Source organism: Coenobita brevimanus, chromosome 110 (assembly GCF_032717465.1).
Source record: "Coenobita brevimanus isolate Jiangsu-jjx chromosome 110, ASM3271746v2, whole genome shotgun sequence".
Lineage (NCBI taxonomy): Eukaryota > Metazoa > Arthropoda > Malacostraca > Decapoda > Coenobitidae > Coenobita > Coenobita brevimanus.
The window spans coordinates 3,844,904-3,916,992 of NC_137063.1; the positions used below are offsets into that span (position 1 = coordinate 3,844,904).

The 72,089-nt window shown below is 40.6% G+C and overlaps 1 protein-coding gene across 1 annotated transcript; it reads left to right on the plus strand.

Moving 5' to 3' along the window:
• Positions 1 to 9,169: 9,169 nt before the first annotated feature.
• Positions 9,170 to 52,734, plus strand: Hsc70-5 (Heat shock protein 70 cognate 5). The gene is made up of 14 exons (XM_080286153.1): positions 9,170 to 9,305; positions 13,085 to 13,143; positions 19,434 to 19,579; positions 25,862 to 25,985; positions 26,505 to 26,706; positions 29,217 to 29,323; positions 30,725 to 30,887; positions 32,078 to 32,233; positions 35,792 to 35,938; positions 36,190 to 36,417; positions 37,938 to 38,160; positions 46,429 to 46,616; positions 51,631 to 51,771; positions 52,183 to 52,734. Exons 1-14 carry the CDS (start codon positions 9,225 to 9,227, stop codon positions 52,261 to 52,263), a joined length of 2,046 nt encoding a protein of 681 aa, XP_080142279.1. The 5' UTR covers positions 9,170 to 9,224; the 3' UTR covers positions 52,264 to 52,734.
• Positions 52,735 to 72,089: the final 19,355 nt, after the last annotated feature.

Genomic DNA, 72,089 nt, shown 5'->3' on the forward strand with positions numbered 1-72,089 from the left:
TGGCGGCGGGATGGTCTCCTACTCCTAAAAGTACAGCCCATAACATTCAAGAGCTTAGTAGGGAACTTACATTTGCTGACGTAATAATGCACGTAAATTAACAATACACAATAACAATAATGACAAGAAGCAATTCCTAAGGTAAAAGAGAAAGAACAAAAAACATGCCAAAGTCTCCAGAACGCTCTTCACATCTCAAGATATTAAAGTACCCTAATCCTACAGGCAATATTATATATATATAATTTATATATATATATATATATATATATATATATATATATATATATATATATATATATATGGCGTTCACCATCCCCTCACTCGATGTAGAGCTGCTTTGGATGTCTGCCCTTTCCTCTTCCATCCTTCCTCTTCTGTCTTTCCTTTACCCTTTCCTTTTTCTTCTGCCTACGGATGACTTTACACTCCCGCTTCTGTCTTTCTTTCCTTCATTCTTTCCTCTTCCTTCTGACCATGGGTAACTCTACACTGAGTGACAAGCCAAATGGTTTCTGTACACCAGGAAATCATTTACTAGGCTTTTTTTTTTTTTTTTTTTTATGCTTCCGATTTCCGGGCAAAGGCGTCAGGGTCTATATCTCGGGGGCAGTAGCCTATCCCAAGGCCCAGTAGTCCTCCTACACCTCCACATGTCACCACTTCGGCGCTAACACCCACCGTCCATATTGAATACATGCTAGGGCTGTCTCATACAGGACTGGTGTATTGGTATTAGCGGGGGTAATTTTACATGTCGGCGGGTCATCTGGTAGATCAGGAAAGTCTGCTTTTTATGAGATTCAAATCCTTAAACTGTTCCCTGCCCCAGCCGAGATTCGAACCTGGGTCCATCAGGACTGTAGGCCGCCTCTCTACCGATTCAGCCACCGCCACATAACGAAATTATGGCGCCTAGTGGTTTAGTGGGTAATTAAGGTGCTCCAATCGGATTGAGCCTGTGTAGGCTTATATCCAAGGGATGGTTGGGGTTTATTGCTCACGTAATGCCACTCAGGGATAGTGAGGCTGGTCACTCGTCTTAAATGTCAGGACCAACTTGCCTAGCCCCGGGTTCCTACGCTCATGGGGCGACATAGGTCTGGATGATGGATTATATATATATATATATATATATATATATATATATATATATATATATATATATATATATAAAGAGAGAGAGAGAGAGAGAGAGAGAGAGAGAGAGAGAGAGAGAGAGATGACCTAGACTTTGGATCACTAGCAGTATTAACAAAATGCTGATGAAACAAAAATAGAATGTATCATTAACTCAACTGACGACTGTGTTGAACTTCAAAAAGACCAGTATATTGTCCACATGGTCTAAGGCAGGGTTTCTCAAACAGTTTCATTTCATACCCCACTTGTGGGGATGTTAACATTCTCGTGGCCCCGTTCAGTTTTCTATCAAGCCCCTCAAAAATAATGATGAAAAAAACTTCTTTGGTGCTCTCCATTTATTTTAATGCTTACAACAATCAATCAGAATGCATATTTTGTTACATATCAATGGGATGGATGACACTGCTTTCAGTCAGTCGACTGATTCAAGGCTGAGCCACTGATAACGCACATCTCATATCTGGGTCCACATCCAACCGGTTTCGACTTTTACTCTTCATGTGTAGAAGGGTGGAGAAACCAGATTCACATAAATATGTTGTGGAAAATGGCAAGAGGATTCTAAGTGAGATTTCACAGACACACTCTGATTTACTACTTACACTAGCCCTCCATGGCCCCACTAAATCCTGCCGTGGCCCCCTTTGGGTCCATATCTCCCAGTCTGAGAACCAATGGTCTAAGGTTTGGCATAAGGAATTTAACATGGAAAAATCTGAAGTACTTAACGTGGACAAGACCGTCGTAGATATTATATGCAACTTTGCGAGAAGTCTAGAAGTCATAATCAGTAAAGACCTTAACCCAAGGCAAAAGTTTATAAATGCGAGAAATAAAGCAAATAGATTCACAGGGTTTATTTCGCGAAGGGTGAGCGACGGGACATCTAAAGTATTATTCCAACTTAATCTAGCATTAGTAGGGCCACATTTAGACTACGCACTGCAGTTTTGGTGTCCGTGCCATCGAGTGGACAAAAACTCATTAGAAATATACAGAGAAGTGTGACACAAATTATACATGATGTTCGGAACCTTTCATATGAAGACAAACTGAAAGGACTAAATTTGCACTCACCAGAAAGGCGTAGAGTAAGGACAGACGTCATTGAGGTGTTCAAGAGGATGGAGTAAATAAGGGAGATATTAGCAAGGTATTTTAAGTGAGCATACAGGACAGAACAAGTAATGGTTTCAGACTAGATAAATTCCGTTTTAGTAAGGAGATAATGTACGCAGAAATTGATTTGACAATAGAGTAGTGGACGAATGAAATAAGCTGCTGCCCTTTCCGTTAAGGTTCAAGCAAAGTTATGATAAACATATGACAAGAAATGGTTGGATATATATATATATATATATATATATATATATATATATATATATATATATATATATATATATATATATATATATAAGAAGTAATTCTACTAAAGGTACTAATTCAGTCTTTTTCCTTTTCATGTTTCACTATGATAAGTCTCTTTTCACTTTCCTATAGAATGTCCACGCATTTTTTTTTTTTTTTTTTTTTTTTTTTTTACTGTATGGTGTTCATTCTCACTTTTTCCTGCCCGTTTCGAGTGGAGTGTTTGGTGGGCGGGGGAACCTTCTTCTTTACTAGTTTAGTCACGCTCATAGGAGCTGCCTGGCATGGTCAACTAGCCTACTGGATATATATCTCATCTCATCAGCCGTTTGTGTGTCCACTGCAGGACCGGCCTATCCCAACCGAAGCGGGGACGATACAGCCAATATATCTCTACCAAGTGGCTTAGGCTGTCTAGTCGAGATTGTATGTAGGGTGAGAAGTGCTTGTAAGTGTAATTGTAGTGTTGGAGTGGCTTTGGATGTGTATGTAGTCTGTGAACCAAGTATCATCGGCCCGCGCATGCCGACTGGGTGCAATCATACTTTACAGTATGCGACACTGGTTCAACCACAGCACCCCTTGTGTCCGTCATTGCAGTACGTGGCCTGAAGAACGCTCCCAAAAGTTTATTATCCTGGCGGGACGCGAACCCTCGTTCTTCAGTGAACGAAAACGCACACTTTACCACTGAGGCCCCGTATATATATATATATATATATATATATATATATATATATATATATATATATATATATATATATATATATATATATATATATATATATGCTCACACACATACCAGGCTTTAGCCTACTTTATACAGCATAAAGGGAAGGATCCAGAAGGTTAATGTATTTTACATATGGAACTTGATACTATGGTGCATATACTGTAAAATGCATTTACGCCATATTTAGGTATCGTGTCTTTTGTGAATGTAGGGAAGAATAAAGTTATGGTCTATGAGGGAAGTAAAGTCAGTAAATGTACAGTGACGTTGGATGGTGAGGAAATGGAAAATGGGAGTGCGTTTAAGTACTTGGGTAGTGTGATGAGTAAGGATGGAAGTTTAGAGGGTGAAGTGCTTGAAAGGGTACAACAAAGAAGAAAGGTTGCTGGTTCCTTGATAGCAGTGATAAGAAACAAGGAAGTGAAAAGTTACTACATGACAGTATTGTAATACCAACTCTAACGTATGGAAGTGAGGCTTGGATCTTGTTGGAGGGACACAAGTCAAGAATGAGAGCAGTGGAAATGAGTTTTTTGAGAGAAGCATGTGCAGTCACATGGAGAGACAGACTGACAAATGATGAAGTGAAGGAGCGCTGTGGGGCGGACGTGGATGTGATAGAAAGCGTTAGGAGAAACACACTGAGGAGGTTTGGCCATGTGGAGATGGAGAGTGAGAGACTGACGTGGAGAGTGTATGTGAGTGAGGTGGAGGGGGGGGAGAGGGAGGGGGAGGCTAAGGATGAGATGGAGGGATGGCGTGGAGAGGTACTGCATATGAGAGAGGGGTGTGTGTGCTGGGAGCGGGGCATGCAGAGAAATGGCGGGGGACAGGGCGACATGGAGACGATTTGTTTGTGGCCAACCCTTACGAGATTAAGGCGTCTGGCAATAGATAGATAGATAGACAGATAGTCTTTCGTGTCTGTGAATTTACATTTGGCGAACGAACATGAACAAACATTGGTGAGTGTGAGGCTATTACTTCGGTGAAACTGCAGGAGAGCTCTCATGCATAGAACTTACAATTGCTAGCACAACTTTAACCTAACCTAATTCAGCCAAACTTAACTTAATTTACCCAACCTACCTTAACGATTTGGAGACGAAAGAATTTTGGTTCCTAATCGACCTTGCCCTCTGTAGGACGCCATCGCCGACGTCAACAAACCTAAATTCGTGCCCTTGAGAAACATTACATTTTCGCAGAATTTGGGTGCCATGAATGAATTGTATAATCTTTAATAACATAATGATTTTTCCGCAGATTCTGGGTGTTATAACTGAATTTACGATCATGAAAGACAGTCCCTGTCATAAAATTTTTACCATTCATTAAGTGAGAACTCTCCTACAGTTCGACCTCTACTTCCGTGAAGGAGGTCCCATGAGCAGATACTCACAGGAGTGTACAGTATTTTGCGATCATCGGCTGGAGTTACTCTTGGCGAACGAACTTGGGCAACCACCAACGAACGCAGTAGTGGACATGCTCGTCCAATTTGTCGAGCATGATCATACTCACAGACGGCAGTAGGCCCGTCGTTAGGCCTGTGGCACCAGTACCAGTAGCCTACTCAGACTGGGTTCTTGGCGGCGGTCAGGGTGGCTAAGTAATTTTGCCTTGTAAATGAAACTTTGCTCCGTAGTCACCCAGGCTCTGTCCAATTTCTTGTCAAACCTGATGTCATTTCAGTGTCTTTTACTTTATATGGACACCGAATGTGGTTTGTGTATTCCAGATGTGGCCTCACTAGTACTGCATGTAATGACTTAAACATTGCTTCATCTGAAGTACTAAAAGCTCTCATTGTCAGTCCCACCAGCCCATTAGCTTTCTTCAGTTTCTCTGCCGGGTGTTCCTCAAAATTCAGGCTACTATCACCACTCTCAAGTCTTTTTCTGAGAGAATTTCCTTCATTTCTTCTGCACTTCACAAAGGGCTTATTTATTTTTTTTTTTAATTCTTTCCTACATTCGTTCTTACTATTCTCATACAGTTGCACTTCTTGGGATGAAACTACAATTGCCACTTCTCTCAAGTCTTTTTTCGAGTGAATTTCCTTCATTACCTCGCCCGGACGGACTCCGACGAGGTATTGTTTTTGGTCGAGTTTCTTTGTTTGTTAGCAAAAAAAAAAAAAAAAAAAAAAAAAAAGAAAAAAAAAAAGCAGGATGAAATTACATGAAACTTTCAGGATATGTGGGCACTGGTCCCCAAAGAAAGTTATTAAATTTTGGAGGTAATCGAGTGATCTTCAAAGGTCAAAATCACGGTCACGGATTTTCAGAGGGCTATAACATGAAAACGGTTGAAGATATAGATATTTACTATTAGGAACACATTAAGGTGCTTTGGCCATGTGGAGAGGATGGAGAGTGAGAGACTGACGAGGAGAGTTTATGTGAGTGAAGTGAAGGGGGGGGGAGAGAGAGGGAGAGGCCAAGGATGAGATGACGGGATGGAGTGGAGAGGTAAATGAGAGAGGGGGGTGTGAGCTGGGACCAGGGCACGTGAAATGGCGGGGGACAGAGCGACATGGAGGCGATTTGTTTGTGGCCACCCCTTACGGGATTAAGGCTTCTGGCAATAGATAGAAACAGACTATTAGGAACATACGAGAACTCGTAATATGGACTTTCATTTGGCACCAAGACCTTTGACCTTGAATGGCCTTGAAATGTCAAACTCAAGGTCACGGATATTCAGGGGGTTATAACTTGAAACTCGCTGAAGACAGACATATTTACTATTACCAAGATATAAGAAGTCTCATAAGGGCTTTCATTTGGCAGTATGACCTTTGACCTTGAGTGACCATGAAATGTCAAACAAGATCATGGATTTTCAGAGGGCATAACTTGAAAACATTTGCGCCATTACCTTAGACTTTAGGTCATTAACTTCCAGGGTTCCTGTGTGAGGGATATTGCTGGAAGGGTACTAAGCATACTGCCCTCTTCCTACCGGCTCATAGTCGCTAAGCTCATAGGTCCCTACCCCTGGGTTCCCTCCTTCATGAACTTTTGAAAATGCCCAGTTCCGTCCTATATTGAGGACGCTGGACGCAAATGGGTTAATTGTGCACTGACACTAAATGGCAGAAGCGAGTTAGTATTTAACGGCAGTAAAATAACTGCTGTCAGGCGAGGTTTGTTGTGCCTGGCACCATTTGTTTCTTCGGTCACTTCATAAGCCCCTCACCCTTTTTTTTTTTTTTTTTTTTCTACATTCGTTCTTCCTATTCTCATAAAATTGCACTTCTTAGGCTGAGTCTTCAATGGCCACCTTTCAAACCATTTTCGAGCTTCGTTCAAGTCCTCTTGCAGTTGACCACATCAGTCACTAATTTCATCAGTTCTCTTGAACTCTTTCGTATCAGCTGCACAGAGGAATCTATCACTATTACCGATAACATTGGGTAAGTCTGTCTATCTATCTGTCTATAGCCCGACGCCCTTATCCCGCAAAGGGTGGCCGTTGGGTAAGTCATTACTGTAAATTACAAACAACAGGGGGCCAAGAACCGAACCCTGTGGTATGCCATTCGTCACCTCTTGCCGTGTTGATGCCACTTCATTAACATCACATCAAACCTGAACTAGCTTTTATGAATGTTCGAATGAGCGTCGGTACACCACCTTTCCCCCAAAAAAACACGGATGACAGTCATTGCAGCACACTTACGCAACTGCCTTCTCTTCTCTTGACATTCTGTGAGTGATTGCAGTAGGGATATTACATGAACGAATGCTCAAGGAACATGCACGGATGCCCACGTGACGTAAGGCAATGATCACGGGACATTGAATGACTGCTCACAGGAGCATAGGCCATCATATATGCGAACGTTCGCGAATGCTAGTTCAGCTCTGTTTGTCTACGTTCGCTTGCCAAGGGTAAATCAAGGACTACAAGGTGTAAATCATTGACCTCTTATGGAGTGACACTCCCCTCTCTCATATACCTCTCCACTCCATCCCTCCATCTCATCCTTGGCCTCCCCCTCCCTCTACCCCCTTGCACCTCACTCACATACACTCTCCTCGTTAGTCTCTCACTCTCCATCATCTCCACATGGCCAAACCACCTCAATGTGTTTCTCCTAACGCTTCCTATCACATCCACATCCACACCACAACGATCCTCCTCCTCATTTGCCAATCTGCCTCTCCATGTGACTCCACATGCTCCTTTCAAATAACTAATTTCCACTGCTCTCACTCATGACTTCTGTCCCTCCAACAAGGCCCAAGCTTCACTTCCATACGTTAGAGTTGGTATCACAATACTGTCATGTAGTAACTTTCTCGCTTCCATGCTCACTTTCCTGTTTCTTATCACTGCTTTCAAGGAACCAGCAACCTTTCTTCTTTGTTGTACCTTTCAAGCACTTCACCCTCTAAACTTCCATCCTGACTCATCACACTACCCAAGTACTTAAACGCACTCACATTTTCATGTTCACAAATTAATAAAACTGGTATCACAGTGCTACAGTAGTATTAGGGTACATCACATTAAGAAAATTATCACATAGGAAGCTATTGGTACTAAAGTAAGAAAGCAGCTGGTTAGGTTTGTTGTATTTAAAAATCAATAAGAAATAATTATGGAAGTATGTTAATGTATATGAAGATATGTGTAAGTACTGTAGTGTTTCCTGTACACCAGGAAACCATTTATTACGCTGGGTGGTAACCATATAACCAAATTATGGCGCATGGTTGTTTAGTGGGTGGTTAAGGAGCTCCAATCGGACTGAGCCGGTGCAGGTTCATATCCAAGGGATGGTTGGGATTTATTGTTCAAGTAATGCCACTCAGGGGTTCGTGAAACTGGTCACTCGTCTTAAGCGTCAGGACCAACTTGCCTAGCCCTGGACTCCTACGCTCCTCATGGGGTAACATAGGACTGGATGATGGCTGGGTGGAGTACTGTTAATAGCTATTAGATAATGACCATTTTCTACTCTATATCATGTGCTTATATACTTAATGATGACGAAATACATCATTTTCATATTTGTGCTCCTTCAATTGACTTCAGTTTTGCCTTTAATATCATAATTACATAGACATTAGGCTAAGGCGGTCATAAAGAAACCGGAAAAAAAAAAAATATTCTCTGCACTTCAGCAACTTATGACATTGTTTTATTCTGTAGCATATAGTTAGCAGAGCTAGGCAGAATAAAATCACTATATATATATATATATATATATATATATATATATATATATATATATATATATATATATATATATATAAAATGAGAAGTGATATATATATATATATATATATATATATATATATATATATAAAAATTGAGAAGTGAATGCGTAGAAACAGCAGGGAAACAGACAGCAAGCAAAGAACATTATCATGGTGAGCGGCGAGTGCAGGTGTTTCAATATGGCCGCCGTAAGTCACACGCTCGCTGTGGAAGTATCCCCTCCATGTCATAGAGCTCAGTGGAGTAAATCCACTCTCAGACAAAACAGTTGGTAAAAGCAATGTATTCAGTAACAGACAAAGTGTTTAATTTGTAGCCTTCACATTTACTGTACCAAAAGTGGTACTCCACTGTAACCCTAGAACCCATCTTCTTTACAGCCTTCCTTACATCACCTTATTTGCTCAGTCGATTGTCATTATAGTTGGTTTTAAAAATTCAATACATCACTGTTTCACTTATTAGCTTGCTAGGATGAGGCAAATTACTTTATATCTTGAGCAAGTGTAATTACATCATATAATTTAAAATGGATCGTGGATGTAAATATATATTATTTTTATTCAAATTTTAAATTATTGGCCTTTATAAGGCGCAATAAATATTTAAACTGCTTGCTGGTACACTGTTTGGTAAGGAACCACACGCCATGGGAAGGTTCTGGAGAAGGACGCTTGTTCACTTGCATCAGCCACACACGTGGGGTCAGCTGCTTCAACAAACGTCCTCACAGGTTGACAAGATGATGTCTAAGGCGAGATTATTGGCTACCAATTTGTGCGCACTGCACTCAAAGACTCATGGAGCTCGACTCCTCCAACAGGTAAGAAATGTTAGGGTTTGTAAATGGTAATTATCAGCAAAATTGTTTAACCATTGAGTGGAGGCGGCAGACGACACCATGGCGCCGGCAGCAGACGATGTTTGATAACTCCCTGTTTACTTCTTGTGTGGAGGTTATTTAGCAGCACTCTTTGGTCTAGGTGGAAAAGTACTGACATTGTGTATTGTGAAAAATAAAGTATAGGTTTGATTTAAGGTGCGAGATTCCTGGTTGTGTAGTGACCTTCAGGGAAACAAGGGAATTTGTTACATAATTATGTTACGAAAATTATTTATACCCCACGTGAGTAGATCTTCTAAACTTGGTCTTCAAATGGATCTTTCACAGGATGATTAAAACAGGTTGGAGTTGGGGTAGGGGTACGTTTTTAAAGCAACAGTGCCTTACCAACTCAAATGTTATTTCTCCAGTTTGTTTTCTGTATTTTTCCATGTTCATGGGAGTAAGCAGTTGTGTTCTGTTGACTTTTTTTTTTTCCCCTTTTTTCCCTTTTTCCCCCCTATACTTAACAAGTGTTTGTAATGGTGGACTTGCTCAGATGTTGGTTAAGTTAGGTTAAAATGTAAGGTTAGGAAGAGGTACTAAAAGGTGACTGGGACACAAGTTGGAAGTGTCTGCCATTACACTAGAATAACAGTTGATAGAGGAAGGAATATGTAAAAAAAATGTTCTATCTCTCTATTGCCAGACGCCATTATCCCGTAAGGGGTGGCCATTTGACTCTTGAGTTATTTGTTTTACAGGGAGGGGCACTAACCCTCCACCAACCCACTTGACACGTAGGGAGCACGAATGGTTTGGTTATGTGGTTACCACCCAGCGTTGTAAATGGTTTCTTGGCTTACAGGAAACCATTTGGCTTGTCATTCAATGTAAAGCCACCTGTAATGGAAAGAAAAGCAATAAGAAGTGACAGGAAAGATGGGAGAAATAGGAAGAGAGGAGGTCAGACACAGAAAAAGAATGATAAAGGCTAAGGAAGAAGTAGGCAGCACTACATGAAGTGAGTGGATGTTGGTCGCCACCACCTACCACTTAAGGTTAATGTGAAATATTAATTTACTGCCCCTCCCCTACATATATAATAGACTATCAGGAAGATCTGATTGGTTGCTGAATTAATTTTCGGTAAATCACCGGCCGATCCAGGAAATCTGACAGCCATGTTGTGGTCTGTGGACCACCTTATTTTGATTCTGTTCCACTATAAACTTGTTTTCGGAAATGTATATTTAACATGAAAATCCTATAATTAATTACCTCCGATCTTCCTTCAATTTCAAACTTACATGGAGCTCTTTCCCGCTGCCATGAGCAGCTCTTGGTTGTGACATCATGTGACTATGTATTCCCCGGACCTTACAGCCAGTGAGATTAAAATTGGCCAAAATGCAGGCCAATCTAATTGCTGACACAGTTTGCATATCTTCAAATATTTGTTTGTTCAGTCAGTTGCACGATGGCTTCCTCTTGTAGTGGGTGTGTTCTGACGGAATACGAGGCCATCACTCGTTTTTTGGGGATTAGCATTTCGGTAGTTCACATCACTGGATTTTGAAACAAAAAATATTTTTTCTGGTTGATTTTAGTGTGATTTGAATGATTTTGAGCTTCATTTTTGTCTGAAATCACCCATTTTGGAGATAGGCCTACCCAAGACTATCTCCAAAACAAGTGAATTCCGACAAATGAAGGAAGAAAACACTCAAATCACGCTAAAACAACTAAAAAACCACATTTCTAACCTAACGTAGTGTAACCTAACCTAACCAGAAAACCGCATTTCTAACCTAACGTAGTGTAACCTAACCTAACCTTACCATAAATGTCATCATCAGAGGATGCAATATCCCCAGCGGCCTCTTCCTGGTGTGAGGGTCCTGGATGAGGGACTCTGATGATAACATTTAAGGTAAGGTAATTAGTTTGTTAGAAATATGATTACTGGTTGTTTAGTGTGATTTGAATATTTTTTCCTTCATTTTTTATTGTAATTGACTTGTTCTGGAGATAGTCTTGGGTAGGCCGATCTCCAAAATGGGTGATTTCCGACAGATATGAAACTCAAACTGATTCAGATCACACTAAAATAGACCAGAAAAAATATTTTTTGTTTCGACATTGAGTGATGTGATTTACCAAAAATTGATCAGGTGTTGCTCAAAGTAGGAGGCATCTGTTTACCGAAATTGGACAGCGTTTACAAAACCATGACACCAGATTCCTAAGATATAATAATTTGAGTAAGTTTGTTGCAGAATTCTATCGGATAAACTGCAGGAAATCTGACGTTGACAACTGAAAAATTTGATAGATTATCTTTCATAATTGTAAATTCATTTATGACACCCAGATTCTGTAGCAATACCATTCATGTTACTAAAGATTGTGTACTGGTAATTCATTTTTGACATCTAAATTCTGCGAAAATAACATGTTACTCAAGCACAAAGTTAGGTTTGTTGACATTCACAGTGGCATCCTGCAGAGTGAAATGGGTTGATTTGGACCTGAAACTCATTTGTCCCCAAAGCATTCACATTAGTTAGGTTAGGTTTGGTTGGATTAGGTCAGGTTAGGTAGAGTTGAGTTAGGTTAGGTTAGGTAATACATTGTTAGGTTAAACATACCGGTAAGTAGAGAGGATAACTGCAGTAGACCAGTTGGCCCATGCTAGGCAGCTCCTAAAAGAGTAGGCTAACTGAACTACTAAAATGAGAAGGATAGCAAAGAAGAAACTTCTCCCCCACACTCCAGCCAAAGCTGGCAAGAAAAAGAAGGAACACCATGCAGTATAGAAAAACTGGTGTTGACATTTTATAGGAAAGTAAGAAAGGGGAAATAGACACTATCATAGTGTAACCTTAGAGACAGGAAGGCTTTACATCATCCATGGACTGAGGTAATGCTTAATCCCTCACTTCCTATGTTGTTGATACAGACTAGGTTAGGTTAGTAGGGACAGACAATTAGTGATGGATTGACTATGAACCTGAATACCTAAAAATCCGACGTGGTTGTTGACAGCATGCCGTGGTTTGCATATAAAACAGGTGGGTTTATAGTTGTCATACTTAGGCATTTCTGAAACTTTTTAAAATATGACAGTGGTAAATGTTATAGTTTGTTGAGATAAATATATAGCTGTAGATTTTATTCATGGGAACTCTCCTGCAGTTTCACCCAACTTTCTTCTGCAATTAAATTATATGTTGTGTGTAATATGCTGTGAGTGTCTTTGTTTCGTCCATTCAGAGTGATGAGTTTTGTTTTGGTGGTTCATTATGGTCGTAGGCAGTATGCATTTGTTATGCATTACGGTTCTGCTTCAGCCAATCGGAGGGCTGGAACTGGGTCTGTTGTGTGTTTTCAATGTTACCAGTCAATTTGCCCTTGAGTCCTTTTGCTCACATTTTGAGTTCATTTGCCCACATGTAGGAATGGCTTCACTCAAGTTTTTTATGCTCAAAGTGTGTTCTTTACCAGATAAGTACAGTATCTGCAAATGTTAGAACTTGTAAAAGTGTACAGTACCGAATAATAAACAGTTAAATGATGTTTTGTCATACATCATCTGGTCATATATTAGCAACCAACTGAGCAGGCATTCAAGTGTTGGTATGATTACGTCTCACCTTCACGTACCTGTCCCAGAGAACAGTTATTTTGGACTGCAATTTCCTATGTTTTTTTTGCTGGATCCTTTGCAGCTTTTTTCAGATACCAGCTGTATGTACCACACTGTATTCTTTTTGCAGACATCTGCACAGGGCATCTTGGCCAGGAGGGATGACTTCAGGATGCAGACCAGATACAAGTATGTATCAAGTGATTTTTATACTAATGGCTGGGTGTACTCTCATAATCTGTACATCTTACCTGTATCATTTGACAGACTTCTGAATTTTATTTTTTTCATTTACTTTGGTCACCTGATTTTTTTTTTTCTTTCTTTCTTTTTTTAATCAGTATACACTGGAATCTCAACATTAGACACCATTTGGTGCTGTGAAAATCTTGCAAAATTTGTCATCTAAATTTAAATGGACTTCTTATGGAGAAAACGAGTTGGTGCTAAGAGTGATCGATAACAAATAAAAGCATTCTTCTGTTTAATTTTTGTCTTTTCATTGTTAACATAAAACAATCCAGACAAAATAATTGTAAGATACCATTTCCACTACCTCACCTCCAATATGCAGTAACGTATTACCAGATGAATAATTACTTGCCATTGGATGATTAACAACAACATCATAAAGAAGTCATGTGCAGATGCTAAAAATAATATTGAAGCTGGAATTAGCTGATCACCTGCATGCAGGCAGCTCCCAGCTGCCACTTTCGTCCGTGTCCTATCAACGATTTGTGTGTTTGTATCTGCTTGTTGTAATTTTTAGTTGTCATGCATTATCTTTTATTTCCTGCTCTTGTCACCTAGCATAGTTATTTTCTGTGAAATTTGGTTAGGTAATTGATTTTTTGTTCATGCCCTTGTGAAAGTAGTCATGATCCACTAGGTTATTTTCATTTGTCCTGTTTCATGTCCAGTGGCAAATAAATACATTTTATTGTAAATTAATGAATGCATGGAATGCATATAACTGATACTTGCACAACTGTTCAGTTGATGCCTTTATTTACACTCTTTTTCAATGTTATATTGCCTGTAAATAATGCAGCATGCAATATGATGCTGCTGTTCACGTGTTCTGGTGCAGGCTAGATTGGGACTGATGCGTCTTACTTCCTAACTGAAAGGGTACACAGTGCACACGGCTGTTAACTTCACATTCATTCACTCAGTGTCTATTTTTTCAAATTCATCGTCATCTGGAACTCCAGACAGCCCGAGTTTGCCCAGTTCAGTTGGCCATGCTCCCATTCACTGATCATTCAAGCCCCTGGAATCCTGGCTCTATCTGTTATGCCAAAAACTTTCATCACATTCTGTAGCTTCACATAAATGTATCCGACAGTCAGTCTGAACACTGTCACTTTAAAAAGGGGTGCCAAATCCTTGCTTCTTACAACATTCATCCAGCCAGCTCGATCTCTTGTCAGTTTCTTAGCCTGACCAACTTCCATACCTCTCGTCCTCACAAACTCATTCACCATATCCCTCCACCTTCTTCTTGGCCTACCTCACCTCCCTCCTTTAAATTTGCTCAGATACACCTTTTTCAACACTATTGTCATCCATTCTCCCCACATGACTAAACCTTCTCAGTACATTCTCTTTGATTCTGGTGTCCACAGACTTCCTCACTCCGCATCTTCCATGAATCACATTATTCTGTATCCTATCCACTCTCTGTACCCCACACACATTCCTCAGCAGTCCCTTCTGCCCAATTCAGCTGGCCATGCTCCCATTCACTCACAGTTCAAGCCCCTGGAATCCTGGCCCTATCTGATACGCCAAAAACTTTCACCACATTCTGTAGCTTCACATAAATGTATCTGATAGTCAATCCGAACACTGACACGTTGAAAAGGGTGCCAAATCCTTGGTCATGCGCTTCTTATAACATTCATCCAGCCAGCTTGATCTCTTGTCAGTTTCCTAGCCTGACCGACTTCCATACCTCTCTTCCTCACAAACACATTCACCATATCCCTCCACCATCTTCTTGGCCTACCTCACCTCCTCCCTCCTTTAAATTTGCTCGGATATACCTTTTTCAACACTATTGTCATCCATTCTCCCCATATGACCAAACCATCTCAGTACACTGTCATTGATTCTGTTGTCCACAGACTTCCTCACTCTGCTTCTTCCATGAATCACATTATTCTGTATCTTATCCACACTGTGTACCCCATACACATTCCTCAGCAGTCCCATCTTCACTGCTCTTACTCGACTTTTCATTTTCGTGTCACACCGTAGTCTCACATCAGTGTGTTAAAGTTGGCACTAACACTCCTTCATGCAAGCCTCGCACAGCAGCAACACGCAAGCCTCTGCTCCTTTTCAAGACCTTCATATCACAGGCCACTTTTCTTCTCTGTCATTCTACTCCACTTCTTTAGCACATTTTCCTCTCTTTTTTATCACTACCCAGGTATTTGAACGCTCTAACCAATTCCAGTCTCTCTCCATTTCACATTATTCGGCTTGGGGGTTGGGTGAATGACGCCGAATAATTGAGAGATTACTGTATAACCAGTTTAGCACAAATAATGACCATGATCTTTCCATCAATTGATCTTTTACTACAACCCCTCTTTGTTTTGATTGGCGGCTGTAATTTTTTGGTTCTGTGTAGCCAGACTGTGTTTGCGGACAGAAACCAGGTAACCCTAGATGCTTTTAGAATCCCAAACTCCAGCCTCGACCCGTTGAAAATTGCAACCTGGTATATATTATGATGTGGTCAAAAATCGATATCTTAAGTTAATCACACTAAATTTATGATTCAGCAGTACTGTATTTTCATTTCCATAAATTTTCTTGACACATCTTGTCATTATGCTTGTGTGTCAGCAGTGCACTCAAACCTCGAGTACCGCGTGCAATAGGGACTGGACAAGGACCGTGGTACTCAAATCCGCGTCACTTAGACAATATGTTTACATGTATAATGGTACAGTGTGTTCTGGCAGCTTTCCATAACTCCCACTTTTACCCCTTCATACAACCTAACCCCATGTAAATTACCCCCACTTGCACCCACCATCAGGTAAAACAGTGAGATATAACTATTGTAATTGAAAACATCAATGGTATTAAAAATAGCATTAACAAAAACAGAAGTTGAGCTGGGTACCCTTTCGTTGATACGTAGCTCCACGGTATTTTCCTCCTGCCCCTCACCCCCAGTGTTGCTGTCAAAGTTTCGCCTTGTATCATGTGGCCTTCAGGAGAGACCTTAGGCCGTATGGTTAGACAAAAATTTATGGGTCTGACAGTTTTAGGGGACGAAATAGAACGAAAATTTATGCCACCCAGAAAAAATTATGTTCATCCTTGTGTTCTCGTGAGTTAGTATTCCATTTCACATTCTTTGGACAGACTAAGCATATGGCTGAACTGCTCAGTCAGTCCGAAATGTGTTGGGATAATAGATACCAAATGAAGAATGTGAAACGGAATGCTAACTCAGGAGAACACATGGATGAAAGTGCTTTTTTTTTTTTTTTTGGTTTGCAAACATTCTTGTTGCATTTCATCCCCTAAAACTGCCAGAACCATAAATTTTAGTCTAACCATACGGCCTAACGTCTCTCCCGAAGGCCACGTGATACGAGAAAGCAAAACTTTGACAACATTATCGGTGGGGGATGGGGGATGAGTGCCGGGAAGCTACGTATCAACACGGGTACTCATCTCGACTTGTTTGTTAATGCTATTTCTAATACCACTGATCCTCTTAATTACAATAATTATATCCCCTTCACTGTTTTACCTGATGGTGCGTATAAGTGGGGTAATTTATGTGGGGTAAAGTGGTAAGGAGGAGTAAAAATGAGAATTTCTCTGATGCTCCACATAGCACCCTATAGGCCTAAGCCTCTCAGCTTCAGGACAAATATAAATTTTCACAGCTACAAGGTTCACATCACTTCCTATGCATGATCTTTTATCTTCTCCTGGTCCTTCCAAATCGTTATGATGGTGCTTTCATATACGCCATACTTTTTTGCCATTTTAGTAAACGTACGCTTTACTTAAAGCAGTAGAAGGACCTTACCAATTAAATTCATATTCCTCCAGTTTGTTTTCGGTGTTTTTCTGACTATTTTCAGGGTGATAAATTACCACCGTGCTGAAAAACTTCCCACTTTTTATCATCACGTTCCTTAAGCTGTACCTATGATTGTCGACGTACTCAAAAGTGGTTTTCGTCTTCCAATTTCCCAACTGGATGCTAGGTTAGATTAGGTTAAATTATTAGGTTTAGTTAAGCTAGGTTAGGTCAAGTGTAGTTAAACACTTAGGACAGGCCCTTTCGCCGTAACCCTGATGAGTCAAATGAGTTGACTCAGTGGAACACAGCTAAAAACAACGGGGAAACAGATTTAGTGTGAAACGTTTTCTTACCACCCAGAAGTAATCCGAAAATTATAAGACTGCTGTATCAGGAAGAAGAGCGAAGAATGTGGAACTGAACGCTACCTTACGAGAGAATATGGATGGAAGTAATTTTTTTTTTTCTGATTAGCAAACATTTTCGTTCAATTTTGTCCCCTAAAACTGCGAAACCCATGATTGAGGTAAGGTCAGCGTGAGGCGAGAAAGGATTTTATGGCCGTATGCTCAGTCGGTCCAAAATGTGTTGGGAAGCACAAATTCTAATGAAATATGTGGAACTGAACACTAACTTATGAGAATACTGTACATGGATGAAAGTATTTTTTTTTTTTCTAATTAGGAAACATTTTTGTTCCATTTCGTCCCTTAAAACTACGAAACCCATTATGAGTGTGGGGTAGAATTAGGTGAGGCGCAAGAAAGGACCGATAACCTTATGCTTAGTTAGTTGGAAATGTGTTGGGAAGCGCTAAATGTAACATCTAACCTATACCACTAGGGCTGCTTGGCTGAGGTGGATGGATGTGATATTGAGATAAATACCCATACCGAATGGAAACATGCGCCCAGGAAAGGTACCCAGAGTTTAGTGGGTGATGTCATCGCGCGCGACTTTCAAATTTAGTTGCCAGGCCAGCTGACTTCCCACGTGAGCTCAAATTTTTCCGTGAGCTCAAGTTTTTCCGCGTGTTGACTTGTCTTAATATACTGACCGTGTTAGAACAAAAACGTGTTACCCAACCACGTGTTACTCAAGGATTGAGTGTACTTGTCTTCTTATATGGCCCATTTATAGCCCACTTTAACTGACATGTTTTATCGTTACTATTTCTTCCATACTGAACTCCCTTATCCAGCTGTGTTAAATTGCTTCTCTTGTCATTACCATACCTTTTACAGTATTTGCTTTCTAGTCTTATCATGTGCCCTCTCAGCTCTGCTTTTCTTATATTCTTCCATATTTGTCTTTATCATTATTTCCAAATCGTTTGTTTGAATTTTTTTTTTTTTTTTCCCTTTTTATACCCATGTAATGAGATGTGAGGGATATGAGAACAGCGTGTGCTACTTTCTTGTTCAGCATGGATAAAATTTTAAAACACGTTGATAATGTCCAACTTACAGTGCCTAATGTTGCAAAGTGTATTGCTAAAGTCATACTGCACCACCATTCCAGCTCACCTGTAATGTATTTTCTTTCATCCATTCACCTTACTGCCATCTGCACTGTCCCTTACACAGCATCCATTGTCATAGAGAATACTTGGTCAGTCCTGTCCCCCCATGTTACTCCTGCTCACCCATACCTAACCCTCAAACATGCTACAACCTCCATCTCCACAGGTCATATTTCTCCTGTCATATTCTACCACTCTCCCCATCCATCTCATTCATTTCACTTTGATTATGATGTACAACACTCACAGTTCAAACCATATATTGCCCCTGCCGTACCCTACTACACTGTCATCCTAGCCCATCCCACCCAATTATTGCCAGGCACACTCTCCAGCTGTGTGAAATTCTTGTATGTCAAAAAGTCATTACACCAGTAGGGTTGGTATTTGGCACTGAACCTGAACACATACTTGCATTGTGCTGAAATGTATGCTAATCAGAAATGTTCTGATATTTTCACACATGACTGAAGTAGCAACAGAGTAGTTTAGTGGTCATTTCCCAAACTGGAGGAAGTTAGGATTATCCATGGGAAAAATGAGATGGCAACTTTTGGTTGAAAGGGTTTCATGTGTAATCATTACCATGGTGGTGTTTCTCTGAAATGTTCTGCAGATGTTGGGTGTGTTTATGCTGCAGTGGAAATCTTTTAAAGGAATAAAAACTACCTCACAAGATAATACCAGTACATATTCAGAGTGGTACCAAACTATTTTCTTCAGCAGTGAAAAGTAGCAGCATTTGGGGTATATGTCAGGCTTTGGGATTCTTTTGTTTACCCCTTCACCAATTTTTTAACTTTTCTGGTTGATGCCAGTAATCATGTGTTGGAAATCCATAGCTGCTGTGGTGTTGGCAAGATTTTTACCTATTGATGTTGTGCTCTGCAGATCAGACGGTGTAAAGGGAGCTGTTATTGGGATAGATTTAGGAACGACTAATTCTTGTGTGGCTGTAATGGAAGGAAAGGCTGCCAAAGTTATAACAAATGCTGAGGGTGATCGCACTACTCCATCAGTTGTGGCATTTACGAAAGGTGAGAAGTGTTACAGTTTACTTAAAAAAAAACAGTATGGGGATATTTTCTTCTGTTTTTCAAATTTAAGCATGCTTATGATACAGTATATCAAATAGAAGTTATTTGATATGGGAGGTGCATGAATTTTGTGTTGGTAGTGTATATAAATGTACGGTAGTTGTTGGTGGAAGCATTAAGAATGGTATTTTATGACTGTATGTATAAATGAATTTTTAGAAGGGGTTGTAAACATTTTTCCATTATCCATATTTGGTGAGATAATTGTTACTGTGCATCTTTTTTTGATGTTAAAAATTCTGTATCAAATTATAATTGTGTTACTTAACGACAGAATGAATCACAATTCATTCTCTATGGTCAGTCCAAGAATGATCTACTTTAGAACCATACCTTTCTTAGGAGGAGATTTATTATGGGTCTGTAAGAAATCTGGCACTAAGAGACTGAAGGTCACTAAATCTGCCGGACAATAACTTGACTTCAGCTATTGATGATCCAGACAGACCATCTTGCAGTTCGATCTGATTCATTGAGGTTCAGTTTAGACCATGATCAGCATATGATTACTCAACACCCACATCCCCCTGTTGGCATTATTTATTAAATGAGGTCCAATTTGGACCTGAGCAGCATGTCTTTATGATCACTGAGCATCCACATCCCCCTATTGGCATTGTAGTAAGCTTGAATGAGAGGCATTGGCATGATATAACTTATACCATCCCCTCAAAGTATACAGTGCTGTGTCACAAATAGAGTAGTCCTGGTATGTTCACCATATTGGAGCTGCTCCACCTGAGACGTGTGTAAAGAAATAAACTGATGTCACATCCACCTTCCACCCTCTGTAGTACATTTAAATGAAGGCAGTTGTACATCCTAGGGTTGAAAGGGTAAACTCAAGCTTTCTGACCTACCCTTTTACCCTGATGGTCTCTCCTCAGTTGAACAAAATGTCTGGCAGAATGTTGGTGGTGAAGGAGAGAAAATGAGCAATTGGAGAGGATGCTTTTAGAAATTGTTGAGTTAGGAGTAGTGCAAGTGTAATTGGTTGGGGACTTAGGGTAGTGCAAATGTAAGTGGTTGGGGAATTGGTGGGAGAACAGAGGTGAGTAGGGAGGAAGAGATCGGTAGGATGAGAGTATGTGAAGCAATAAAGAAAGTGGTGGTTGGTAATCTAAATTCTGTCATTACCAGGCACATTGATTTTCAGGATCTTTTCAAATGATCCACACACTTGTGCAATGGTATGTGGTCTTACGTTTAGTCAACTGGACCTCTTCCGTTTCAGGACACTACAAGTATCTGGAATTTCACTACTGTTAGATACTATTTTACTGTGTTTGTTTTCCTTCCATGTGTGTGGAAGTTGTGTTGATATCGATTATCTGATATAGAAGCTTGCTTCTCTGGAGTCGCCATTTTCTTTTAAGCTAACCCAGAAATCTGAAATTTGCAAAGCTTTACTAGTTTCTGCATCATATAAAGCACACAGTATCAGTACCAGGCATATCATTTGTGGTTCTTAATATATATTCGGCCAGAATTATTCAGATAACTTTTGAGTGCCATTCATGTGTTCCACACATCCTGTACCGCTCATAAAACCACCCTTTTCATCTTTTGATGTACAGTTCCTGTTTAATCTATTAAAATTCTTCCATGTACATTTTCTAGAACCCTCAACATTGATACAAGCCCTGGTCAACCTTGTGGGTTGAGCAAGGTAATAAACTCAGTATGGTTGGCTTTTACTGTGGAGCAAGGGAGCTAAGATTTGTATCCTCTTCAACCTGGTAGCCTCTCCCCTTCTTCCCCATTTTAATTATTATTTTTATAAAATAACTGTCTTGATTTTGGAGGAGACTATGAACTGAAGAGGTTAGATATAGCTTTAATGAACCCTTTCTGCAAGCTGTTCTCCTTTAGTTGAATAGTCTCTAGGTAACGAGAATAAAATAGAAGTTTATTCATCATCATCATCATCCAGACCTCCTTTCCCACCCTAGGGTAGGGTGAGGAGTAGCAACATCCAGACAGACCAAGTTTGCCCACTCCAGTGGGCTACGCTTCCATTAACTGATCATTCAGACCCTGGAATCCAGGCTCTGATACGTCATAAAACTTTAACCACATTCTGTAGCTTCACATAAACGTATCTGATAGTCAATCTGGACGCTATCACATTAAAAAGGGGTACCAGATCCCTGATCATGAACTTCTTCTCACAACATTCTTCCAGCCAGCTTGATATCTTGTCAGTCCCATAGCCTCACTGACATCTCTTCCTCACAGACTCAACAGTCATCCACCACATCCCTCCACCTTCTCCTTGACATACCTCGCCTCCTCCCTCCTTGTATTCGCTCAGATATACCTTTTTCACCACTATTGTTATCCTTTCACACCACATGACCATACCATCTCAGTACACACTTCGATTCTGGTGTCCACATACCAGTACTTCCTCACTCCGCATCTTTCACGAATCACATTATTTCATATCCTATCCACTCTCTGTACTCCACATACATTCCTCAGCAGTCCCATCTCCACTGCTGTCACTCCTGACTTAATTTTTATGCTACCACAGTCTCACAACCATATGTTAAAGTTGGCACTAAAACTCCTTCATGTAAGCCTCGTTCAGCTGCAACACTCAAGCCTCTGCTTCTTATCAAGGCCTTCATAACACCAGCTACTTTTCTTCCTTCTGTCACTCTACTTTCAACTTCTTTTGCACATTTTCCATTTTTTTTTTTTAATCACTACCCAGGTCCCCTCACCAATTCCAGTCTCTCTCCATTCACTGTAACATCACACTGGGAGTTACCTTCTCTCTCGATTACCATTACTTTATGCTTTTGTACATTTGCTCACAAGGCTTGATGCTCACAGACATCAACAAAACTCTGCACTAGTCTGCCAAGTTCTTACCCAGTATTTGCAATTAGTACTGCATCATCATCATACAACAAATTTGAGATACTCCATCCATCACCATTCATTACCAACGCCATCCCTCTCTCCATTACTGGTGTTTTTACTTTTCTCATCACCCCATTGATATAGATAATGAACAACCATGGGGACATCACAGAACCTTGTCGCATGCCTACATTGATCGTAAACCACTCATTCAGATGCCCATTTGCCCTTACACATGCCTCACTACCATCATAAAACTCTTGATGGCACATAGCAGCATAACATATACACTGTACATGCTCATAACTGTCCACAGTCCATCTCTGTCTAATTTGTTGTATGCTTTTTCCAGATCCATAGATGCCATAAACACCTTATAGTCCTTCTCACAAGCCTTCTCTGCTATCTGTCTCACTGCAGATATTTGATGCACAAATCCTCTTCCACTCCTAAGGCCACCCTGTTCATCACTCATTAGGACTTCTGATATCCCTCTTACTTTCTCTATAATCATTCTTCCATATACCTTCCCTGCAACAGTCACTAAGCTTATGTCATGATAATTCTTGCATTCACTTCACTTACCTTTATTTTTGTACAGGGGTACAATCACAGCCTCTTTCCACACTGGTGGCACAGTTTCACTCATCCATGCCTTCTTAAGTACTTTCTGCTCTCTCTACTACACTTAATCATCGCTGGATACACCTCATCAACCCCAGGTGCTTTCCCATCTTTCAGCTGCTTCCCAGCATTCTTCACCTGTGCAGGTGTCATGTTTCCTGGCACTACATTCCTTGTCTGCACATCCCCCAAACCAATCATGTTTACAGTGGCTCTGCACTATCCATTCCCATTGATCAGGCTTTCTAAATATTCTTTCCGTCTGGTCCGTACTTCATCCCCATTGGTCAGTAATCTACCACTTACATCCTTCACACTTTCACTTTTCTTTCCGTTTTCACTTCTACAATTCCGCACCTCTTTCCAGAATAAGTTCTTATTTTCAGAGTAATTTGCATTCATTTTTCTTCCTAGATCATCATTTACCTCCTTTTTCCTCTTCACTAGTCTCTTTACATGCTTCGTGCTTTCAATATACAGTAGTAGTAGTAGTAGTAGTTGTTCCCTAGGCAGTCTGGCTGAACAGCCCCGAGTTCCAATTGAACCCCTGTTCCGTAACCACTCTAGCCACTTCTCCCCTTTTCCCTTCACTGCTCACTTAACCTCTTCATCTTGTCATGCCATACTTTTCTTCTTTGTTGTTACTCGCTTTAGCATTCCTAAGTAGTCCCTATATACATTCCACAGGCTGTCCAGATCCATTTCATTTCAGTTCACTGATTCCTACTCATTCCCTACAGTACTTTGGCCCTGTGTTCATCTCCCATTTCTCTAATCCTCAGCTTTTCGACTTTCAGTCTTTCTCCGTAACTACTCCTGTCTCTCCTGGTCCACCTCATTCCTCTCAGTGTGATCTTGCATACCGCAGTCATTTTTTTTTTTTTTTTTTTTTTTTTTTTTTTGTGTCCAACTCTGGGCATAGGCTTCACAGCCTGCACTCAAGGCCCAGTAGTCCTCCTACATACCATACACCTCTGCATGTCACCAATGCTAACACCCACTGTCCATATTGAATACATGCTAGGGCTGTCTCATACAGGACTGGTGTATTGGTATTAGCGGGGGTATTTTTACGACATGTCGGCGGGTCTTCAGGTAGATCAGTAAAGTCTGATTTTATGAAATTCAGATCCTTAAACTGTTCCCTGCCCCAGCCGGGATTTGAACCTGGGTCTGGTAGGACTGCAGGCCACCACTCTACCGATTGACAGACCTCCACATCGTCATCTCACAGCCCTTGTATCAGCAACCATTCCCAGCATCAACCTTCCTGCGAGCACTTAATCAGTCGGGCTCCTTTCAACACAGTCCCTGTTTCCCTCTATGCCATGTATATTTATGTGCATCTTTGTGTTTGAAATACGAGTTATAAATGCACAACCCCCTTCCCTGACACATGTCCATAAGTTGCTTCCCATTGTCATTTTCTCCTGGTACTCCATTACAGCCCATTGTCATCAGGACCACTGCCTTCTCTTCCATTCATATCACCCATTATGATTATAGCTCATGGGCATTTCTCCCACTGCTTCATTCAGCTCATCCCCAAACCTGTCTCTCTCTCTCACTCCTGTCATCACATGGTGCATATGCTACAATCACTGCTGCTTTCACCATCTCATATTTGAACTTGCCATACATACATCTCAGGCTGACACATTTGTAATCTCTCATTCCACTCTGCCACACTTCATCCATCAACAAAGCTACTCCTTCCTTGCATCGTCCTCGCCCATTCATGCCTGACTTCACACACTTTACACCCTCCCACACCTCCACTTCACACCCTTTCATCTTTGTTTCACACAGTGCCCTCATGGCATATCTCGCACTATTGAACACATTAACTACTTCCACCCTCTTGCTTTCCTCATTCACACCTCTCACATTCCACATGGCCATGTGTATCTGCCCATTTGGTTGGGCCCTCCGAGGCTCTCCGATACATTTGCCATGAGTAAGTGATTTTAGATTGACGAAGCTGCGGGACACTTAACCTGGTTGAAAACCCCGGTTATATGGTTACCACCCCATGTAGTATATGGTTTCCTGGGTACAGGAAACCATTTGGCTTGTCACTTAGTGTAGAGATCATAAGGCATCCCTACTCTGAGTGAGTGGATGATGGGCACCCCCAACTACCTGATGTAAGTTCAGCATGGAGTAAATGGAGTAAAGGCCTGAATGTTAAGTGAACAGTTGTTTGTCCCATTCCATTGGGCATTTTGTCCCATTCCATTGGGCATTGTTATATTTTTCTGTTCATACCTGTGGTTAAGATGTTTGGGCAGTGAAAAAAATAATTGAAGAAATCCAGTTTTGGGTCAGTTACCTAGGCAAAGGTTATATACTGTATATAGTAGGTAGCAGGTGCAATACTGGCTTTTATATTATGTTCAGTTGATGCCAGAAAACTGACAAACAATTGAGCTGACTGGATGAATCTCGTGTGGAAGTGTGTATGATCAGGGTTCTGCACTGTCTTATAACTTAACAGTTGTTGGACAGCCTTTGTCAGGTAGCTGAAGCTGTGTGTGGAGTGTGTTTTGACCTGTCAGGTGGAGCAAGGATTCTGGGAGCTTGAATGGAAGAGTGGTTCAATCACTTGGACAGACATTGGTTAGTACTGTATTCATTCTATCAAGCCTGTGGCTCTGGACCCTGCCTCATCCCACCTTGGGGAGGGAAAAGAGGTCTGGATGATTATGATGTAGTTTTTACTTTCAGATGGTGAACGGTTGGTGGGTATTCAGGCAAAACGCCAGGCAGTTACAAACTCGACCAATACATTCTATGCCACTAAGCGCTTGATTGGACGAAGATATGACGACAAAGAGATTGTTAAGGACAGGTACTACTTCACATTCATAGTTTGCTGCATTGGGCTATGTTTGAATTTCTTTTCATTTTGCTGAATTCCTTTAATTATGTTGATTCATTATTATTATTTTTAATTATTGTTGTTGTTCCCCAGACATCTGTGTGGTGAGCCCCATTAGTATATTGACATTGTAATTTCACCTCTGCCAGATTTGATTCAACTTTAGAACAATATATTGTAGTTCAGGGGTTTCTAGTACAGCTGTATTTTCAATTTTATTCATGTTATTAGCATACTTTTTGAATTATGGATTTAGAGTTCTTAATTAACATTTCTTTAATAGGAGCTTTTTAACATTGTCTGTGGTTGCAAGAATACGATTGTCATTGCAATGGGGTGGCTTAATACCATAGTTATGATGTGTTTCTTACTTTATTCTTTCCGGTGCAAGGTGATTACTGTATCCTGTACTGTAATCATCTTTGGAAAATCTCTTGGAGGTTAAATAGTTTTTAACTATATTTGAACCAAACATTTACCCTTTCCCAGAGACACTGTGTCATACAAGATTGTCAAGGCCAGCAATGGTGACGCGTGGGTACAAGCAGATGATGGAAAGCTTTACTCTCCATCCCAGATTGGTGCTTTTGTTTTGATGAAGATGAAGGAAACTGGAGAGGCTTATCTGAGTACACCAGTCAAAAATGCAGTTATCACAGTCCCAGCGTATTTCAACGATTCTCAGCGACAGGTGTGTGCAAGCACTGGAGGGGGGGTTCTGTTTTATCATTTAGCATTTATATTTTATTACCGTACTATTTTCCTTCCCCCCCAGCCATTTAAAAAGTGAGCTGTAGGCATATTGGAGTACTGTACTATATTTTAATGTTTGGAAAAGTTGTACATTTTCTTGCTTCTTTATTTTCTTGATGTTAGGAAAAGTTGCAAGTTGTCTTGATTAATGCCACAAGCTAATGAAATGCACTGCATTAGCCATAATCCTTACTTTTTATTCCACGTATGACTCCTTAGAAGGAGGGAGGGAGAGGGAGGGGTAGACCGAGGATGAGGTGGAGGGATGGAGTTGAGAGGTATATGAGGGAGGAGGGGTGAGTTGGGGGGAGGGTAGTCAAATGGTGAGTGACAGAGTGACTTGGAGGCATTTTGTCTGCAGCCACCCTTTCGGGATTAGGGCGTCGGGCTATAGATAGATGACTCCTTAGTTTCTAGATTAACATTTCTGGTACACATGTTGTGATGCCAGTATTTGAGAATACATGGAGTCCCTGATAAATGAAAGGGTTAGGTGCCTTTAAAATCTTTTGTATATACAGTAAAAAATCGCCCCGAACACGATCTCGCCGAACGTGCTCGCAATTATATGCCGTTAGTGCTGGGATACGTATAAGACAACATAAGATTAAAGAACCATTACGAAAACTATAAATTTACGCAAGAAATGCGGCCTTTGAAAGGCCAAACCCTCGAACATCAGCGCAGCACCACGCACGGTTTGTTTTGATTACGTGATGGTGTCCTGCTTTTCCACGGTACTGTATTTATAAGTTAAATATTTACATTACTGTTCTGGTAAGTTTATGTATGTTAAAGTACTATTAAATAACGTTAAAGCAAGAAATAAAGTCTTATAACCAGTTCACCTGATAGGCGTCGGAATATTGTCTTTTTTTATTTGTTCATTAAAAATTTGCTGCAATGATTTTCCATGGTACTGTATTTGTAAGTTAAATATTTACTGTTCTGGTATGTAAGTTAAAGCACTTAAAGTTAAAGCATTAAATAAAGCCTTGTAACCAGTTAACCTGATTTATATGATTACCCATGATTGGCGGGTTCCGAGACAGTTCTCTGTCAAGTCAGTTCGCTGTCAGACAATTCCCCGTCAAAACATGGACGATTCCCCACCAGGACAATTCGCACCCTGAACGATTCCCCGTCATTCTATGAATATACTTATTTCGCCTTTGAATTATATTGTAGTATCACCCACAGCTGTCTTCATTAATGACGGCGAATTGTCTTGTTATTGTTGTGATGGCGAATTGACTTGATGAATTGTCCCGAAACCAATCGGCATCGGAATGTTGCCTTGTGTTTACGTATTTGTGTGTTGAAGTTTTGCTGTGCAGTACTGTATTTGTAAGTTATAACTTTAAATAAACCTTCTAACCACTTAAAGTGCTTCACACTGATTACCAATGGCAGATAACAGCAGAACACCACATTTAAGGGGTCTAGGGAGCAAAATAAGGAGCAGTTAAAACTTCCATGGTTTCGCACTGAACGCGCCACGGTTGGAACGAAACCCTCGCGTTAGGGGCGAGTTTGCTGTATATCGATTTTTCGTATATTGAAGCATTTTTTCTCCATAAGAAACCTAAGAAAATGATGAGATGTGTTCCAGGAGCCCCCCAAAATCTCTCATCTAATTACTCTGTATTGTACTAGGCTGGTTGTAAGCTCTTAAATCTACAGTAGAAATGTTATTAAAAGCTAAATGAACTGTAAGCAGTTGTTTATTTTTCAAATTACTGAGTAAAAAATAGAAAACAGTACTGTATGGTATATACAGGTGAGGCCCGATCTCACACATGCCCTGGCCTTCCTTGTGCCTCTTGATAATTTTGAGCTTGCGCGTCAGTGTCAGGGTTCGGTGTTGCTTCTTCTTCTTGAGAGGCTCCGCAAATGATGATGAAGGTGAAGGACGCTTGGGTGGCATGATGCAAGATGCGAAAGATTCTCGGAGTACAGAAGGCATGCACTACAGAGCTGGGTAGCGGGAACAGACTGGGACGAAGCGGAGGTAGTTGCTTGCCTCGCCATACACAATAGTGGCGCTGCGGTTGGTCGCGTGCCAAATTTTGATCATTTTCTCATAGCCTTTTTCGTACCATCGAAGCATATGCCATTCATATAGGGGAATTTGTCCTATATATTTCACTTTCGTACCTTCGAATTTTTGTATATTGGGCTTCATTTATCTGGGACTCCCTGTATAATGATGACAATGACTATTATACTGTATATTTCTGTTCAGTATGATTGTATATATTTTAGTAATTTCTTGACATTTAATTATTTTTTAATTATTTTTAGAGATGTTGAGCGTGAAGCATTTTGTATAGTCTTTATTTACTATTTCACTGAGGGAATTCATCCAAGTTATTGCCTTGATGTAGCAGTAGTTAAAACAATTGTAATAAATAGATAGTCAGAGTAACTTTTTTTTTCTTTCTTCAGGCAACAAAGGATGCAGGACAGATTTCAGGATTGAACGTTCTAAGGGTAATTAATGAGCCGACAGCTGCAGCCCTTGCTTATGGTATGGACAAGAGTGAAGACAAAGTGTGAGTGCAGTTCTCAGTCCCTTATCACTGCATGTATCTTTTTCTCATTTGTGTACAGGAATTCTAAAGGAAGTTTAATATAACCTCCCAGTCAGTTTTGTCGCTTATTCCTTGTATCTCTACAGTAGATGTGATAGGAAGCGTTAGGAGAAATACATTGAGGTGGTTTGGCCATGTGGAGAGGATGGAGGGTGAAAGACTGACGAAGAGAGTGTATGTGAGTGAGGTGGAGGGGGAAAGAGGGAGGGGGAGGCCGAGGATGAGGTAGAGTGATGGGGTGGAGAGGTATATGAGAGAGGGGGGTGTGAGTTGGGAGCGGGGGAGTGAAATGGCAGGGGACAGGGCGACGTGGAGGCGATTTGTTTGTGGCCACCCCTTACGGGATTGGGGCGTCTGGCAATAGATAGATAGATCTCGAGATGATTTCATTTGGCTCTGGACAAACCTTTTGTAGTAATGGGCTTAGAAAGGCCCCATCAGTCTTTTCACAGTTTGATATCTCTCCCTAGGCTGAATAAAATTGTCTCAGTATAGCAGTGATAAAATAAGTATACACTATCAGACTGAAGGGGTTAATGGAAATGATTAATTAGTTAGGTGGGGACGCTCACCATCCACTCACTCAATGTTGTGCTGCTCTCGAGTGATTGTCCTTTCCTCTCTTCCTTCTTTAATTCCTTCTGCCCTCTTCCTTCATTTTTCCTTCAATCTTGCCTCTTCCTAATGCCTACAAATGACTCTACTCTCCCTCTTCTGTCGTTGTTTCCTTCATTCTTTCCTCTTCCTTCTGCCTGTGGGCAACACTACACTGAATGACTAGCCAAATGGTTTCCTGTACACCAGGAAACCATTTACTACGTTGGGTGGTAACCATATACCGGTAACCAAATTATGGCGCCTGGTGGTTTAGTGGGTAATTAAGGAACTCCAGTCGGATTGATCCGGTGAAGGTTTATATCCAAGGGGTGGCTGAGGTTTATCTATCTATCTATTGCCAGACGCCTCAATCCCGTTTGGGGTGGCCACAAACAAATCGCCTCCAAGTCGCCCTGTCCCCCGCCATTTCACTCCCCTGCTCCCAACTCACACCCCCCTCTCTCATATACCTCTCCACCCCATCTCTCCATCTCATCCTCGGCCTCCCCCTCCCTCTTTCCCCCTCCACCTCACTTACATACACTCTCTTCATCAGTCTTTCACCCTCCATCCTCTCCACAGGCACACCCCACTCACCAACTAATTGCTCAAGTAATTCCACTCCAGGATGAGTGAGGCTGGTCACGCTTATCTTGAATGTCAGGACCAATTTGCCTATCCCTTGGCTCTTACGCTTCTTGTGGAGTAACACTGTATTAGGTGGTGGTGATGATTAATTACTTAATTACTGTCTCTTGCCAACAGGATTGCTGTGTATGATCTTGGTGGTGGGACATTTGATATATCCATCCTTGAAATCCAGAAAGGAGTGTTTGAGGTGAAATCTACCAATGGAGATACATTCCTTGGTGGTGAGGACTTCGATAATGCCCTGGTCAACTTCCTGGCATCCGAGTTCAAGAAGGAGGTATGGGGCTAAAAACTAGGGTAGGGTATAGCATTTTGGATGGTTATGTATAGTTTAAGGATGCAGTATTTATATTGTGTATAGTGTCAGGGGTGGGATTTAGGATAAACATTCCTTAACACGTTTTCCATAGTATGGTACAATTCGTATGTAGCATATATAGTTGTTGGTAAGGTCAGAGAGTTTGCATAACACGAAATGTGAACCCCCAGATGGCTGAGTGCGGCTTCTGGCAGTTGGATGTGCCCTTACAGTGTGCAGCATATGACTGTAGAAAACAGTGCACACTTCCTTCTTCTCCTCCTTGCTGTCTCACACCAAGCTGACTTACCATCACAGTTCATTTTAAATACATTAAGTTTGTACATGTTTAGTACAGGAGAGGAGCTTGGGAAGGGTTAGGGCAGGCTTCAGGGGTATTATGAGTGACACTGGTGAAGGTTCCAACTGAATTCTGTTTTTCCCACCATAGTACTCCATAGCGTGCATGCCTATACCCTTTTCTACTCTAATGTGGCCTAACATTAGTATCTCAGCCTTGAATGCTGAGTTGTAATTATAGACTAACAGTGGAATACAACGCTAGTCAAGAAGTGCCATGGAAAGGATGTAAAGCTATAGTATTGTCTTATTCTGCCACAAGGCTACTTGAAGTAAGCTGTTATAGCATGTAAATCTGGGCCATGTCAAGGTGAAAAGAGTAATGTTGAATAGAATGGCATGTTATAGAAAGAATGTCTGTGTAGTCTGCAGTTTTAGTTACTATATAATATGCAGATGGGAAGAGGATGAGGGGATATTGGATATTGTAGAATGATGGAATGTTTGAAATTTATATCATCTATTCTGTAGGGAGCATCATAGTGGCTGCCAGAAAGGGCATTCGTTAGGGTACATTTGTTTAATTCTGTAGGCATTTGTTGCTGGTGTTTTATGTGCTACCCATTGTAAATTTTTAAATTTTATTATGGTGAATGACAAGCATTTATTTTTTAAAATCTGGTTGGTGTACGATTTGTGCTCTTTGGTACACAGTATAGAGAAATTAATACAAATTTGGACAGTAAGAGATTTTGTGGCAGCTTTAATGTGATTAATTTTAACTAGAAAGTAGCCATTTGCCTAGAGATATGTAATGTAATGATATTAATAGATGTTGCAGTGTTGAGAATTTGTACTGGTCTCCACAGCAAGGTGTTAATGTTACAAAGGACAATATGGCAATGCAGCGGTTGAAGGAGGCCGCCGAGAAGGCAAAGATTGAGTTATCCTCTTCCACCCAGACTGACATTAACCTCCCGTACCTCACAATGGATGCATCTGGCCCCAAGCACATGATGTACAAGGTAATATTACAGTGCCTGTATAACAAAGCCTCTTTGTAAATAAACTATTTGGAGCTAAGATAATACAGTGTGATATGTGAATGATTATATGGCCTATAACTGGGTCGAGTTCTCTTTTTCATGCTTTCTGTATTTGTGTGCCTAGATCCTTCTTCATTCCTTGTTAGGTGAGAAAATTGACCAGGATGATGATGATGGTCAGTTTGTTCAGTGTGGATATAGGAAGGGAAAAAATACTGGGCATATACCAGTACAATATATCTTTCCTCTATCTTTATTAACTGTAGACTGCTTCATCAGGATTTCCAACCCTTCTGTGGTGGTGGTGGGAGAATAAAAAATTTATTTACTTTAGTGACACAAGAGAACATATTGAAGTATGGGTGTGGTGTGTTTAACATGAGGAACTCGAGGAAGCACTGCCAAATTGACCAAAACTGAAACAGAAAATAGTGGATGGAGTAATTAATTTTTGACTCGTGGCACTCTCTGAGCTCCTCTTATGTATTTTATGATGATGCATTGAGGAGGAACTCTGGAAGTATCATGGGTAAAATTAATAAATATCCCATTGGCACCCAGTGTCCTCAGTATAGGACGGAAATGGGCATTTCCAAAATTTAATAAGGAAGGGAACCCCTGGGTAGGGACCTAATGAGCTTCGCAACTGTGAGCCGACAGGTTGAGGGTGATACACTTAGCACCCTCTCAGCAAAGTCTCTCGCACAGGAATTCCGTGACCCATGGGTTAAACACTGACAAATCTATCAGTTTCTTTAAAAAATAGAATCTAGTTTAACGTCCATTTCCTCAATGTAGTAATTTTGTTATGTATGGCTGTACTTCATGGATTGCCTTGTACAAATTATATATTTTTTTATTGGTTATTTATCATTGAGTTAGGTGCCAGTATTTAAAAAAAAACAGTTTTGAACATGATGGGTTGACATTTTGAAGTATGGATAAGCCAGATACTGTAGTCAGGATCTGTCATAGTGTTGTTCAGGCAAGTAACGCTATTTCATCATGGGAAAATTGGTGTATCCTATGCCTAGTGCTTCTGGTACAAGTTTAAGTGTGGAAGACATTTTGAAGTGGGGTGAGAAATGTACTGTGAACATCGTTTATAAGCATTTTAGTATGTGGATGTAACAGTGGTTCATCTATCATTTGGAGTGAGTGTATGATGCCCCCTTGGTTGTTTCATTGGGTTATGTTTATTGAAGTGGAAAGGGGTATGGGGCTGTTGATGGTGTATATAATTTGTGATGTATTGGTGGAAGGTGAAGGCGCTCACTGTTCACTCACTCAGTGTAGTGATGCTTTGGGTGTCTGCCCTTTCCTCTCTTCCTTCCTCCCTCTTCTGTCTTTCTTTCCTTCATTCTTTCCTCTTCCTTCTGCCTGGGTGAATTTACAGTCTCTCTTTCTTTCCTTCAGTCTTTCCTCTTCCTTCTGTCTATGGGTGACTACACTTAGTGACAAGCCACATGGTTTCCTGTACACCAGGAAACCTTTTACCATGCTGGGTGGTAACCATATAACCAAATTATGGTGCCTGATGGTTAGTGGGCAATTAAGGCACTCCAGTAGGATGGAGGCGGTGCAGGTTTTTATCCAAGGGCTGGTTGGGGTTTATTGCTCATGTAGTGCCACTCAGAGATGAGTGAGGCTGGTCACTCTCATCTTAAATTTCATGACCAACTTGCCTAGCCCCGGGCTCCTACGGTCCTCATGGAGCAACATAGGATTGGGTGATGGATGGGTAGATGTATGTTCTGTTGCTGATCTAGTGGTTACCCCTTAGTAAGTTCCCATGGGGGAGAAGTGTCAGAGGTTTTAAGCTAATTATGTATTGATGCTCTATTCCCCACTGTGTTTTGTAACACTGTGGGTTATTCCACATCATAGAATAAAATGAACTTTGTTGATGACTACATTCATTGAGTTTGTAGTTACAAAGAGAGTTCTGACAATAGTTCTGTTAAAATCATTACTGCTGATATAACTTGCCATGTGGTCAGTACCTGGGATGGGGGTTGCAACCCGTCTCCTGGGTGGGAGCTCAGTGGACTACAGGAAATTGGCAACTGCAATCAGTTGTTACAAGAGGTCATTTGTTGAGGTTATGTTTTAGGGCTGTTTTGATACTGTGGTTCATGTTGTGTGTGTGTGTGTGTGTGTGTGTGTGTGTGTGTGTGTGTTTTATTTAATACACTGAAACCTCAATTAACTTGGTAGATATAGGCTGGACATGGACCACGGTACTCAAACAATATGTTTGCCTGTATACTTGGATAACTCAGTTTGACCACTTCCCAAAACTCCCACTTTTACTCCTTCTGCCTACCCTACCCTTACATAAACAACCTTGACTGATGCCTACCATCATGTAATCACCATAACAACCTATGACAGTTAAAGAACAGTAACAAAAGTTAGGTTGCGTACCAGTATGGTGATGATATGTATCCCCCCAGCACTCTCCCCCCACCCCAACCCCCACCATCAGTGTTGTCATGGCATGCCTCTTGGGTCATCACACACACACACACACACACACACACACACACACACACACACACACACACACACACACACACACACACACACACACACACACACACACACACACACACACACACACACACACACACACACACACACAAACACACACACACACACACACACACACACACACACACACACACACACACACACACACACACACACACACACACACACACACACACACACACACACACACACACACACACACACACACACACACACACACACACACACACACACACACACACACACACACACACACACACACACACACACACACACACACACACACACACACACACACACACACACACACACACACACACACACACACACACACACACACACACACACACACACACACACACACACACACACACACACACACACACACACACACACACACACACACACACACACACACACACACACACACACACACACACACACACACACACAGGTGAAATGGGAATGGGACTAGGGGTCAAGTTGAGCCGACTGTGTACAACAGGAGCTGAGTGGAGTAGCCATTCACAGTAAGCCAGGTTTGGGAATGACCGCATAACTTTGAAACAAGCCATGCGTTAATTGAGGTTTGTCGCAGAGTAGGTGACTGCGTTAATGCTGCGTTAATTGAGGTTTGAGTGCATTTCAAGAAAATTATACAACACTGTTGTTTAGGATAGCAATTTAGTGGTGGAGGAGTTAATGAAAGCTCTATCTTACCAGTATGGTTTGAAAAGTTTATCCTAAGATGAGTAGAGTAATTTGGAGGTTGCAAAAATGTAATAAGTAATGTCACCAGATAGAAGGGACTGTTACGGTACTGCCGTCTAATTGGTAATTTATTACCAAGGAAAGAGTGAGCATAACTGAACAGGGACTTTGTTAATTATGTTAGTACGATGGAAGTAGATAATTGATACACTTTGTGGTATTTTCTTGTTACTAAGAACTTTTTGAAATTTACCTGTTACCATTCTTATGCAGCTAAGCCGATCCAAGTTTGAGAACCTTGTGGACAAGCTGATCAAGCGGACAGTGGACCCCTGCCTGAAGGCACTCAAGGATGCAGAGTGTAGCAAGTCTGACATTGGGGAAATTATCCTGGTTGGGGGAATGTCTCGAATGCCTAAGGTTGGTTTATGTAGTGCTATTCAGGTTGTTAGTGAATTAGGTTAGCTACTTATCATTGTATCAAATGTTCTCATACTTTTGCACCCCATATTTTGATCAAAAATTTTTTAAGGTTTGAAGTTGGTCCATGTTTAGAGTAGCTTATTTAATACTGTTGGATGGAAACTTTATTATAATTTTAAGCATGATAAATTACAAGAACATTTCATGAAGGATATGCCAGTCATAAACTTTGCTCTTTTGCTGTGCAGGTGGTGTCAGTGGTACAGGAAATATTTGGCCGTAATCCAAGCAAGTCGGTGAACCCTGATGAGGCTGTAGCTGTAGGAGCAGCCATCCAGGGAGGTGTATTGGCTGGCGATGTTACAGATGTGCTGCTGCTTGATGTTACGCCCCTTTCTCTTGGTATTGAGACACTCGGTGGTGTCATGACCAAGCTTATCAACCGTAACACCACAATTCCCACACGCAAGTCACAGGTGAGGCCAAGTTAGGTTAAGATGAAAAAGGTTAGGCTGGACTAGACAGAGTGGCCCATATTATACTCTTCCACACCACCAGATGCTTCCTTGTGTGATTGTGAGTTGTTGGGATCGCTTGGGCAGTGGCATCAATGTTGACCTGTATGTCACTCTTTAACTTCAGTTTTTGTCACATCCATACCCACAGCAACAGGCTGGACTGTTCCTGCAACACATAAGAACATGAGGCAAAGTTTCAGTGGAGCACAATTTATGGGCCACTCCCCCCCCCCTCCCCTTTTTGTCCTTGGCAAATAAAAGAAAAATTGTTAATTAACTTCATGCAATCTGATGACATTTTTTAAGCTTTGCCTTTTTTCTGATGAGTCCTCATTAAGTAAAGGAAAAATTGTTAATTAAACTCTTCCAGTCTGATGACATTTTGTAATCTAGCTAACTCCAGATGATTTTGTTCAGCTCAGTATAGTCCTTTCTTACTGAAGAGGTTGGTGAAGGTTATATCTGGCCCCTTCAGTTTTGAAAGTTAATTCCTAGGCTAATGATTTGTCTTATAGCGAGAATAAAAGTGTCATTGGAGTGAAGAAGTTAATATTATGATACCTGAAGCTTAGTTGCTTTTTCCCTCAGTTACCAGTATCAGTTGTATGAAAAAAGTTGATATATTGGAACAGATTCCTGAGTTAGTGAGAACTTCTTGTATGACCACTGATAATGAAGGTTATGAGAATATGTTGATAGAGAATGAGGGGGAAGTATAGAGTGGAGGAGTACGGGAGGGTGTGGTCACTTTGGAGTGGCAGGGTATGGTTGCAACAAGTAGGCAACGGAAAAGCTAGGCTTGGAGAGCAGCCAGTGAGCAAACAAGTCTGACCAATGCAAGCTTGGAAAATTGCCTTCAAAGTGTACTTAGGAAATATGGTACCGTGGGTTAACTCAGAAGTGGACAGAAGATAGGTTATTAAAATTTTGGAGAGTTGATGAGATATCTACAGAGATGATGATGTATATCGGAGAGAGGAGTTAGCGGGGTATATGCCAGGAGACCTGGATGAATGGTATTTATACCAGTGGGAGGTGAAGGGTGAGATTGTCCCTGTGTGTTAAAGTAAAGGTGATGGATATTAGTTGTAGAAATGTAGGATAACTATAGTGAGTGGTCTAGGTAGAGGTGTAACATTTTTATGGTTAATCCCATGAGCATATGATGTTACTCATCCTTGAATGAGGCTGCCTGTACAGGCCACACTCAGGCAGCTGGACAGTCTAGCTTCAGCATGTATGGGGTCCATTACTAAAGAGATTGCCCCAAAAAGATGAAGTAGTCTCACAGGGTACTATAGTCTGTTCAGGTATTTGAAACAGTGCTGTAATGTTCTTCCCTTTTGTACCATACTCTTTCAGTGGAACCTCTAACCTGGTATGATTATATATGTATATATATATTTTTTCATGTTCTATTATATTAGTTTACTCAGTTCAGCCAAAAGACAAATATTGATTCATCCATCTTGTGACAGGTATTTTCCACAGCAGCTGATGGGCAGACACAGGTGGAGATTAAGGTGCACCAGGGTGAGCGTGAAATGGCTGGAGACAACAAGCTTCTTGGACAGTTCAGTCTAGTGGGCATCCCACCTGCACCAAGAGGTGTCCCCCAGATTGAAGTAACATTTGACATTGACGCCAATGGCATCGTTCACGTCTCTGCCAGGGACAAGGGAACTGGCAAGGAACAACAGAGTGAGTGTTGGACTATGTTGTTCTTTTCGAGTAGGGTTTATCGATAAATATCCCAGGGGTGTATGTGAGGACTTTTTCTCCTGTAATTCCATAGATTTCCCTCAGACTGGTCACTTTTGATATGGATGTAAGTGGCATTATTCACCTTTCTTCCAGGGAAATAGGGAACTGACAAGGAGCAGCAGATTGAAGAGTGGAATGGAATGTGTTTTCAGTAAGGCCGAGATAAAAATGTCCCATATGGTGTATTGTAGTGCTTTGTCCTCATAGGCCACTGTATGCTTTATTCATTGTACACACGAGACGTTTTAACCTCAGCAGACACCATTGTACAGATAGCTTAGTCAGATGGTCTTGCCATAACATCCACTCATAACAGCATTCATTATCATCATCATCATTTGGACCTCCTTTCCCACCCTAGGGCAGGGTGAGGAGTAGCAACGTCCAGACAGCCCAAGGTTGCCCAGTCCATTGAAGCACGCTTCCATTCTCTCATAATTCAAGCTCCCAGAATCCTGGCCCTATCTGATACACCAAAAAACTTTCATCCTTCTGGCACCCCTTTTGAATAACAGCATTATCTTAAATAAGCATAACTGATTACAAATAGCAGGTTAAAAGTTACACTTGCCAAATCAGCTTCCCTGCTGCAGCAAAGAGCACCAAATAACATATGTAAAATCAAGGATGACTCAGACAGAATGCAACACATTGTTGCATTCTTTACTCTTCCATCTGCCTGTGGGTGACTCTACACTGAGTGACAAGCCAAATGGTTTCCTGTACACCAGGAAACCATTTACAGTGCTGGGTGGTAACCATATAACCAAATTATGGTGCCTGGTGGTTTAGTGGGTAATTAAACCCTAAAGTCCTAATTGCATCAATTGATGTGATTTGAGTTTTATGCCAAAATGCCTAATCACATCAATTGGACGGGGCCTATAAAAAACTGTGGAGCGCTTCCTCTGCCCCGATTATGAAGCACGTGGCTTCAGGCCAATGAGAACTCACCCGAGTGGCGTGGGAGGGGATCGTACCAACTCGTGTGGTAGGGGGGGCACCCTCCCCCCTCTGGGCTGCGTCCATGCCACCATCTACCCCACTCCCTTGTTGTCCCCCATCAACCTCCCACCCCTCCATGTACCTGCATCTCTCCTCCCATCACCACCTGTGTCCCTTCCCACCCACTCTCTCCCCTCCTCCCACCCTGCTAGCTTTGTGTCCCCTCTGAACCCCACCCATCCCTTCCTCCTTGTCCCTCACTACACTCCCACCCCCTACAGACCCCCAGGAGGTATCAGGCTGCCAAGAAGTTACAGAACACACTGAAGTGCTTTCTTTTTTCCATGCGAAAAGTTGGTTATTTTCCCAACCCCCATACTTATAGGCCTACTACCCACAGCTTAGTAATCTCCCCACACCTACATACACCTGTTTTCATGGTCGGTGTGACAAAACACTTCGAAATGACCTATTTCAATAAGAGAAATACAGTAGAACCTCTCTCATTCGGACTATATGGGGGGAAGGGTTGTCTGAATTAGCAGATTGTCCGGACCATCAGGGTAATCTCCAGTTCATACCAAACTCTATCTACATATGGTATGTTTGTTAATTATTAACATATGTGGCATATGTCAACCCTACGTAACTTCAAAAGATGAAAGGATACCGGTACTAAAATAAGAAAACTAATCATGTACGATAGTTTTGTATTTCATAATTTACAGGTAAGGCCATGACAAGAAACTGGCCTACATTTTAAATTGTGGTAAGTGACTAAGGCCCGTGTAGGCAAAAAAAAAAATTAACTGTAATATTTGGAATAAAAATAAAACTTATGTAGGCAAAAAATACATTACCATCTTTGGCATATTGATAACACCCATATGGGCAAGAAGCTAATGTTTGATGTACAAGTAAAGCATATTTAAGTACAAAAAATAACCTACAGTACAGGTAACTTGCACGGAACACGAGGGTTTCGTTCCTACCGTGCCGTTAGGTGTGAAATCGCGTATATTTAAACTACTCCGTATTTTGCTCCCTAGACCCCCCAAATGTGTTGTTTTGCTGTTATCTGTCACTAGAAAGCACTTTAAGTGGTTAGAAATTTTATTTAATGTAATAACTCACAAATACAGTACTCCTGAGCAAAACTTCAACACACAAATACTGTACGTAAACACAAGGAAACATTCCGACGCCGATCATAGGTAATAAATTAGGTTAACTGGTACCAGTGCTTTAACTTACAAGTACATACCAGAACAGTACATATTTAACTTAGAAATGCAGTACTGTGATATCAAATGATTTCAGTACATAATCTGTTAGGAATGGCTGGAAAAAAAAAAAATGTTATGAATACATTTTCATCTTTTTGATATATGTTTATGGTAGTTTCGAGTTATTTTTTACGTTATCGTTGTGCCCATGCTTGGAAAAGGGAGCGAAAGAGTTGAATTTTCAGTCCTAAATGAGAAAACTGCACGTCCTCCAAGGCTAGACTCTGCCACGGGAGAATAAAGTGGAGGGTCAGTCCGATTAGCAATAAGGAAGTTGTGTCACAACTTCCAGCTCCCACACCACGAGAATGGCTAAAAATAGAATCGTAATGCAGTTTCAGAACTAACAATAAGTCTAATTATTACGAATACAGATACAAAGCAGAAATAAATACGTTTACACACAGGGAAAACGTATTTCTTCCGTCATAACATGTTCATCTTTCTCAATCATTTTACGTTCATCTTTATCATTTTACCTTGTTATTTTCGCAATATATATTGCTGTCTCGTAAACAGGGTGGTTGTTTGTGTTTTGCAAGGGAGGAAAAAGGTTGTATTTTCTGTCTGGGTCGAGATAATGGGTGTAACTATGTGTGGTTAGGCATGGCCACGAGCGAAAAAATCGTACATCCACTCGTCACGATAGCTGGTGGTGAACTGACAGATGATACATGAGACGGTGAAGTCAAGGTCATGTCCCAGATTTTCGTTCACTTCTCGAAAGTTTTCACAGTTTTCTACAATTTGCAAACCATTACAGCAAACGTGAGCAAATAGGTAAAGATACCAAGACAAAAATGTATTTTTCTCTTATTATAAGTCTTTAACGAACAAAAAAAAAAAAAGGCATTATTCCGATGCTGATCATGGGTAATCATATAAATCAGGTTAACTGGTTACAAGGCTTTATTTAATGCTTTAATTGCTTACAAGTACATACCAGAACAGTAAATATTTAACTTACAAATACAGTACTGTAGAAAAGCAGTACAGTAAGAGTTTAACGAACAAACAAAAAAGGCAATATTCCGACGCCGATCATGGGTAATCATATAATTTGGGTTATCTGGTTACAAGGCTTTATTTAATGATTTAACTTTATTTAAGTGCTTACAAGTACAGTACATACGAGAACATTAAATATTTAACTTACAAATACTGAACAGCACTGTGGAAAAAACGAACAAATAAAAAAGGCAATATTCTGACGCCTATCAGGTAAACTGGTTATAAGACTTTATTTCTTGCTTTAACGTTATTTAATAGTACTTTAAGTTGCACATAAACTTACCAGAACAGTACAGTACTGTAAATATTTAACTTACAAATACTGTGCTACTGTACTCGGGAATGTCTCACTCACTGAATAATTTCCCGCCTAGATCGTCACGTAATCAAAACAAACCGCGCGCTGCGGTGACGTTCGAGGATTTGATCTTTCAAAGGCCTCTCCTGCGTTAATTTGTAGTTTTCATAATGGTTTTTTAATCTTACGTTGTCTTATATGTATCCCAGCCCTTACCGTGTATAATTGCGAGCGCGTTCCGTGAGATCGTGTTCCGTGCGAGTTACCTGTAATCACTAAACACTGCTGAATATTCTGACCCATTTTTGTGTAAGCAAATTCCTCCTTTTAACACTTTTATTCATTACAGAAGCTACACTTGCATTAAGGGGCATGGTAAGGAGGATTAACTTTTGAAATACAGCGTAAAAATATAAATGGTTGGTGAACTAGTTGATGGAACGAATGCTAGCGTGTGTTTAAACAGGCGCCTATGTTGCGACCTAGCGTGATCCGAGACTAAACGAATGACGATCGCTTTCCGCGTCGATACTGAAAATGACTTTAGAATTACTTTCAACATATTTTTGGAGCTCATTATTTTTAAATTTTGTCCGGATTAACAGAAATCCGGATTAAAGGGGTCCGGATTAAAGAGGTTCTACTGTATGTAGTTATCAAAATTTTCACGTTTTAGAGTGTTTTGGAGGGGTGACTATTATAAAGTTTTTTAACTTTGTTGCGTGATTGTGCGGTAACCATTTGGCCTACGAGGGTGTGGATTGCGTTGTCAGGTGTATAAACTTTTCCTCTTTGGCCAGAACCAGTGAATTTGCCCTTAGTGAAAGTTGCCAAGACACCCCTAAATTGCAGTTGTGGGAGGTACCCTGCCTGAAATAATTGCGGTCTTTAGGGGTTAAGGTGCCCCAGTCGGATTGAGCCTGTGCAGGTGTTATATCCAGGAGTGGTTGGGGTTTATTACTCACATAAAGCCACTCAGGTGAGTGAGGCTGGTCACTCTTCTTTTAAATGTCAGGCCCAACTTGCTTAGCCCCGGACTTTTACGCTCCTCATGGGGCATTACAGGATTAGATGATTATGAAGATATATCTGTCTATCGTTATCTATCTATTTGTGTATATATATATATATATATATATATATATATATTGGAGAAGAACAGGGAGGCTTTAGGAAGGGAAGAGGTTGTTTAAATCAGATATTCTTTCTTAGATCTTTAGTGGAAAAGTTTCTAGAGAAGGGAAAGAAGTTGTATGCGGCTTTCATGGATTTGGAGAAAGGGTATGACAGGGTCGATAGACAAGGATTGTGGAAAGTATTAAGAATATATGGAGTAGATGGGAAGTTGTTGAATGCTGTGAAGAGTATGTATGATGGTGCTAAGGCTGCAGTGTGGATGGTAAACTGAGTAAATTTTTCTCTTTGAAGGTTGGGTTGAAACAGGGATGTGTCATGTCTCCATGGTTGTTCAGTCTGTACATGGATGGGGTAATAAAAGAGGTACAAGGTAGGGCAATGGATGTTGGAGTGGCCCTGGTGAGAGAGGGTAGTGTTTGGAAACTCCCTGTACTGTTGTTTGCAGATGATACTGTGTTGTTGAATGAAAATGAAGGGGAGCTGCAAGGCTTGGTGGATGAGTTTGGGAGAGTGTGTAAGAAATGGAATCTAAAGGTGAATTTAGGGAAGAGTCTTGGTCTTTGAGAGAGGTGAAGTCAGTGAATGTACAACGAGGTTGGATGGTGAGGAAATGGAAAATGTGAGTACGTTTAAGTACTTGGGTAGTGTGATGAGTAAGGATGGAAGTTTGGAGGGTGAAGTGCTTGAAAGGGTACAACAAGGAAGAAAGGTTGCTGGTTCCTTGAAAGCTGTGATAAGAAACAGGGAAGTGAGCATGGAAGTGAAAAAGTTACTACATGACAGTATTGTGATACCTACTCTAATGCACGGAAGTGAAGCTTGGACCTTGTTGGAGGGACAGAATTCAAGAGTGAGAGCTGTGGAAATGAGTTATTTAAGAGGAGCCTGTGGAGTCACATGGAGAGACAGACTGACAAATGAGGATATAAAGGAATGTTGTGGTGTGGATGTGGATGTGATAGGAAACGTTAGGAGGAACACACTGAGGTGGTTTGGCCATGTGGAGAGGATGGAGGGTGAGTGACTGATGAGGAGAGTGTATGTGAGTGAGGTGGAGGGGGGGAGAGAGAGGGGGAGGCCGAGGATGAGATGGAGGGATGGGGTGGAGAGGTATATGAGAGAGGGGGGGGGTGTGAGTTGGGAACAGGGCAGTGAAATGGCAGGGGACAGGGCGACATGGAGGCGATTTGTTTGTGGCCACCCCATATGGGATTGAGGCGTCTGGCATTAGATAGATAGATAGATATATATTTATTATAGATATAGATATATTCATTTTTTTATTTCCTTTTTTGATGCACTTTCCCCAGGATGTGTAATTTACATGTTCTGGTTTTTAAGCATCATAGATCAATAGAATTCTTCACCCGAGCAGATCTGTACCTGAACTGGCTTGGTTTTGCGGGTTCTTACATACATACTGCATATACTGTAATTATCCCTGGATGCCTCTTATTGTAGTTGCCAGAATTGGATAATATGGATGGGTATTTCAGTCTGCTTTATGACCTTGGAATATCTATCTATCTATCTATCTATCTATAGATAGATAGATTTATAGATATATATATATTATATATATATGTATATGTATATATATATATATATATACAGTATACTATGTATATCTAAAATGGGAATCGAACCCAAGACCTCTTGATAGTAGTCAGGCACTGTTACCACTACACCATGGCTTGTATATGTATGAGGATGAAGATATTAAATACTTAACTGTGTTGTGGGAGGTGAGTAAATAAGTTGTGTGAGTGAGGGCTGGGTGTATTGTTTATGAGTTGTATTTTTTTTTAATTGGAACTTATTTTGTAGTTGTTGCTTAACCCCAGTCCATCTGGCTAAGTAGACCTGTTGACCACAGGTAGGCAACCACTTTGTGGGGCCATCTTACAGATATAATACAGTACATCTTTCAAGACAATATCTTCGTGGTTGAAATGTACAGTATAATGTGACAGTGCAGTGACCATTGAAGTAGTGATAGAAAAGAGATGAAGATTCAACAGTGTGGTGAAGAGACAGAGGTTGAATGAAGGGAGCCAGTAAGAGGAGGAGAGTTAATGAAACAAAAAGCCTTTGACTACACCTTGTTGAGAAGAGCTGCATGTGGGGAGGCTTCCCATACATGAGAGTTGTACAATACACAGGGGTAAGTATAACTTTTGTATAAAGTCAACAACTGTGCAGAGGTAAAAAGACACGGAGTTGGCTTAGCACACCACATAGCGTATCATGGAAGCATATTTTACATGAGAGGTAATATGAACTCTCCAAGATAAATACCAAGAGACTGAAATCCCAAGTATGTTTAAAGAAGATGCAATATTGAGTTGAATATTATTGAAAATTAGGGGATACAAGATTTTGTCGGGTTGTACTGCAAGAGTTAACCATTACTCTCGGTCCTTCATGTATGCAAAAATTCAACTCGGGAACTGTCTCCCTCTGTCTGTATTTCCCACTGCCTGTGATCTCCAGTCCTTTAAAGCAGCGTGTCCAGGCATCTCGAAACAAACGGATCTTATTTTTTTTTTTCTCTCTTTCTCTCTCTCTCTTTCTGTTTTCTCCTGGCCTTTGGTTCCTTGTTTCTTGGGAGAGAGAGAGAAAAAAGAATTTGGTGCCCCCGTAGCATCTCACTAGGGTTGGACCAGGGTCCTGCCTACAGCAAGATGCAGGGCAATATGTGGTTTAGTTTCCGGGTGGGTGCCGTTGCCGCTTCACAGTGCCTTCATGTGTAGATTTATTGGTAGTGCTTGGAACTTGAGGATAATCATTTTATCACAGTTTGACTATGGTGTACCTGCTTCTCTGAGAAGGGTAGAGTACCTGCAATGGATGTCTAGTAGGGGTTAATGGTGTTTTCTTTCCTGAAGTTTTGGATGGCTGTGTTGGCAGTGTGTGTGTAGTGTAGTATTGGGCAGAGGCAGGGTGTTATCAGGGTATTCTGTCACATGGCAAAGTTAAATGTAAGACTGGATTTTATTATACCGTAGATTTTCATGGTTTCTAATTTAATGTAATCTAAAAGTTATACCGTGTTTCCTCCTGGGGAATCCCTATACTTGGGTTGATCATAGTACAGCTGATATTTTCTGTGGAGAGGAAGCTTAACCACTAGTAAATTACTTCCCAGAAGTTGCTGTTAGCTGTTTGGGGGAAAAAAATTGAGATGTGTAATAAGATTTGTAATGATGTGTGTCCCAGCTTGGACTTCGACTGTGTACAGCTAATCAGATGAAGGATCACCAGCCGACTGTTTGTGGCTGAATGTATCCTGCCTGAGAACGATCATTGTGTGGCTAGTTATCAAGCTTGCAGCCACATTACACTCACATGGTAGTACCTTCAGGGTTGGTGGTAGCCATCCATATACTGATTTTTTTTTTTTTTTTTTTTTTTTTTGTGAAAGGGTTTTGGCTTCCATTACTGTAATTTTTGGTATGACTGATAACATGCAGGAGGTTGGAAGAGAAACTTGCCAGTTTTTATTGACCATATGATTTCTCTTTACAGTTGTGATCCAGTCATCAGGTGGTTTAAGTAAGGAAGAGATTGAGAATATGATTAAGAAAGCTGAGGAGTATGCTGAAGAGGATCGTAAGAAGAAAGAGGTGGTGGAGGCCATCAACCAGGGTGAGAGCATTATCCACGACACTGAGAGCAAAATGGAAGAGTTTAAAGATCAACTACCGGCAGAAGAGGTGAGTGATTTATGGATTGTTTTATGGAGTATATATGGATGAATGATTATGTGGGGACAGTTCATATGGACATTATTATTATTATTTATTATTATTATTATTATTATTTATATATGGTATTATATATTACTTTGTTTATAAATCCTCAAGCATGCCTTCATGCATTGGCCTTGGTCACCTAATGACGGCTCTCCATGCTGCTCGATCTCCGGCAGCCTCCCTATTCAGTCCAGTTTCTTGAACCTGTCAACCTCTTTAAAGTAGGATCATTGAACTAGTTTTAGATTTAGACCCAATTCAAAGTGTGCAGTTTGAGGTGCAAGCTCTTAGTAAGGAGCTGCTAGTGTGAAGACAAAAGCATAAATGTTTGCCTTGATAGGGTGTTATCTTTGTTCTGAACTGCAGATTAGCATTGCGACCAATGAGGGCAGAAGGTTCCATCTTCACAGTTAATGCTGCACTGTAAATTCTCAGTATATTGGCATTTGATTTGAGTCCAAGGTAACTTGTGAGGGGAAAAAGTGAGCTCTAACAACTACTGTTATGATGCAAAAAAAAAGTTTGATGTGAGAGGTGACTGTTTTGAATTAGGCAGATATATTTTAGTTAGTTCTTTACTTATGGCCATTCCCAGAGTGGCTGTGATTAACCCCTACACCGCGGGCTTGTTTACCAATTACTTGCGTGTCCCGCGGGGTTATTTGGGCTCCGAGAGACTCTCAAAAAATATTTGCTAAAAATCAGTTATTAGTCCTAGAATAATAAAATTATATATGCTTATAGCACATACCTTCAGCTTTCTCCTGGAATGATTGTTGAGCCTTCGTCAGTTTCCGTAGGACTTGTGGAGACCTCTGAAGTAGGGTAACTAAGTCTCCACTTTACACTTCCCGACAACCCGTTATATGATTACCACAGCCAGATACAAACACTATAAACACTATTCTACCATTTTCAAGTAGTTTGGGATCCATACTAAAAAAAAAAACAGTGTGAAAGCAATGGAAATTACGAGCGCGTCTGATCGCCGCACTTGCGCTAGTTCGCTCTAGGCACTCTGTCATTTATTATTCATAAAACCCCTCACACTTTATATTTCTATTACTATATCACACTTATATATATCTGGAGTCTTTCTCCATAAGTTTCATTCAGTCGTATTATTTTATTGTCACTGAAGTCATTCTATTTTTCAGTCAGTAAAATACGTAGAGAGCCACGGATTCACTCTCACTGTTATAACATAAATTATTTGTACTCATATTCTTATATTACTAATTACTTACATTACTATTTACATTTTCTATTCTATTTTCAATATTTACCCTTCTATTTTACTTACAATATGTTATTCACTGTCACTTTCAGTAAGATGAAACTATAGTACACTGTTCAATCATATGAACTGAACATCCATTGCTTTCACCTGCTATTTACACATTATTTACACATTATTTCCAAATAATTCTGCTTCCACACTTGCACTGTTAGAACTGCTTCTGGCTGTGATAATCGAAGAAGCAGGTTACACAGAGGGGAACCTGGCATTCAGTGCACTGCCAAGAGGTGCGTTTATGCTCAGGTGTGCGGCGTGTGGTATGCGCACATACCTGACACCTGCGAATCGCAGCCTTCCTTTTCCCTGTGGCAGGCATTAGCTCAAGTCTGTGCCGCTCCATATACGCCCTCTGCTCAAGTCGGTCGGGAAGTGTAACTGGATGGCGCCTTGGAGTTGCTGCTTGCACCTTACCATATTTTTCCAGCAGCTGCTGGACACAAGTCCTGGCGAACAACCTCAGGGAGAAGGACTTGGGTGGCTTTACCTTCATCTTGTACAGGATGAAGGCGTTCAGCATCGTCATATCTATGAGATGCAGAAAAACTTTCCTGTACCACCTAGTATTCTTCCTGAGGCAGTCGATCTCACCAATCATCATGTCGGACTTGTCCACCAGCCGCATGTTTATATTATAGTCCAACACAGCATCAGGTTTCATCACAGGTTCGCCTGTCCTACGGTCGACCTTCCCACTGTCTCTCATCTCCCCCTTATGTACGGTGGTGAGCATGTGCACGACTCTCTTGTCATGCCACCGTATTGCCAGCATCTTCTCAGACTTGCGTAGGTGCACGTCTCCTCGCTGCGAGTTTCCTGCCTCTGGGAATTTGGGGAAGTTGGCACGATTACTTTTGACAGTGCCGCAGGAGCCAATGCCGTGCTCAGAAAGGTATTTGGCAAGTTTCGGTGCTGTATAGTAGTTGTCTGTATACAGCACATGATTCCCACCAAAATACTTTTCTAGGAGCACTTTCACTACACAGCCTGAGAAGCCAAGGGTGTGTGTTTTATCGAGATCGACAGTGCTGGCTGAATATATGACGAAGTCAAGGATGTACCCCGTCTTACAGTCGCACAGTACAAAGAACTTAATTTCAAAGCGATGGCGTTTGCTTGGAATGTACTGGACAAACCGAAGACGTCCTCTGAACAGAACCAAGGACTCATCAATGACAACCTTCTGAAATGGGTGGAAGAATGACATGAACTTATCCTTCATTCTGTTCAGAATCTCCCGGATCTTCCAGAGTGGGTCGGTTTGGGAAGGTACATCATTATCGGCAAAGTGCAGGTTTCCCATGATGTTCCGGAAGCGATCTCTGGCCATGTACTTGTTGAAGGTCGGTGAGGGTAGTAAGGGGTCCATGGACCAGTATTCTTCCAACTCATGCTTCTTGGAGTGTGGCATAAGAAGCATGAGGGCAAAGAACACATACAGCTCCTGCACTCCCAGCATGGTCCACTGTTGCATCTTGGCTGCACCTGTACCACTAGCAGCACGTTGTGATTCGAACCTGTTAGTCTCATCACATATGTGCTGCATGACTTCGTCATCTAGGAAGGCCAAAAGGTAGTCGACACACTCAGCATTTTCGTCCATAGTGAAGGCAGGCTGAACTCCTGACGAGCTCTCATCGAAAACCAGGTTTTCGGGGACAAAATCTGACCCTTCCGTCCACGCGAAGGCGTCCAGGATTCCCTGGCGTGGCGGTGGAGGGATGGTGGTGGTGGTGGTGGTGGAGGTTGGCTGAGAGGGAGGCTTATCACGGTCAAGGTCACTCGCACTGACCCTAGGTTGCCGTACAGCACTAGCAGCCCTTACCCTACTAGCTACACTACTTCTCACTCTCTTAGATCTACCTCTACCTCTACGGCCGGCCTTCACTGTTGATGCTGGTGGTGACTCCGACGACGAAGACTCCGGAGATAACTCAGCCGACGATGATGACGAGATGAGTAAAGCGGGGCTTAGGGAACGGGGAGGTGAATGATCTCGTGACTCATGGCGGGCTGGGTCACGTGGGGGCATTGTTCTGGGGCTAACACGCCGCCTTTTCACTCCCTTCCCAAATTCTTTTCCTTCCTGCACTAAAGGCTCCTTTCCCTTGGAGCTACACACAGATTCACTGGTAGGAGCACTTGTTGTCGCTGTTTCTGGCGCGATAAGTTCACCCGGCTCATCACACGATTCACCGGAATCGTCAAAATCGCTGTCCATTATTATCATCGACAATTCAGCAAGTTCTCGTGCCACTGCAGAGTCACTGAGGCCTTTCCTGCTTGCCTCAACACTTTTCTTGGGGGTAGAGGTCACGGGGCCCTTTGCAATGGGCGCAGAAGCGGCAGGAATGGCGGGCGCGAGTGCGACATGTTGTCTCTGCAGTGGAGGACAAGGAACTAAATGCCGCGGCTTATCTGAGAAGGGAAGGGTTGACAATGACACTTTAGGCTGACTGCTGCTAACTTACAGGCTAATTTTTTATAGGTAGAAAATCTCGGCAATAAATAAAGAAATAGGTACTTCCAGGTGAATGTAAATGTCAATTAGGATTCTCCCTTCCTTTCTGATATATATTTTTATTACAGACATCGATTACAAGGCATAAATCAAAGGGGAAATTACCGTGGTAATGTAGCGAATGAATGCACGTGAGGTTTTGTCAGGTGATAATTGGGCAATTTCAGGAGTATAACACTATCACTTACCTGTTTTTTTTTTTGGTATATATTATTGGGTAAAAATATTGGGCATAGGGCTTATTTCAATGGATGAAATCTATGGAAAAAGAAGAGGGAAATTTCCGTAGCGCAGCGCGGCGTGAGAGGTGAGAGGAGAGGGTAATGGAGGGCAAGTAGGGAGGGGAGTCAAGAAGGGGGTAAATTATCTGAGAAGGGAAGGGTTGACAATGACACTTTAGGCTTACTGCTGCTAACTTACATGCTAATTTTTTATAGGTAGAAAATCTCGGCAATAAATATAGAAATAGGTAGTTCCAGGTGACTGTAAATGTCAATTAGGATTCTCCCTTCCTTTCTGATATATATTTTTATTACAGACATCGATTACAAGGCATAAATCAAAGGGGAAATTACCGTGGTAATGTAGCGAATGAATGCACGTGAGGTGTTGTCAGGTGATAATTAGGCAATTTCTGGAGTATAACACTATCACTTACCTGTTTTTTTTTGGTATATATTATTGGGTAAAAATATAGGGCATAGGCCTTATTTCAATGGTTGAAATCTGTGGAAAGAGAAGGGGGAAATTTCCGTAGCGCAGCGCGGCGTGGGAGGTGAGAGGAGAGGGTAATGGAGGGCAGGTAGGGAGGGGAGTCAGGAAGGGGTTAAAATAGCTAAAATGTCAACAATGGATGGGAGTACAGATGAGATTTGGAGTGCTGACTAGTGTTGGACATTGGCAGTACTGATATATGATACAAGCCACCATTTGAGAGCCCGGGATAATTCAAAATAACACAGAATCACAAAAGTGACGCCCCGCGGTATGATCCATTGTAGCCGAGCGTCACGAAAGTGACGCCCCGCGGTTAAGGGGTTAAAAGGGGGAAAAAAAAAAAAATAAAAAACTTCAGGTCTCATGTACTTTTCATTAAGTTTTCTAATTTTTTCTGTTGTAATAAATTACAATATAGTTTACCATTGGCACACTTGCAGAGTGAGAAATTGAAGGAGCAGCTGAACAAGGTGAAAGAACTACTTGCCAACAAAGACTCTGCCAACCCAGAGGAGATTAAGAAGCAAGTAGGGGAGCTGCAGCAGGCATCCCTCAAGCTATTTGAAATGGCATACAAAAAGGTATGTAAGAAATTGGGAAGGGTGATTTATTTTTTGATTTTGCTTTGTAGAAAACTTGTTTACTTAAATGTTAGACAGTTGTGTTACAGTAATTACTGTTATTTACTTAGACTGGGGTCGGTCTTGTGTTTTTAGTTTTGTTTGAATTAATTTCCTGTTAGGTAAATGCTGCTGTTGAATGAAATAAATTGGGGAGTAGTTTTCATAACAGCCAAGTGAATTCAAGAACTTAGAATAATATATGGAATCATTAGTATAGATTTGAACCAGATAATTAAAATTACCATTGTTGCGATGCCGGCCATCATGTATGCAATAACAGGCATATGATCTTCCATTAGAAATACACTGTATAGAATACAAATGATATTGTTAGCTTATGCTATAATACATTTCATCTTTCTCTTCCAGATGGCATCTGAAAGAGAAAGTGGGTCGTCAGGCAGTGAGGATAAGGATAAGGACAAGAAAGAGGGAGAGGGGCAGCAGTAAGGGTGATTAGTGTGTGTGTAGGATTGAGGATCAGTACAGTGCTTAAACGAAGGGCCAGTGTTCAAGGGATAGGATGCCATGTAGGAGAACTGGTACATAGGAACCAATGGCTCCTGGAAAGATCAGCCACCAGTTGGCTGGTGTGCTGTAAAGATGGTTAGCATATTATGTAGCAGAAAATTGGAAATATTTTCCCTCAGAGAGCTGACCAATAGTCCTTAGTTAATTGTGTTGTACATATTGTATACTACAGCGTTTCCTAATTACATACCGGTACGTTTGTTGGCCATAAAAGATATATACCGTATAAATTTTAAGGAGTACTCCTTAGCAGGTGTGCAAGTTGGCTCAAATGGCAGTCAGATATTCCAGCATAGACATCTATGTATTACTTTAAGGTTATTATTTTGTACAAAAGTTGCGATGTTAATGTGTATATATACGTATATTATAAATAAACCTCTTTGTTAATGTCTGTATCATGCAGTCCTGTGTCACTGTAGACGAGCAGACTCATCATAACTCAGGTGAGTTGGTGATTATAGTACCGTATATATTATATTGTTGCTCAGCAATGACAGTTTTACTGAAATTAGAAAATGATGGGAAAGCCTCTGACAGTAATGTTGTGGTAATAGATAGCCACAGACAGATTTAGTAGTAGTTTTAAGGTTACTGTATTAGTATGCTATACAAGTACTAAAGTCAGTTTGATATCATCTGATAAGAGAAGAGCCTTGAGCTTTTGAAAACTGTCAGCATTCATTAGTAACGATGTATTTTAAATAATTTTTATTGGAAGGGTTACAAGATTCATTTGGCAGTAAGATTGCTCAAATAAATTATAGTTATTTGCTTAGATTAATGAAAAAAGGAGACCTTACAAAGTTTATCGGATGGCCCAGATATGTGTGAAGTTTTCAGTTCTGCCAAATCAGCACTTTCAAAGTTTAACAAGTTCCTCGGTTTTTTCTCGCGTTCAGTTAAATTAAGGTAAATTATGTCATTACTGCCACATTATGTAAAATCTAACCTAGCAGGACATCGGAATTCAGTAAAATATAACATTCTGTGAATTTAGGTGAATGACTGATAGACAGGTGGAGAAGCTGTTTCACCCGTCACTTAAATATCCCACAACCCATATTGTGTCACAGCTGTTGTAACTGTAGATATCTGAAACTGATAGGACAGAAAAACTTATCAATGACTTGGAAATAGAAAGCATAATGTTAATTGCTGTGACAACAAAATGCATTTGAGTATATTCAAAAATTAGTCTTAGTTAAATGCAACATCCTAGTCCGTTGATCAGAATTTGGGGAATATGTCATATTTCTTTAGAATTTCGTCCTGGCTAGATTTACATTGTCACAGTAATGTAATTGTAATTTGCTTGAACATGGGAAAAAAATCAAGATATTCATAAAAATTTGTCTGAAAGTGTTGGTTTGTCCGAAGAACTGAAAATTTCACACGTATCTAGGCATGTGAGAGGTGTTTAAGGCCTTGTTTGTGAATTGATCTGTGCAAATAGCTTTATGTACTTTATTTGAGCTGTCTTATCATCAAATGGCTATTTTAATCCTTATAATAAAAATTATTTAAAAATACACCATTACTAATGAATACAGTCTGACGATGTATCAGCTGCCAGCATTCAGAAGCTTAGGCTCTTTTCAGATGAGGTTGAATAAGGTATAATAATTGTGTGTGTGTATATATATATATATATATATACAGTATGGCTTCTGGTGGTTTAGTGGGTAATAAAGGTGCTCCAATCGGATTGAGCCGGTGAAGGTTTATATCCAAGGGATGGTTGGGGTTTATTGCTCATGTAATGCCACTCAAGGATGAGTGAGGCTGGTCTCTCTCATCTTATTTACCAGGACCAACTCGCCTAGCCCTGGGCTCCTACGCTCCTCATGGGGCAACATAGGATTGGATGATGGATGGATGGATATATATATATATATATATATATATATATATATATATTTATATCCATCCATCCATCCATCCATCATCCAACCACCCCTTGGGAGTAGATCTTCACTGGCTCAATCCGAAATATTCACCATTTGGTCATTTTTTGTAAAGTTCGGTTATGTTAATTATGAAAATAATGAATGGTAATTTTCTGCATTCTTTACTTCCCAAGTTATATTTTAGTATGCAGGTTCATGTTTGTGTTAGTGTAGTCTTCAGTGTGTGTTTCATCCATTCATCCATCATCCAATCCTACATTGCCCCATGAGGAGCGTAGGAGCCCGGGGCTAGGCAGTTGGTCCCGACATTTAAGATGAGAGTGACCAGCCTCACTCATCCCTGAGTGGCATTGCACGAGCAATCAACCCCAACCATCCCTTGGATATAAACCTTCACTGGCTCATCCGATTGGAGCGCAATAATTACCCACTAAACTACCAGGTGCCAATATTTGGCTTTATGGTTACCACCCAGCATAGTAAATGGTTTCCTGGTGCATGGGAAACCATTTGGCTTGTCACTCAGTGTAGAGCCACTCACAGGCTGGAGGAAGTGGAAAGAATGAAGGAAGGAAAGACAGAAGAGGGAGTGTAAAGTCACCCATAAGCAGAAGGACATGGAAAGAATGAAGGAAAGACAGAAGAGAATGGAAGGAAAGAAGAATGGAGAGGAATGGGCACACACCCGAGAGCAGCCCTACATCAAGTTAGTATATGTACAGTATTTAACACTACTGTGGACTGATGACGCGCTAACGCGTCATTTGTCGGCCAACCAATTCTTGGCCGATGACTTGGTGGCGCGTCATTTTTTTTTTAGCAATTTTTGGTGGCTTAAATATGTGGCACAACAGTTTGGTGAACATGCCAGGCAACACAGCTTCATTAGAAAAGTTATGCGAGGCTGGCTTGAGGTAATGTTAATCTGTTTCAGTATTAAGGGTACAGTATATTTACTCAGATATAATTCTCTTGTTTTAGCAGATGCTGCAGATCCTGATGAGGTGTTTGACTAGTGGGAAGGTACAAGAATAACTTTTTTAACATCTGCCTTATATCTACAGTAGACCTTCTCTATACCGGAGATTCTGGGGGAAAGCCTGATCTGGCATCGCCGATAATCCGGTAAGTCTAATGGTTCCCCTTGAAATGGGATTTCAAGCACATAATGGAAAATGAGGAAAATAGCATATTCTAGTACTAAAAATTAAAATTGCTGTATACTCATTTTACACTTACTTGACCCATAATTTTACACTCTTGTCATAGCACCCAAGTGGGTGGAAAAAAAGACCACCAGCATTGATAACTCTGTTCTGAGTTGCCCAGCTTGAGGGATCCAAGTTGTTTTTCCCATTTACCTGGTAGTATCAGGGTATGTATGACTGTTCGGGGGCCTCATTGTTCATTAAATCCAGTATCTGGTCTGGCAGGGTACGGTAAAGTGAGGGTTTACTGTATGACTATGATCTCATTGAAATACTGAATAGAAGCAAGATATGGCTCTTAAAGCAATGTATTAGCCCATTAGTGGATTACAGAGTACAGTATTCAGTGATGACTCTATTTTTCGTCACCTGAAGATATTGATGAAAAAAGTTACTGAAATAAGGCAGCTGAAGCTCTGATAAACAGTTTCATGCAGCTTGTACTGACGAATTATTCAACTTTCCAGATTGAAATCGGGGTAATGTGGATAAGTGGTGGATCCTGCTCCTCCTTTGCAGTATAGTAATACCTGTACTGTGTGTGCCGAATATGCAGCTTCAGTTGTTAATTAATGGTAAGTTGTATCTCATTGCTATGTGTGTGTATGTGAGAGAGGAGAGAGAGAGATAGTGGAGTGTGCTAAGCAAGTGAAGTGTGCTGTGACAAGAGGAAACATATGAATTGGCTGAACTATAACTTGAAGTGATAATGTCAGATATGAGCACAGTAAGTGTAGAATAGGTGCTTTATTGTCAGGTTGAGTAATTAAAGGCTGAGAAGAATGAATGGTGAAAAAGGCACAGATTGTGTAGCTATGCACCTTGTAATGGTATGTGTGTGGAAGAGGATAGATTTGGGGGATCAACTGAATGGAGTGATAAGATTGTCCAGGAGTTGGAAGAGTTGATACTGGCCTTTGACTGATTAATGGGTTGTTCTGAAGTCCTAAGAAAACAATAATTAACGGAAACTAAGAAAATGTAAGGAAAGGTTATGCATTCATAATTCAGACGCAACCCAGTATATATGGTGTAGAGGGAAGATGCCTGCTGTGGGCTAGATAGAGTAGTAAATTGGATACCAGTAATGAGCAAGTTTAAACACGGAAGGGGCTAGGGTAGGCAGACATGAATATTGATCTATTTCTAGACACCATAATCTTGTAAAGGGTGGCTGTAGTTGAATTGCCTCCTGTCCTTTGCTGTCAGGCTGCCGTCTATCGCATCATTCTGTAATTATGAATTATGAAGTTATGGCTAATGAAATGGCAGGAGTGAGTAGGTATGTATGGGGAAACTAATTGACTGGATGACTCTGGTGTGTACAGTATGTGGTGCAGCTAGTTATGGGGGGGGGGTTGAAAGTGACCCAGACTTCCAAAGATTTGAATGATTGTATAGCCCATGTAACTGGACATGCAATAGATCTCTAGGAGTGACTGGTTGCCGTGGGATGTTTCCTGTAGTCTACTGGGATCACAACCAGATGAGTCTGGGGTTGCAATAGCTTACTATAGTCGCGGCGCGCGACTCTGAGGTTGTTATTATCGTGCCCTGGCAATTAACATTCAAAAGTGCATCTGATTTCGTGTATAATATATGACATATGTGACATATGACATATATGATTCTTGTATAATAACATTTGTGAATAATATATTCGTGCATAATAATATGATTCGTGTATAATATGATATGAAATCGGACGCACTTTTAATTGGTAAGTTGCCAGGGTACGATAATGACAACCTCAGAGTCGTGCGCCGCGACTTTAGTGATAGCTCTTCCCCTTGTGTAGTTTTTATGCCTACCCTGCCTCATCTTGTGTTGGAGCAAAAATTCAGGATAATGATAGTGATTGTTAGACCAATTTCTTTTAAAGGCTTGATGAGGGGGAATTGTTGCCATTTCATGAAGCACTTTTTTTTTTTTTTTTTTTTCCCTATTTCTTGATCTCTTTCATCCTGTGTATTAGTGGGAAATAGGGTTAGGATGCTGCTAAGCAGTTAAGGCTAGATAGAAAGAACTTTACCATTCCAGGTGTTGTATAACACTTCCTGGGCTATGATAACTAACAGATCATCCCGATAGTGTCACGGAGAAAGCTGTAAGTGATTATACCCAGTAAGAATAATTATACTTGTTTTGTAAGGTGGTAGTAAGACCATTTCTTCCAACAGGTGATGATGTGGCTGAACTGATTGAGGCGGCCAAGGATTGAAATAAGAAGGTAAGTTGTATTCTTTTTCCACAACTTGTCTTAACCACATAGCTAATAATGGTCTTAATAGTGGTGGGGATCTGTCACACCCTTGTCTCGTCCCAGCTTGATATTGAACTGCTTAGACATTTTTCACATAACTCTTCTGTCATAACAGATAGATAAATTCCGCAAATGCCATAGTTTTTCTTGCTTGTTCTCCACTGTATGTCCTATGTCAGGTAATCTGAGTTGCATACAACACATGACAAACTTGGCCTATGTACATGTCCATACACTTAATTCACTGTAACTCGTGCGCAGGCAGTCAGCCAGTTTTCTTTTTCTTCTGGTAGAGTTCTGCATTTTTCTGCATAGTTTCATGTACACCAGGAAACCATTTACTATGCTGGGCGGTAACCTTATAACCAAATTATGGCACGTCGTGGTTTAGTGAGTAGTTGAGGGAGGAGGCAAATGCACATAGGGTTGTGAGGTTGAGCCAGGCTTCCAGAGGTGTGAATGATTTTGTCTGTTTCATTGGGCATGCCATTGATAGTTCTATCCCTTGTGTATTTCAATGGTTCTGTCTCTTGTGTACTTTTACATACATTATTCCTGGACCCTTCCTAACCCACTGAGATAGAATAAAAGCTTAGGATAATGGTGATGATTGTTCAGGACAGTGGTGATGATTGTTAGGTCTGTGTATTGCAACTGGTATTTTTAAAAGCTTGAGTTTGAAAGAGTGAGCCATTTTCATAGGGCACTCATTTTAGTTCTCCTTCTTTAGTTTTCATGTTTCTTTATTCCAGCCACCCCATGTGTTAGTGGGAAATATAGCCCAGATGGAGAGAACTTTCCAACCCGAAGTGTCAATTAAAACTTCCTTGGCTATGATGACCAATAGATCCTCCTGATATTGTCATAAAGAAAACTGTAACTGATAGTACAGTACAATCCCTGCTGTCCGGTATCCAGACAAACGGACTACTCAGAAAAACGGAAAAATTCAGGGGCTGGTAAAAATGTCAGTAAGTTATAACTGTGCGCCAATTTGAATTGACCGCCAAACTGCCATTTTATCATGTCATGCAAGGCTGGGTGGAGTCAGACAAAGGGAGGTGAAGGCATTTCTAGCCAATGTAAATCCCTAGTAAATCCTCTTAATCACCCGTTCTCTTCCTCTCTTTCCCCTACTTGAATTCAGTCATCCTCTACACCCTCCACAAATTACCAGACTGCTTTTTACCACCAGACAGTAAACAGGTTCTCTTGCTATTGTGTGTGCCCTGATAGACGGTAATTTCTACACTCCAAAATGCCTAAAGAGCAAACTAAATGTAAGCATGTTGTGCTTACCTTGAAACAGAAGCTGGACATATGCAATAGACTTGAAAAAGGTGAACATTATAAAACACTGATGACCGAGTATAATGTAGGAAATTCAGCGATTTATGATGTCAAGACCCAAGCATCCAAGCTCAATGAATTTTTCATGAAAAGCGAGACAAGTAAGTCCATTGAAAAAAGACATACTCTTCTTGATATGAGTGGTTTTGCTTCGAAAGATCTAAGGGAGCACCAATTTCTCATCCTCTTAAACAAGAAAAAGCGAGAGAGTTTCACAGTAAAATGAATATTGAAGTTGAGTGTGATTTCAGTATTGGATGGTTAAATCGTTTCAAAGACAGTCATGAAATTCGTAAACCAGACATCTCGGGAGAGTGCAAACCAGCAAACAGCAAACACTGGTGTGTTTTTCTTCCTAATGGACGGACTGTAACTTGCACCACATAAATTCATTTTAGAACGCACATGTGCTGGCAGAGGTAAAAAAAAAAAAAAAAATGTTAATAGGAATGAAAGTTTACTTTGTTGGAAGAAAGAAAAAATCATATACTTGCACTTCATATGTACGTCATTTATTTTATTTTGTGCCAAACAGCTGATTGGCGGGTGATAGGTGGAATGGTGACAGTCAGATGGGGAAGAAATACAGTCGGACAGTAAACAAAGCTCTTGTGGGGGCACAGGTGTCGTGATAATTCTACAGTGCAGTCTTAACACAACAGTAGTTTACCAATAAATGTTCAAGATTTTATTTCTTTATTTTTTCTTTTTTATGAGTACAGTACATACAGCGAATAATTCGGTAGTTAACAGAATGGACTTGTGCATTTTGCTGTACTGCTAGGCCCTGCATGCATGTGCGTTATGACCATGGTGTTTGTTTATGAGGCAATTTTTCTGGTTAAATCTCTTAGTGTGGCCTCTGATGTGAGTGGTGAGTACCTGAACTGTATTTGCTGTTGTGATAATTATAGCCTTTGTATAGATTTGATTTGAATATCAGAAATACGGGAAAAATCTGTAACCGGGAAGGTAAATTCCCCAAGTCTCCCAGTTAACAGGGATTGTACTGTACCTGGTAAGAATAGTTATATAGAGGGGCTATATGATCATAGTTGCCTAGCTCGGGGATGATTAAATCCCTTTATTGCCCATCTGTCACTGCCATGCAGTATTGCTGAGGTGGTGGTGGCTTTAGATGGGAGAGTTGACACTGAACTTGTGAATATTGTAGTGGTTGATTTTGTAGCATTGAGAACAGTTGATGGAATCTGAAGGATATTTTGAATGAGTGAAAATGTGGTATATTTCATTGGCCACTTTTTAAAATTTCTCTTGCTTTAATGTTTCCATGTTCCTGGTTCTTAATCTCCATTCCTTTTATTAGTGGGAAATAGGGTTAGGATGCTGATAGGCATTGAAGACCAGAGAGATTTTTTGCCATTCAAAGTGTTATGTAAAACTTCCTTGGCTATGATGATTGATAACCAATAGATCCTCCTGACACTGTCATGGAGAAAACTGTAACTGATAGTACCTGGTAAGACTAGTTATATTTGTTTTGAGAGGTGGTACTGTATTGAAACCATTTCTTCCAGCAGGTAGTGATGTGACCGAACTGGTTGAGGTGGCCAGGGATTGTGATTTGAAGGTAGGTCCTATCCCCTCTCCATAACAGATTTTTACCTTGTATAAGACCACATATTAATATGTATTGAACAACTTAATGGATGTAGTGCTGCTCTCGGGTGCTTGCCCTTTCCTCTCTTCTTTCCTTCCTTCCTTCCCCTGCTGGCTTCATTCCATCGTTCTTTCCTCTTCCTTCTGTCTGTGGGTGACTTTATGTTGTGTGACAACCCAAATGGTTTCCTGTACACCAGGAAACCTTTTACTACGTTGGGTGGTAACCATATAATCAAGTTATGGTGCTTGGTGGTTTAGTGGGTAATTAAGGCATTCCAATTGGATTGAGCCTGTGCAGGTTTATATCCAAGGGGTGATTGGGGTTTATTGCTCATGTAATGCCACTCAGGGATGAGTGAGGCTGATCATTCTCATCTTAAATGCCAAGACCAACCTGCCTAGCCCCGGGCTTCTGTGCCCCTCATGGGGCAACACTGGATTAGATGATGATTGAATGAATGAATAACTATGCAAATCCATCACACCCATGTCTCAGTAATATTGACATTGAACCACTTCGATAATTTACACTTGTCTGTTGTGTACCTTACTAATGGTATTATCATTATCATCATCCTGTCTTGTATTCCGACCCACTTCTGGGTTGAGGCAGGTCCAGAATGCAAGGAAAAAGAAAAATAATAGAACTAATCATCAGTCATCAGCATGCTCATTGAAATAGGCCATACACTCATTCAGTCACCATTCAGGTGTCTGGAGTTCTGACCACCACATGGGCATAATCATCCATTCAGATAGTCAGTTCAGTGGGGGGAAAAAGGTCCTGTACTGTACAAGCTTATCTAACAGTCTTGATTCCTTGTCAGTTCAGTTGCCTATAAAATTCTCATATCTTGCCTTATCACTCATTTTTCATATGTATTAACTGTCTTATTAACATGCCATGCTGCCTTTACCTTGAAATTCCCTTGCATACACTTCTGCTCCTTACTGTTAAAACCTATTCTCTCCATATAGCTACCATCTAGACATGCTTTCATAAACTCCATTCTGTACAGACTTACTCCACACCTTTCATGAGTCACATTACAATACATCTTATATTGTCCACAATCTACTACACACACGTTTTTCAGTAACTCCCATCTATGCTGCTGTTACTCAGCTTTTCATTTTCATGCCACACCAGTCTGACACTGATACTCAGAATAATGTGAGCAGATAACCTGATTCATTCATCCCTGAACGATCTTCTTCATTGAATATCAGATATCACTTCCTTACAGCTTCATGAATTGTTTATCTCTGTTAGCACTTGACTGACTTGTTCTGTGGTAATTCCTACACACCACCTTAAAGTAAAAACATTCACTCCATGTGTATAACACCACTCACTCAGGCTTAAAGGCACGTTCGTCACATATATGTAATTCCATACACTCTGCTGTGTCTGTAGTATTCGAACATATACTTTATCAGCACTTACTGTCTTCACTTCTACCATGCCACATTTGTTCTTTTTTGCACTGCCAAATTGAATCATGTTTACCTTCCTTCTGGTGTCAGTATTCTCATTCATTGTTTGTGCCATGGGGATTTTGCTGTCATAGAAAATTTTTGCAGTTTTGCCTTTAATGTACAGTGGGCTCGCACAGTGCGCACGAGGCGGTGCACGAGCTCGCGCACTGGGAATTCGCGTACTAGGAATACATAATCTTATGGGAATAATTACATATGGGCGGTACCCCCTCATACTTGGACATTTTTTGGCCCTTAGAGACATAATAAAGGTCATATGTTTCAGACATTGTACTAAAGCTATGGCTACAATAACAGAAATATGGGTAGTCACCTTAACAACAGTAGACAACAGACCTGATGACCTTAAATAACAGGGGTTCCGAGGCGCAGCAACACTTACAGCGCCGCACTCCCCACCGCACCAACACTTCCCTCCGCAGACTCCTCTTGATCACCTTCCCCAGGAGCATCAAAGTCACTCACTTCGGCCATAAACCCCTCAAAGTTCAATGCTGACACTTCTGACATTGCATCCTCTTCATCCTCAACAGGACCAGGAGCAGACGATGTCGATGGTTCCGCTATGTCACCAACTTGAACCCGCTGTGTGTAGCTTGTTATGAGCGTCTGTCTTCTGTTTATTTCTTCCCTGTGCCTGTCTGTGTAGAAACGGAAGAGTTTGTCGATACCAACCAAAAGTTCCTCTGTTCTTGCTCACTTCCTGTTCCTTCACCTCTTCCTTGAGCTTATCCATGGCAGCAAGGATCTTGCTAATGTTTGACATACACAGCTCAGTCCTGCCTTCCATCACGCTAGGCTGCTCAACTTGACTCTGTCTGGCGCATCAACATGATGACACGTGACGCGCTCTGTGAGGGGTGGTCGCGCACTAGTAGAAAATGGCATTTTTGAGCCACTCCTTGCCTCTGCCTCGCGTTCTGTGCGGTAAACTCGTGCATTAAAGGGTTTTTGGTTATGATTTTTGGTCACTCGTGCACGAGGCGAATCGCGCACTGCGGTGACGCGCACTGTGCGAGCCCACTGTACCACACTTTAGTTTTGTGATGACTTTTTTTTCGTCTTTTAAAATGCATTGAAGTATGATGTTACTAAGAAATAGTGATACAATTTGTATTTGCCTGTTCCTTGTATCATTTTTTAATAAAAAATATTACTTTTCAGGCTTGTCATTGGAGTTACGTAGGATGTTAAATGGAACCTGCTTGTTGACTGCAGTGCTGAATATTCAGTAAGTTTAATAACAGTGATTCATGAACTAAGAGTGCCTTTATAAGCTTAAGTAACCCATTGCTGAGACTTTCAAGGTGAAATTCTTTGATATTGAGTGCCATGAATAAGCATCAGAGACCACACTCGTGATTTGTGGGGGCATAGTAAGAAATGTATTTCTGGTACAGTAATCCCGCATTTTTTGCGGATTTTTTGTCTACGGTTTTGCCCTCTCGCGGATTTTCTTAGCATTAATAAGTTCAACAAAAATATCCTTGAATATACAGAAAAAAAAAAAATTGAAATTCCCGCAGCTTCCAATTGTAGCGCGGTAAACTCACGCCACCCTCTGTCCCTTTCCCGTGGCCCCTCTGCCAGTGTTACCATATCTATCATAATTTTATTCTTTTAGCATAATTTTGATCAAATTTTCGAGTCTGGAATATTTTTTAGCATATTAGAAGTTTTAGAATCATTCTAGCATAATTTAGAATGGAATAGAATATTTTTAGAATAATTTTATAAAAGCTACAAATCAGAGAGAGAGAGAGAGAGAGAGAGAGAGAGAGACGAATAAGGTAAGAAGATGTTTGAATAATTGGTTACTTTCAGTTTGGGCTTGGTTGGGTTGGATTAGGTTAGGTTAGGTTAGGTTGGATTAGGTTAGGTTAGGTTTTAGGTTAGGTTCGGTTAGGTTAGGATAAGTTTGAGCTTTGTACTTTACCCATGAAACCTAGGTTTTTCCGATGGATTTTGGTATGATTCATTCGATTTTCAGCTTCATTTCAGTCGGAAATGACCATTTTCTGTGTTTTTCCCCCTCCCTATAACCCCCGATTCCCCAAAGATCCCTCATTATTTCAGGGGGATGGGGGGGGGTCATATCTCAAAATCTGGTTATTTCCGACGGAAATGATGCTCAAAATCGAACGAATCACATCAAAATCCATCAGAAAAACGTAAGTTTCGTGGGAAAAAGCAGTATGGGTAGATACCGATATTTATCCTCTTACTGTATGTAGGTTCATTTTAATATTTTCATAGTAAACAATACATAATTAATATGTTGCACGAATATGTATAGAATTTTATTATTTAGCTTCAAGTTAGCATAATTCATTTTTTACTTGGAACAAATATGCTCAATCTAGCATAATTTTTTCATTGCCCTAGCATAATTTCGTTGTTTGGATATGGCAACACTGCTCTCTGTCCCGCATTCTTCAGTCCACGCCTGACTGCCTTAAGTGGCTGTTGTGGTTGTAACCGCACTATGATATGAGCCTCTTGCCTCCCACTTGCTTTCCACATGGCCCCAGGACGTAAGCCAGCCTCACCAAAGGCTAATAATACAATTAGTAAGAACTCCAAAGTGACAAAACGATCAAGTTATGACCTTAGCAGAGAAAATTGTGTTACTGGACAAGCTAAGAAACGACCGTGCGAGTGTTTGCTATCACCAGTTAATGCACCTTTTTATTTTGTACTGTTTTGTTAATAAATGTGTAGATAATTGTGTATTACAGTACGGTGTTTACGTTTTTCCTTCATAATGGAGTATGTGCTTTCAATCTTGTAAGAAGGTATTTCGGGATGAGTATGGAGGTTTCGGGACAATTCGCAGTCACAACAAACACAAAACAATTCGCTTTCATTAATGAAGATAGCTATGGGTGACGCTAGAATATAATTCAAATGCGACTACAGCGAGGAAGAAACAAGTTAATTATTGACTGAAGGTGCAACTAATAAATAATGTCCAGAACCTACGCTACTGAACATAGACTGCTGGATCCCCCTGAAATATAGTTATTAAAATATTGATTAATTAATAATAAGTATATTGATGAAAGTATTGATTAGTATATTTATAGAATGGCGGGGAACTGTCCAGGGTGCGAATTGTTCTAAAGGGGAATCGTCCATGTTTTGACGGGGAATTGTCTGACGGCGAATTGTCTCGCAATCAGTATGGACATGGACTGTGTGATGGGCAGCATGGTGGACACAAGTGCAAGTTTTCAATTGTTAATAGAGTATTCGCGGAATTGACTTTTCGCGGGGGTTACAAGAACGTAACTACCGCGAAATATGCGGGATTACTGTATTATGAAAGTTGCTGGTCTAAAAAAGCATGTGTCAACCTGAATATTTTAAGCTGTGAATGCCAGACAATGAGAACTTTCCCATTCCAAGTGTTGTGTGTAAGTTGCTTGCCAGTGATGATAAAGTGTACTGATCGTGTGATGGAGAACTGTTACGGATTATACATACATGCCAATGATGAAGAATAAATTGTACTGATTGTGTGATGGAGAACTCTCTCACTGATTATATCTAGTGTGAAAAGTTTCATTTTTGTTTTTGAGGGGGTAGTGATGACAGCTTCTTCCAACAGGTAGTGATGTGATTAAGGTGACTGAGGAGGCCTGGGACTAAGTTTAAAGGTGAGGTGCCATCCGTCTTCCCACAGCTCTTGATTTTAACTTCATTCATATACAGGTATACAGTATACATTGAACAACTGTAGGGACATACTGCACCCTTTAGCAATGATATTGAACCAGTTAGACATCATAGGTCATGTCCACACCAAATGCTTGGTGGTGCATTCCACTGTTCAGTACATTTTATTATCTGTTAATTAGCCCTATTAATACTAAGTATTCCCATTCATAATCCTCCAAAAATCCCCCTCCCCCCCCATCACTTTTAGGCACTGCTCTTTGTTTTGTGTCACCACTTTGTCATTTTATTAACTGTTCTTTAAAATTCCATTCACCAGTTGTACCATGTGGAATAGGTCATATTGTAAGCAGATATTTTAGGAATTAGTATTGCATAATTTTGGTGTATAGTATCTTTGTGATGACTATTTTTCGTCTCTTAATTAGCACTGAAGAACTATGTTGCTGAGACTTAGTGATGGAAATTTTATTTAGTCATTCTCTGTAACATTGAGTAATGAAATATTTCTTTTCAGACTTCCTATCAGTCATGTTGGAGTTGGTGGAACCTGTTTGTTGACTACAGTGCAGTAATAGATGCTGATATTTCAACAACTGTATTACCAGTAAGTGATTCCTGAGCTATAAAAAAAAAAAAAAAAAAAAAAAAAAAAAAAAAAAAAATGCGTACAGTGGATTCTTCAGTTTTTGTCAGACACATTTGGATCACTTGTATGTGGTGGCCTCAGCTGTAACCAAAGTTTCTGTTGCATGGCACTGACCCTACTTGTGCATGATGGATGTGATAGAAAACTCTGCCAGTCTTCAGTTTTTGTCTTATTTCTGACATTAATGACAAATTACACTACTCAACAGATTCCATCTTTTTATCTAATTAAAAAATGAGATTGGGTGATGTAGGGGTAAACTGACAGTACTGATTACAGATATGTTGTTACTTTTTGTATGTCATGTACAGATTTAGCCTTGAAATTTTTCTCCCACCAGTCATAAATGTGCTGCTATTGCTTGGTTATGTGGAGAATATTTTTTAAACTGAGAAATATTAAGGCTCTCCAATTGGACTGAGCCTGTGTAGGTTTATATCCAAGGGTTGGTTGGGGTTTATTGCTCACATAATGCCACTCAGAGATGAGTGAGGCTGGTCACTTTCATCTTAAATGTCAAGACCAATTTGCCTAGCCCTGGGCTCTTATGCTCCTCATGGGGCAATATAGGATTGGATGATAGATGGATGGCTTCACATTTTTTTCATAGTACTCTTGGCATGCGTAGAACACAAATGGATTCCACTATATGTTTAAGCATATCTGTTAGTGTGGAATGCTACTCACAGTCACCACACCCCTGTGTAAGCATACAGCAATTAGTTTTATGATGACTATATTTTTCGTCGTCTGATTTACAATGAGGAAAAATATTACTGAAATAATGGTAGATACTTGTACGTTTCCATTTTCCTGTAGCATTTACTAAGTTAGTTTGTTACTTTTCAGACATGCAAATGGAGTCATGTTGAAATTTGTTAAACCTGCTCATTGACTGCTGTACATTAGCAAGTGCTGATTTTTGAAGACAATTATACAGTAAGTTATTTACAAAGTTGTAGCATTTTTTAGCAATTTGTAACACATGTAGTAGCTAGTTCCCTTAGATTGTCCTTAAGATTTGATTGAAAAATATTCTTTGATGTTGATGTATATACTTTACAAGACCTAGTTCACATTTAGTAAGGGGTTGGATTGGTAGAAATGAGTATACAGTAAACTCTCAATTATCTATTGTTGCAATATCTGGCATTGTTGGCTTGGCTCTGTTAAAGCAATATCTGGAAAATTATGCAACATGCAGTGCCGAAACAGGAAGTAATCGACGGTTCTATGCAGTAACGGGTTGCAAGGTATATCAACCACATGTATGCGATAGCTGATCAGTGCCCGGGAAAACCCTGCAACACACCAGCCAGTAAGAATGCCCGCAACACACCAGCCAATCAGAATTCATTGCAGGAGCCCCCAAGCCCCCACCCCCGACCCCTGGCACTATCACTCTCAGTCTCTCGTGGATCTCATTCAATGAAGACGTATCTATGTGCTCTGCTCTTGTGACCATGTGGTGACAAAATTCTGGTACTAAGACTTCCTCTGTGGCCTCCCATGCCATACTTGTTGTTGTTGCAAAGCTTGTGGCCTCTCAGTGCTTCAGTTCCTGGTGCATTATTGTGATTTTGAACATAGTGTTCACATAATTATTTTGACTAGACCACACAGGATTAAGTGCACTGAACTGTACTGCATGGTGTACAATACCCTCCATTGATGCCAACACATTGAATACATAGAACACTGTATACTGTATTATGGTAGTTTCAATGCTTTATCGTATTTGATTAATTTTTATCTTTTACTTATGGGAAAGTTTTTAGAATACAGGGTTCAGAAAAGCAAGACGAATAAATCCATTGGAAAAAAAAAAGGCATGTTCCTCATCGGCGGAAAATGTCATACCCATGCGGTTTTCTGCCTAATGAACCAACTCTAATTATAGAGCATGCGATATCTTAGTGTCTTGGCAAGTAAGGGTAAATGGGCATCTAAGTGAATAGTTCATGATCAATGTGGGCGTGTGACAAGGTTGTACGATGTCCCTATGGTAGTTCAATATATATCTGGTTGGGGTGTGAGAGAAGGAAAAACATGAGTAATGGAGAGAGGGTTGACATTGGTAATGAATGGTGATGGATGGAATATCTCACATTTGTTGTATGCTACTGATGCAAGGCTACTAGCAAATACCAGACAAGAACTTGGTAGGCTAGTGCAGAGTTTTGCTGATGATCGTGAGCATCATGCCTTGAGAGTAAAGTGATGGTAATCGAGAGAGAAGGTGACTCCAAGTTTGATGTTACAGTGAATGGAGAGAGACTGGAACTGGTGAGAAGAGTTCAAATATCTGGGTACAGTGATAGAAAAGAGAGGAAAATGTGCAAAAGAATAAAGTAGAGTGACATGTGAAAGGAAAGTAGCTGGTGCTATGAAGGCCTTGATAAAAAACAGAGACTTGAGTGTTGCAACTTTGTGAGCCCTACATGAAGGAGTGTTAGTGCCAGCTTTAACATAGGGATGTGAGTCTAGGTGTGGCATGAAAATGAAAAGCCAGAGTGAGAGCAGTGGAGATGGGGCTGCTGAGGAATGTATGTGGAGTACAGAGCGTGGATAGGATACGAAATACTATAATGTGATTCATGAAAGATGTGGAGTGAGGAAGTCTGTGGACACCAGAATCGAAAGTGTACTGAGATATTATGATCATGTGGAGAGAATAGATAACAACAGAATGGTGAAAAAGGTATATCTGAGCGATTTTGAAGGAGGGAGGAGGCGAGGCAGGCAAAGGAGAACATGGAGCGATATGGTAGATGAGTATATGAAGAAGAGAGATATGGAAGTCGGTGGGGCTAGGCGACTGACAAGAGATCGAGCTGGCTGGATGAATGTTGTGAGAAATGCATAATCAGGGATTTGGCACCCCTTTTTAACATGACAGCATTCAGATTGACTTTATCAGATATGTATATATGAAGCAACAGTATATGGTGAAAGTTCTTTTTGGCTTATCAGATAGAGCCAGGATCTGTGGGCTTGAAGGATGAATGAATAGGGGTGTTGCCCATTGGATTGGGCAGACTTGGGCTGTCTGGACATTGCTGCTTCTCACCCTGCCCTAGGGGAAGAAAGGAGGTCTGGATGATGATCTTGGCAAGTCCATTCTGATAGATGTTACTCATAAAAACATTGAAAAGTAAAGAAATAAATCTTGAGCATTTATTGTTGAACTGATGAATTGGAAAGCAGTGTTGTACAGTAGAATTATCATGACTCCCATGCTCATAGTTATGCAAACAACCACAGCCCACCAATTTATTCCTTACCTGACTGCTGTCATCTCACCCCTCACTTGCCAGTCAGCTGTTTTGCAGATAATTCAGTAAATACATATGAATTGCATGGAGAGAAGTGTTGTACAGTAGAATTATCATGACTTTCATGCTCACAGTTATGTATAGGGTTGCGACCTGCCTGTTTATTCCTTGCCTGTCTGCTGTGCTCCACCCCTCACTTGCCAGTTAGCTGGTTTACAGATAATACAGTAAATTCAAATGACTTGCAAGCGAAGTAATTTTATCCAACAAAGCAAACCTTCATTTTTATCCTCAAGATTTTATCATCTTTTGCCAGTGCAAATGTATTCTGAGATTAATATATTCATCTTTGAATGCATTTGAGGAATAAATGGCTGGGCCTCGGCCGTATGCAATTGTTAGCAAAGGACTTGTGATAATTGTACTGCACAACACCTCTCTCATAATCATCAGTTCACCAATAAATGCTCAATATTTATATCTGTAGTTTAGTTTTCCATGTAGTATGAATAAAATAACAATGTTTAACTAAATGAACTTACCATGTGCACTGTGCACTCCTGAAAGAGACTGCAGCATTTGTTTTGTCTATGGGGTGTGTTTAAGAGGAGGCTATGTTTCAAATGGAATTGTTTGTGTGGCCCAGGATATGAGTGGTATTGTATATACCACAATGGTATAGCCATTTCTAAGAGTATGTATCAGATGTCTGGGAAAAATAAGTAACTGGGAACGTAAATTCCACAAGCTTTCCTGTTAACTGGGATTGTGCTTTACAGAAATACTGTCCTGTATCAATACTATATTTTATTTTATGTTTAGCTTATATCTTTTACTCACGGGAAAGTTTTTATGATAGAGGGTTGAGATGGATAGTAACACAATATCCCACTCGACGCTGAATGTTGAGCCAATGAGGGAGTGGTATTGTGCAATATCCGGCATTTTGCTTTATTTGGCATAGGGCTTAGGTGAAATAAAACAGATGATTGAGAGTTTACTGTATATTTTTGTTTCATGGATAAGTATTTATCTGATCAGCATGAACCCATATTGAAATGTGAATTATACGAGTGAAGGTAACGTAGAGATCTTTCCCATTCTTAAGTGTTCTGATCAAATTCCATGCCAATGATGAAGAATAAATTCTACTGATAGTGTGATGGAGAACTCTCTCGCTGATTACTCTCAGTATGAAAAGCTGTGCTTTTATTTTTGGAGAGGTTGTGATTCTGTTTCTTCCAGCAGATAGTGATGAGACTGGACTGGTTAAGGAGCCCAAGGATTGAGGTTTAAAGGTGAGGTATTATCCCTCTTTTTCCACAACTCATAAACCTCAGATAACTCTGTCCATGTGCATTTGTTAAAGAACTGTGGGATTATTCCACACACTTATCTCACTTGAGCACTGGTATTGAATTTAGACTTCTTAGACAGGCTTGGCTGCTTTTGTATGCCCTCCCCTTCCCCTTCCTCCCTTTTTTAATCCTTTTTGCCATCTCAGCTATATGCCTGCAGGTAGTCTGAGTTACAGCTCTGACCATTCATTAAACTACCCTGTTGATCAGTCACCAATGTTGCTTTTTTATCTTTGATGTTATAAATCTTCCATAACAGTCAGCAGTGTACACATTAACTTCTAGTGTTGTCAGATTCTTAGATTTTGTACCACCAGATCTAGTTATTTTTCCCACTACTTTGCTTTTACTCTCATTCATCAGCTATACCCTTGGGAATTTGTCGTGGCCAGATATTTCAGCTATTATTATTAGTGTATTGTATCAATTTTTTGTGATTAGTTTGTTACCTGAATTGCACTGATGAATACTGTTACTGAAATAGTGATATAATTTGTATATAGCTATACCCTGTAGTATTTGTTAGTAAAATGTTGCTTTCCATACTTGTCATTGGCATCATGTAGGAATTGGTTGCTGGTTGGAGCATGCTAGCTGACTGCAGTGCCATAGAAATGCAGCTTTTTCAACATACATATTAAAAGTAAATGGTTCATGAACTTAGCTGAGATGTATGATTTAGTAAGTGGCTTCCTTATAGATACCAGAACTTGACAACCTCTAAGGGTTAGAAAGTAAGTATGTACAGCATTCAGAAAAGTATTTGTCTGATAAGCATAAGCATAAATTAATACGCAGTGAAGGTAAGATATAACTTCCATTTCAAGTGTTACGTACAGTTTTCATGCCAATGATGAAGAATAGATTCTGCTGATAGTGTGATGGAGAACTCTCTCGCTGATTATGACAAATAAGGAAAAATTTGTCAATC

What these genes read in the sequence shown, in the direction of transcription:
- Hsc70-5 (XM_080286153.1), top strand. Translation starts at nt 9,225, where the DNA reads ATGATGTCTAAGGCGAGATTATTGGCTACCAATTTGTGCGCACTGCAC. An exon ending in AGGATGCAGACCAGATACAA is followed by an intron (nt 13,144 to 19,433) that starts GTATGTATCAAG and finishes TGTGCTCTGCAG; the next exon opens with ATCAGACGGTGTAAAGGGAG. An exon ending in AAAGAGATTGTTAAGGACAG is followed by an intron (nt 25,986 to 26,504) that starts GTACTACTTCAC and finishes ACCCTTTCCCAG; the next exon opens with AGACACTGTGTCATACAAGA.